Below are 70,574 nucleotides of genomic sequence, written 5' to 3' on the forward strand. Positions count from 1 at the left end.
AGGGGACCATATGGGATGCTGGGAATCGAACCCAGGTCGGCCACATGCAAGGCAAAAATGCCCTACCCACTGTGCTATCGCTCCAGCCCGATATTCTTGAAATATCTTTGAGAGTTTGTGAGCCCAGCGGGGTCAGTCGGGCAGTTGGGGGAAGAAGGGGTCAGGGAGGGGCTCCCCTGTTTTTACACGCCCATGAGGTGGCTGTGGGGCTGATGCCGAAGGCTCTGCTAGCCAGACTTCTCTGCAAAACTGAGGATCATTTCATTCATTCCTTTGTTCATTCAGAAGTTTTCACTCCGAGGGATGGAAAGCAGAGAAAGAGGGATTTACCTCTGACTTTAAATTTGTCTGAAGTTGGTGACAGTTTTAGCCATCAGTAACTAGCTAGTTTGAGACAAGCATTAGGAATCGGGAATATTATCTTGAGTGTCTCTTAAATCATCTCGAATCAAATGTCCCCAAAAATATCCCAAATGTTTGAGCAGCTATAGACTTACTAAGAAAAATTTGACTTATTTTGATTGATGAAGGTGGATTTTAATTGACCAGGCTTATTTTCAGTGCCTTGGTTTCATGTCTGAATTTCTTCTTTTCAAATTTGGAATAAAGGCTTAGAAGCCTCCTGATGTTTGAAGGCCTTCTGAGGCGGCTTTGAGAAACAGCGATTCAATCTGCCTACCCATTTCCTGAACTGACTCTCGAGGAAGGGGCAGGTGACAGGCACGAAGGGCCTCCCGTGTGGCTGGGACGCACCAGCAGGAGTGGGGACCCTTGAAGGGACCCCTGCTTCTTCCCACCCTTCAGTTTATGGGAGTTCTTACCTCTGCCTGCGCACAGCTAGAAACACCATCTCTCTCTCTCTCTCTCTCTCTCTCTCTCTCTCTCTCTCTCTCTCTTTCTTTTTTTGCTTTTTTTGGGTCACACCCAGCGATGCTCAGGGGTTATTCCTGGCTCTGCACTCAGGAATTACTCCTGGAGGTGCTTGAAGGACCATATGGTATGCCAGGGATCGAACCCAGGTCGGCTGCGTGCAAGGCAAACGCCCTACCCGCCGTGCTATCGCTCCAGCCCACACCGTCTCTCTGCATCTCCTCTATATTCATCCCTTTTTGCAAAATCTTTTGTTAAATGATATTGTCTTAGCAGTTTCTTGTACTTGAAATTCAATTCAATTCACAGAGGAAGCGCTGGTCCAGAGAGACTTTCTCTCCTGACTGCATCGTGATACCATCTTAAACAAGCATTTCCTATGTTCCCAATCCTCTGTGGCTTTCGTGCCTCTTAAATATGTGTGTGATGGGGAGGGCTCTCAGACATTGGGTCTGGGGTCCGGGGGGCATTGCCAGTATTCCCAGGTCTTGTGGTTTGATGCCAGGGCTCAGTAGTGCAGGGGGCAGGGGTCTGCCACCCCTCCAGGGCCATAGCCAGCAGGATGGAACCGGGGTCCTGTGGACGCCATGCACATGTCCCTGACCAACCCCTCTGGCATATAAGCCCCCAGCCTTGCCCACGCTGTGTCCAAAGCACTAGATATATCCGGATATACCTCCCCACTCTCCTGACTGTCCGGGACAGTGCCTGAAGGCCATGAGGGGAGACACTGGATCTCTGCTCCAGTCGGGCACCCACCCCTGGGCCCCGAGGCAGCCCTGGGTGGTCCTCCCATTGCTCTGTGCTCTGAGGCCTCCTGGGGGCAAGGAGCTGGACAAGAGGACCTGGGCGTCTCTCAGGAGCCGCGGGCACATCACGGCTGACAGCTGAAGCTCAGGAGGGTGGGAGCGAGCGACAGTGGGCCACTCCTTGGCCCTGACCCGGCGACAGTGCTCTCCCGGGCTCAGTCACCTCGGGCTGGGCTGGCTGTGGAGGTGTGGCACGAGGAACGGGGTCGCATATGACCTAATGGTCAGAGCAAAAACAAAACCTGGGGGTCGGAGAGGCAGATGAGGGTAAAGGCCCCTCTTGTGGAGCCCCTGAGCACTGTGGGCACCATGTTGGCACCTAACCACCCCCAATAACTCCCACCGAGAGAAACCTGGATAACAAAGTAAAGGTGCTCTCCATCGGGGCTTGCTAACCTTGACTGCTCTCTCCTGAGTCCGGCTGCTCGAGCTTGACGTGTAAATCAGTTCCAGGGAACTAGCTGTGCTTGACAGGCAAGCCCCGTTAGCAGGACAACGGCAGGCACTGCGGCACAGAACCAGTTACCTATTAGACCCACCCAGAGCGAGGGAACTTCAGACACACTCCAGTGGCCGGGGCGGGGCGGCAGTGGTGGTCCCGGAGGTGGGGGCTGGAGACCCATCTGCCTGTTTTCTTTGCACAGAGGACGGCTGACCCGTGTCCGGGGCTCTGAACTCTCCCTGCAGATGTGGAGGAAGAGTGACAAGCCGGCTGGAGGTCTGCAAGGCCGGTGGGAGGGCGCTGCCACTCGCAGGCTGAGATGAGCCTCTTTTAGCCAAAAGGGGGGGAGGGGACTGATCGGGACAGAAGGAAGCAGGGACAGGGGCCACAGGCCGGCAGAACAAGCCCAGTGAGATTCCTTTTGTCTTAAATTCTATTGGAATGTGCCTGGTGGAGGAGAACAGAGAAAGAGGAAGGAGACAGTCACCCGTGTCCCACTGCCTGTCACCTCCCCCCCAACCCCCCCACAGCCAGCCTCAAGCAGCTCAGCATTAAACGTCAGATGCCTCTTTCGAGTTCCCCAGCTCTCTCCCTAGACAGGGTATAGAAGAGGATGAAGTTATTATTAATTGATTGTTTTTTTTTGGTTTTTTTTTTTTTGTTTTGAGGGCCATACCAGGTGATGCTCAGGGCTTACTCCTGACTCTGCCCAGAATTTATTCCTGGCAGCACCCAGGGGACCCTACAGGGATGTCAGGGGTTGAACCTGGGTGGGCTGCACCCTCCTCGCTGTCCTATATCTCTCTGGCCCCTGGATTAAGTTATTTATTTAAATTGGAACGATGGTTTGTGTAGTCTTTTAGGAACAGAACATCAACCAATACACGTATTTTTAAAATCCTACCTGGTGTTCAATATCCCTCCCTGAACTGACCTGGTGAATTGAGTGTTTGTGGCAGATTCTCCATGGTCAAAGGGTACTTGGGAGTGTGAAAAGATCGTGTTGAGGTGATGGATAGGTGTGGAGTTGCTGGGTTTGGAAGTGCGGCACCCTGGGCCCCCCCCACCCTGGTGCACATAGCACTGTTTTGTCAACCTCTCCTCATTCTGCAGTTTCTCAGCCCACGTTGGGGACCAGGGTCGCGTGTGGGGACTGCCGGGAGGGAGGCTGCATCCACCCAGCTCCTCTCACCTCACACAGACGGCCACAGGCTTGAAGGGGCCCTCAGCTGCGTCTCAACCCCAGTGACCGCTGGGTGTTGGTAAGAGGAGACATCAATAACTGTGTGGTGAGTGAAGTGTTCATCTATCAAGAATTGATTTCCTGTTGGCGGCCCATTACGGAGAAAAAAGTACCAGGAAGAAATAAAATGATGAAAGTTATGGCTGGCCGCTGGGGAAGAATCACTTCCCATGGCCGTAAGGACGGCAGCTGGATGGCGCGGCCGGCCCAGTCAGGGTGATTGTGTTGGTGGTTTCTTACTCTGTCTTGGTTGGGGCTCACCTGGCAGGCTCAGGGGCGACTCCTGCCCAGGTGTGGCCAGACTTGAACTTGGGTTGACCACATGTAAGGCAAGGGCCTCCCCCTGGGCCAATTCTCTGACCCCCGCCAAGGGTTTCTGTTTTGATTTTGCCATACTCCTGATGCTGCTGGCCAAGGCTTTAGGGTGGCATTTAACTGGAGTTTACCCGAAAAGCACCCTGAGTGCCCAGAGAGCACAGCAGCCAGTCAAAAAAGCAAGTATTTTTTTTTTTTTTTTTAAAAACCCATTTTCAGATCATCCGAGGCTGTTTTGTATGCCGGGCTGCAGACCAGCACACACGGGGATCTGTTATTACACGACACGTTTTATGATTTGGGCTAAGAAAAGAGCCACAAAGGTTTCAGGTTTAACAAACTCGCCGTTCTAAGAGGACAGATGCACAAAGGCTGCAGGCTGGGCCGTTGCACAAAGACTCAGACCTGCGTTCCCCAGGGCCCCGCGTTGCAAAAGTTGCTGTAGGGCGTCTCCCCGCTGCCTGGCCGGGGCTCCGGGCCTTTCTTCCTAACGGACAGAAAAGCATCCGTGAGGCTTTGGGGAATGAATGCCTGGCCCCCTGCATCTGCACTTCAGGCCTGGGCTCCTGGTGGGGTGAAGGCACCCGATGGTGAGTTCTGGCGGGTAGGAGGCCCCCTCCCTGGGCAGACAACTGTCTACACACACACACACACACACACACACACACACACACACACATACACACACAGGTCCTGGCCTAGGACACAGGGAGCGAGACCCAGGGGCCGGGCGGTCTCTGGCTGAGATCTTTCCGGCACACGGATCCCCGAGGCTTAGACTATGTGATCAGCCTGAATCTCTTGTTTCTATTCCTTATAGCCAGATTTCCCAGTGGTGCCACCTCGGCCCCCTCAGACGACAGCCTCCGACCCCCACTAAGTCGGGAAGTGAGCTGTGCCCGGGCCATGGGAACAGCAGCTCTGGAGGTGGCTGGGGGCCAGGCGGTGCCCTGGCCTGCTAGAGGGTTGGACCCCACACAGGCTGACCCTCCCCCCTTCACTGTCCACTCCTTCCCGACGGCCCTCAGCACAGCCACCCACACTCCATCCATTGTCCCTAAGGCACCCTCCTCTTTCCAACTGGCAGAGCAGTGTAAGGAGAGCGCATCTTCTCTGGCTGGCCACCAGTGGGTGTGTATTTGGGGCACCGTATGCCAGGACTGTTAGGAGGCACTGCTTTGGGTCCTGTAGTGATTATACCAATTTTGCAATCTGACAGAGAATGTATAGAAAGTGTCATATTTGAAATAACCTCTTCACAAGTAATGGCATCCTACTTTTTATGCCTATGTAGTTTCCATCATCCTTTTGTTTATGTGCTGGGTACAGGGCCACACACAGCTGTGCTCAAAGCTTCCTCCTGGCTCTTTGCAAGGCAACGCACTCTGCCCACTGTACTATCTCTCCAGTCAAGTTTCCCTCTTTTCGATTTTTCCCCTTAATACTTTTAGGGGCTGGTCCCGTAATGAGATTTAAAGACGACCGCTGGACTAGAGCTGTTACCGACTGGATTCCACGGGATGTCAAAAGACCGCGTGGCCGCCCACCTTCCAGATGGTCAGACTTCTTCGTCAAGATCATGAACGATCGGTTTGAGGCCCTTCATGTTCCCGGAGCGAACAGATGCCATTGGGCTACACTAGCACGCGACAGGGACAAATGGAGACGTTACTGGCGCCCGCTCGAGCAAATCGCCGACTAACGGGAACTTAAGTGATTAAGTGATTAAGTGATACTTTTATCATAAGTTATCCTCATACTGTAATAGTTATGGCAAATTAGGGATGTCTGATTTATTTTATTGTTTCTTTCCTACTTGCCTTTCCATTCTACATCTAGCGTTTGGTGTCCGATTATGAGATTGAGCTGCAATATTTTGATTCTCATTCCATACGTGAGGGTCTGTATACGCCTCAGATAAATACTCGGTTGTTGGGTCATTCCGTATCTTTGAAATACCACAGAGTGTTTCCAAATCTTCCTATTTTTTGTATCACCAAGAAAGGAAGAAGGAAGGAAGGAGAGGGAAGGAGAGAGGGAAGGAAGCAGGAAAGGAGGAAAGGGAGACAGTAAGAATGGGAAAGAGGAAGGAGGGAGGCAAGGAAGGAAAACAGGAAGAGAGGAAGGAGGGGCGGAAGGAAGGGAGGACGGGAGGAAGGGAAGGAGAAGGGAAGGAAAGAATGGGAAGAAATGAAGAAGGAAAGGAACAAAGGAGGAGGGAATAAAGGAAAGAGAGAGGGAAGGAAGAAGGAAAGAAAGGAGGAAAGGGGGAAGGAAGGAGAAAGGGAATGAAGGAGTGAGAGAGAAGGGAGGGCAGGGAGGGAGGGCAGGAGGGGAGGGAGACAAACAGGAAGGAAGAAAAGAGGAAAGAAAGAAAGGAAGGACTCCCCTACAGTGCTCAGGATCCCAAGGCTGTAACTCAGGAGTTCCAGGCCCGCTGTCGGGCCGATGGGCAGGACACCGGGCAGGCGCTGATGGTCAGGTGCCCAGCTGGCCACTGAGGTGCTGCTTGGCCTCTGGTACTGGGGGCCACCAATCACACCCAGCAGTGCTCTCGGCCCGCAGGTCACATCCAGCAGTGCTCTCGAGTTCTAGGTCACTCCCAGCAGTGCTCTCAGGCCCTGGGTCACTCCCAGCAGTGCTCTCGGACACTGGGTAACTCCCAGCAGTGCTCTTAGCCCCCGGGTCACTCCCAGCAGTGCTCTCGGGGCCCAAGACCTTCTGCACCGGCTGAGGGGCAGCACTGGACTTGGCCGCTTCCCTGGACAAGCGGGGGCAGGAGCCGGCCGGGAGGGACTCAGGAAGGATCTGCTGTGGGAAGAAGGTACTGCCGCACTGCCTTTCTCTAGGGATGGTTCTAGAAAAGTCCCACATCCAGAGCTGAGTGGGAGCTCCAGCTGGCCAGGGAGGGACGTCACATGGTTTTCCGAATTCCCTCCCCTCCCAGTGCTGTCGCTGTGTGTGTGTGTGGGGGGGGGGGGGGGTCGGTGCGAGGAGGACAGGGAGCCGCTATTTTCTGTGGCGAGTGCAGTGAGGAAAGCAGAGGCCAGAACTGCCCCAGAGAAACGACAGAGGAAGATAATGCACAGGAAAAGCTGAGGGAGTGAGCGAGGAGGGCAGGGCGCGGTAATAACTGACAATTATTGATCCCTTAGCCATCCAGGAAATGGCCTCCGTGTTCACCAACTTCTGTGTTTGCACTTCACAGCAACCTCCTGAGGTAATTCTGCCCACAGAGCTCAGGGGACTGTAGGGCTCCTTCTGGAGAAATTCAGCCCTCCGGGCCGGCGGTTCAGGGCAGGAGCCCGGGGACACGGCGCTTCTCGGGCCTGTGGAGCTGGGGACCCCCGGGGTCACGCATGGAGGTGCTCAGGCCTGCAGATTGTGCCCAGGGGTGTTGAGGGTTGGACCCCAGACCCTGTCCTGTTTCCCCAGCCTAATGAGCACCACTCGGAGAGCACCACTGTGCTGGGCGGCCGCATCCTCCGGGCGGCTGGGGCCTCTGCAGTGCGGCCTCTCAGGCCCAGCCTTGGCATCTCGCTAGGATGGACTTTCCTCAGGGTGCTGCGCTCATGGGCCCAGCCATGTGGGAAAGGCCTGGACCTCCGGGCTCCGCAGGACAACCGGGACAGTGGGTCTAGCTACTTTCTACACTGGGGGCAGGGAGGAGTTGGAGGCTTGGACGAGTGTCTGTCTCACGGCGGGTGACGGGATCTCTGGTCGCCTGACTCCAGTGTTCAACCCGGGGCTGTGTAAAGACAAGAATTTGTGGAAGCGTTGTAGGAAAGCAAGGAAGGATGAGGCAGCCGCACGCTTGTGGGTGAGTGCGCTTGTGGGAGGGGTGGGTGCCAGGCCTCCGTGAGCAGTCCTTGGGGCTTCCTCCTGGCTCTGTGCTCCGGGAGCACTTCTGTGTGGCTCAGGGGACACAAGGACCTGTCTTGGCACCAAAGGCTTTTTTTTTTTTTTTTTTTGGATCACACCTGGCGATGCTCAGAGGTTCCTCCTAGCTCATGCACTCAGGAATTACTCCTGGCGGTGCTCGGGGGACCCTATGGGATGCTGGGAATCAAACCTGGGTCAGCCGTGTACAAGGCAAATGCCCTCCCCACTGTGCTATGGTTCCAGCCCCTCAAAGGCGTCTTTGACATGGGGAATAACTAGACACAGAGCCAAATCCAGCGGCTGTGGGGCTGTGGTCCCTTGGGGACCCCTGCTGCTGTGAGAGGCGGCAGCAACTCAGTTATTCCAGCCGGAGGCTGACTCTAGTCAGGAATGCCCCTAGCCCACGGGCCCCTCCAAGGATGCTGTGGTGTTTCGGATGTCGTTATGTACAAGGTCTGGTTCATCCTCAGCATCTGTGGCTTCCTCCTGAAGATGGCTCTTTAGAGGAAAAGCAGCAAAATATGAAGCTCAAGGATCTTTTTAAAATATTGTTTATATTAAAATCTGCATCCAGAGGAATGTCATGTGCCACCCGTCAGAGGCAGGAACCCGTCCGCCCTCCCCTCGTCGGTGCTTGCTGTCCTGCACGTGGTGGGTTACTGGGGGGTCCCGGCAGCCCACGGTTGCCCCTCCACGCCACGCACAACTCCTGATCTCGGCAGCAGGAAACCAACACAGCAGCTTGCACGCGCCAAATCTGGGCACTTGCTCACCAGCAGCGGCTTCCAATCAAGAAAGAAGATTCAAGTCTTGCAGCTAAGAGCAAGGGACTTTTACACACGGAGCTGTGAGTTAATGACAATGTGAAGAACGTCTAACTTTCACGGGATTTGGGTGATCTGTGTCAGAGACCTTTATGATATAGGGTAAGTGTTATTATACGCAATATCTATCATTATGTATAGCAATTTCTATTATTACATTATAAGCATAATGCTATATAATTTCTATGCCACTTTACAGGAAATTATTATTTTAGGGAAAATGATACTGTTTCATTAAAACTTAGTCTGTACTTGTGAGATGGAGCAAGACTGTGCCGTGAGGGGCTGGGGGGGTGGAGTGGCCCTTCTGGAGGGGAGAGATGTCTCGACCGTGTGGAAGGGGCCGGGAGAGCTCACCCCACCCCACCCCTGCTGTTCCCCACTCTGGACACACCCTCCTCCTCCTCCCTCCCCCCACCCTGCACCTCAAGGCAGTCTGGTCCCTTCACCAACCTCAAGGAATGATCAGTTGCTCAAACAGAACAGACAAATCGTCTCAACTTTCCATTCTCCTGTAGGTCGCCCCTCCCACTGTTCTTCCTTCCCTTCCCTTCCCAGGTGTGTGACACCTTTGCTGTCTCTGTCACCTCCCATCACCCTCAGGCTCACAGGAACTGGAAAATGTCCCATGGACGTGCTCAGGCTGAAGGCCTGGACAAGGGCTTGTCACTCACTCGCGCATGTGTGTGTGTGTGTGTGTGTGTATGTGTTTGGTGTGTGGTGTGTGTGGTGTGTATGTGTGTGTAGTCTGTGTCTGTGTGGTGTGTGTGGTGTGCGTGTGTGTGGTGTGTATGTGTGTGGTGTATGTGTGTGGTGTATATGTGTGTGATGTGTGTGTGGTGTGTATGTGTATGGTGTGTGTGGTGTATGTGTATGGTGTGTGTGGTGTGTGTGGTGTGTGTGGTGTGTGTGGTGTGTGTGGTGTGTGTGGTGTGTGTGTGGTATGTGTGTGTGGTGTGTGTGGTGTCCGTGTGTGGTGTGTGTGTGGTGTGTGTGTGTGTGATGTGTGTGGTGTGTGTGGTGTGTGTGTGGTGTGTGTGTGGTGTGTGTGGTGTGTGTGTGGTATGTGTGTGTGGTGTGTGTGGTGTGTGTCTGGTGTGTGTGTGGTGTGTGTGTGTCCATGTGTGGTGTGTGTGTGTCCGTGTGTGGTGTGTGTGTGTGGTGTGTGTGTGGTGTGTGTGTGTGGTGTGTGTGGTGTGTGTGTGGTGTGTGTGGTGTGTGTGGTGTGTGTCTGGTGTGTGTGTGGTGTGTGTGTGGTGTGTGTGTGTCCGTGTGTGGTGTGTGTGTGTGGTGTGTGTGGTGTGTGTGTGTGGTGTGTGTGGTGTGTGTGGTGTGTGTGGTGTGTGTGGTGTGTGTCTGGTGTGTGTGTGGTGTGTGTCTGGTGTGTGTGTGGTGTGTGTGTGGTGTGTGTGTGTCCGTGTGTGGTGTGTGTGTTGTGTGTGTGGTGTGTGTGTGTGGTGTGTGTGGTGTGTGTGTGGTGTGTGTGGTGTGTGTGGTGTGTGTGTGGTGTGTGTGTGGTGTGTGTGTGGTGTGTGTGTGGTGTGTGTGTCCGTGTGTGGTGTGTGTGTGTGGTGTGTGTGTGTGAGTGTGTTTCTCGTGCATGCTCTATGTGTGGAGCTGTAGCCCAGTGTGGTCGGGCGGCCAGCAGGGTCGTTCCCGTGGGGCTGGGAGGAGGTTTGTATGGTCGCAGGCCCAGAGCCAAGAGGAGGTGTTGGGACTCTGGAGAGGTTTGGGGTTGCTTGAGTGACCCCACGAGACCTGCAGCGTTAGGCGGAAGCGAACAAAGGAAGGAAGCGCAGTCGGAGAACACACTTGGGACGGCCGCGCTGTTTCCTTCGGCAAGTCCTTCCTTCCCTTTCCCGGCTCCGAGCTCCCCTGCTGCGCGTCGCTGGGCTTAGTCACGCAGGTCTGAGGAGCAGGCCCCCTCAGAGGCTTCTGAGGCGTGTCCTGAGGCGGCGGCTTCCACGGGCTCTCTCCACCTCAGATGGGCTCCTGTCACGGTGGAGGCCAGCCGGGGGTCATGTTGTGAGGACACGTCAGCGGCCCCATGACAGGCCGTGTGCCGAGGACCACCTGGACAGGAGGGACTGGCCAGTCAGCCGAGAGCCGCCTTGAAACCCCGGCTCCTCCTCAGCTCCCGGGGCGGGCCCCAGCCTGCCAGCCTTTCCTCAGAGGCTCCAGATAAGGGAGAAACAAACCATCTTCTTGTGGTGACCACGGAAACCCTGAACGAATGAATGATCTGCTGTTGGAGGCCCCTGCTTGAGGCAGTTTGTCACACAGAGGGTCCAAGTGGCAGGGGAAAAAAAATAAAATTTGATCATTTTAAATGAGAAAGGGACCGGGCTCTGTCCTCTTGCTCACTACTGGGGATATACCGTGACGTCCCTTTTCATGACACTCAAAAGAATCCAGCTGTACAGGAGACAAAAATAGGCACCGCGCTTAGAGCTTACCCCGTCTTTCCACCCGGTGACCTGTCGGCAGCCACAGAGTGATTCCAGCACCTCCACTCTTGCTCAGTTTTGACTTAAACGTTTATACAAATGGGATTATGCACTGTGTGTTACTGTGTTTGATTTCACCCACTCAGTGCACAGGGAGACTCGTTCACGTCATTGCGTATATCCATGGTTTATTCTCCACGTAAGCCCACCTGCTGACCATACCCAGGACCACTGGACCATCCTGCTCCCTGCGTTTCTCAGCAAATGAATGCGGCTATTCCTACTTCAGCATGCCCAGGGGTGATATCAAAATTACATGGATAAAATGAAGTACCAAATTATCCATGGAATGACTTGATATTGTAAATAACATCCAAGAGGTTGAGTGTATCAGGACAGGCTGAGAGTTACCCCTACAGATTGCCTAGGATGAGAAAGCTTTCGTCCCTCTTGACAACTCAGGGGACACAATTCATATGACATTCGAACACAAACCTCCATGTAGAAAGCATACATGGCCAATTATTTTGAGAAAGTTGAGCCCAGACACACTGAAGAAGTAAAGATAGAACAAACCCCATCGGGAGGACGGTTGGCCAGAGTGTTGGGTCCGTGTGCTGAGCACATGTGTCACACATGGGGGCCCAAGCTTGAGCCCCGCCATGCATGGTCCCCTGATCACTGCCAGGACCAATCTCCAAGCACAGAGACAAGAGGAGACCCTGGACACTGCCCCGTATGGCCCAAAAAAACAAAACAATAAGAAAATAAAATAAAATAAGAGCAGTATATGTCATTTGTTGAACGAGCGTCCACAAACACTCCATTTAGTGATCCAAAACATCCATTTATGTCCAGTGGCCGTGACCTGGAGGTCAACAGTGTGGCGTATCATGGACATATTCTCACTTGTCCCCTGAGAGACCCAGGTGTTTCTTTAAATCAAACCTAATTGATCATTAAAGTCACATTATAGAAACTTGATTAGACTTTGGAATGGTAATCATTTTTTCTTAGAAATATATTTTTTACTGTTCTTGGTGTAGCTGTGACGATGGATTCTGAAATGCTGGTGTGGGGATTGTTTATCGATGGAGTTGCTAATCACTGTATCACTGTCATACCGTTATTCATCGATTTGCTCAAGCAGGCACCAGTAACATCTCCATTTATCCCTGCTGTGTGCTAGTGTAGCCCGATGGCATATTGGGGGCTCTTCTGGGGTCAGGGGAATGAGGACCATCATTGTTACTGTTTTGGGCATATTGAGTACGCCACGGGGAGCTTACCAGGCTCTGCCATGCAGGCGGGATATTCTCGGTAGCTTGCCAGGCTCTCTGAGAGGAGTTGCTAATAACAGTTTTTAATGCCACTTGTTATAGAGTTCATCATTTTCCCAGTTCTGAACTTTGGAGGTATACATAATTTAAAGGGGCTGGATCGATAGCACAGTGGTAGGGCATTTGCCTTGCACACGGCCAACATGACCAACCCAAGTTCGATTCCTCCGCTCCTCTCGGAGGGCCTGGCAAGTTACCGAGAGTATTTCGCCCGCACAGCAAAGCCTGGCAAGCTCCCCGTGGCATATTCGAGATGCCAAACACAGTAACAAGAAGTCTCACAATGGACGTTACTGGGTCTGCTCGAGCAAATCGATGAACGATGGGAGGACAGTGCTACAGTGCTACGTAATTTAAAATAATGTTGAATCTGAAATCCAGCAAAGAGATACGAAACTTAAATGTTCTGTTTTCCCCAGAGGATCAAAATAATTTTAAATATATATTAATGCCTCTTCTGAAATTTCTCATTCGAGTTGTGCGAGCCACTGTAGCATATGTAAAAACACAGAAACTCTCCCCAGCAATGGAAATATTTGAAGAGCTTCTCACTAAAGCTATGAAAGAGACACTGTAATTTATGGATCCGGAAAACATCCAGTTTGTTTCTGTTAAACTCCATGACAGGGTGGAAATGGTGCCTTTTCAGTGGGAAGAACATATTGATCAAGGAAGAACTTTCCTTGCGTCATTACCCACCCTCCATGCCATCTGACTCCTCATCATTCTCTGTCACTAACCTGGAGGCAGTTTTTCAACTCTTTCTACTTCCTCAAGCAAAGTAAAAGTGCTACCCTCCCCACCACTCTGGTCACCCCCTAAGAGCGGTGCCAAACACCAGATGCCCTCGGAGACAGAAGCACCTTTGAGCAGATGGAAGTTCTTGGTCCAACTCCTTTTTCCTTTTTTTGGCTGAAAGCTGAAAATTGAAGTCAGCAACTGTGATGAGACTTTTAGTTGCAATTTATCTGGGTTGTTGTCCACTGTTCCTGGCTTCATTGGTACCTTGTCTCAGCTAGGCAATTAAATGTGAGCCTTTGTTATAAGACTTCAGATAACCAATCACCAGTGTCTTTCAGTTGTGAGCAATATTAGATTGGAAGCTTAGAAGCCAAACTTACTGGTCTATTCTCTTTTATTTAATTAACATCTAATTCCGGGGTTTGAGGAAAAGGCTGGATCTGTTTTATTCCTAGCTAAATGTCAGCCCATCCATGCGGTGGGCAGGGAGAACGTGAATCTTATTATAGAAATAATGTTCTCCATCAACATTTGCACTTATTAGAGTGGTGGATCAAGGCAATTTTTATTAAGCACACAAAGAGTCTTAGGTTCAAGGCTAGAATTCTGCGATAGACAAAATAGAACTCACTGTCATTAACTTGTGTAAAAGCAAGTCATTTCAATAGTCCAGACTATTTCTATGTCCTGGTTCGATGGGAAGTAACAAGCAAATGGACAATTCAGAGCATCTGCTCACCTCTGGGTACCCCTAATCTCATCCCCTATCCCCTGGCCCCAACTTCTAACCTTCTGGGTACCCTTGGTTCACCCCAACTAGGTGAGTGGTTGCATAAGCCACTTGCTTCATAATTCTGACACCCACGTTTTATCTTTGAAAGTAGAAACTTTATTTGATCTTTGGTACCACATGGTTCCTTGAGTACAGAATGTGGCCCCCAAGCACTGCCAGGTGTGGCTCCTGACACCACTCCCCACCCCCCAAAAAAGCACTGTAGCACTGTCCTCCCATTGTTCATGGATTTGCTCAAGTGGGCCCAGTAACGTCTCCATTGTGAGACTTCTTGCTACTGTGTTTGGCATATTGAATATATCACGAAGAGCTTGCCAGGTGCGGGTGAGATACTCTTGGTGGCTTGCCGGGCTCTCCAAGAGAGGGACAGGGGAATCGAACCCGGCTTGGCCGGGCAGGCCACGCGCAAGGCAAATGCCCTACTGCTATGCTATTGCTCCAATCCCCCCCCCCCCCAAAAAAAAGAGTAGAAACTAATTCTAAGGTTTTAATAAAGAGCATGAGAAGTGTGTAAGGTACTGGCACTGGGCTGTGGCCAGCAGATGCTGAGTAGCTGGTAGCTTGTGACCTGGCCCCGCTGACCCCATGCTCCCGCCCAGTGGCCGCTGCGTGGCTGTCAGAGAGAGCTGGGCTGGAGGGTGGGGGAGGAAGATGCAGGAGGCCTGGGTTTGAGCCCCAGCACCACCAGGAGCGGGCCTGAGAGGCCAGAGCAGAGGGACCTGGGCTCGTGACCTCACCATTCATCCATATTCGGGGGACAGGAGTAGCGCTCTGTTTTCCTTTGCGGGGCCCAGTGAGGCTGTGTCCAGAGAGTGTGGGCAGAGAAACAGCCTCACAGCGTTCCCGGGAGGCCTCGGTGGTGACCCCCAGGCTGCGGCCGCTGTCCTGGGAGGCCACTGCCTCTCGTGGGTTGCCGGCTGGGCCCTGAAGCTGCGGTTTTTATTCTATTCTGCTATGTCTGGGGCCACACCCGGGAGGGGGGATGCTCAGGACTTTCTCCTGGCTCTCTTTCACTATGGGGTCACTCCCGGCAAGGCTGGGAGACCATGTGTCGCCAAGGAGCGATGCTGGGCCAGCGGCCCACCCACTGTGCTATCCCACTGTCCTGACTGCCGCTTTGATTTATTTTTATTTAAATTAAAAAAAAAGTGTTTGGGATTGATGCTCCCGTGATTCACAATACTGATATTGGTGGTTTCTGCGGGCATGGCTCTCACAGCACACCCCTCCTCCAAGGACCCCTGCCCTCCCCCACGGCGCAGTTGGTGATTCGTTCGTTCTTCCGGGATCCGGTTTCTTTTTGCCCTTGGCTGCTCCCTTGCCATGTCTCTCTGAGTCCCCCCTACAAGATGGCTCTAGATTTGCCGTTTCCCTTCCGCCGTCACTCGGCGTGATGCCCTCGAGTTCCATGCGCGCCGCTGCCAACGCCTACTACATCTCTCAAATGTGAACTAAGCAAGTCAGCTTGTCTCGTCTAAGGGAAGCAATGACCCTACTGGGCATCACTGTCAAGATCAGTGAAAGCCCTGGTACCCCCATAGGAACCACCAAAGGAGCGTCTGTGTTTGTGTGTCCTGTAGTTCAGGTAACATGATTGCAACAGTGTTGCCTTTCAAGGTATTTAATAGTTTCAGCATTATGATTGCAACAGTGTTACCTTTCAAGGCATTTACTAACAAAGTTACTGCACGGGAGACCCTCACTAAATGCCTCAGGCCCTCTGCCTCTGTCCCTATCCACCTCTTCCTCTCCTCCTTCATCCCCTCACTACCTGTAACTCTCCAACTGTGGAACTAAAGATCAGGCATTTGTTTTCAGTAGATCATGTCCATTTGTTTCCTGTCTTAATATACTATAGATGAATGAGATTATTGGCATTTGTCCTCCCTCTGCGTGGTATTTCTCTTACCACGTTGTCTTCCAGTCCCCATCCAAGTTGCAGCAAAATGCAAGATTTCATCTTTTCTTAGAGCCACCTAGTATTCCGTTTGGCGACTATGCCACGACTTCTTTATCCAGTCACAGTAGTTGGGCATTTGGGTTGTTTCCATATTCTGGCCCTTGAACTAAGCACAGCAATGAATATTGATGTGGGCACATCACTTTGAATTACTGTTTTTGTCTTCTTTGTATAGAAGCCAAGAAATGGGATAGCTGGGTCATATAGAAGCACTATTTTTAATTTTTAAAGAGCATTGTTTTTTACAGCGGCTGAGCTAGATGATATTCCCATCAATAGTGAAAGAGGGTTCCTTTTCAGAACATTTCTGCCAGCGTCTGTGATTTCCAGTCTTTTTGATACGTGCCATTCTCACTGACATAAGATTATCCATTTTGATTCACATAAATAAATATCTGTGTGTATGAATGCATAGAAATGTATATGTACATATATATACATATAAGAAGAAAAAAGCTCAAATAAATAACCAACCTCACAACTTGAGAAACTAAAAACAAAACAAAACCAAAAGACAAAAAAGAAAAAAATCTGAGTCTCAAAGCAGAGGGAAGGAAGGAAATAGTGGCTCCAAGGTCCATGAAATCAGGAGCTGCTTTCTTAAAACAATTTATAAGTTTGGCAAACCTTTAGCTAGACTCAAGAGGGAAAAAGAGAAATACCCCAAAGTAAATGGGAGCAGAAATGAAAGGGGAGAAGTTATAGCTGATACCTCACAAATACAGAAGAGTGTAATCTTTTTGTATTTTGTATTTCGAAAGGAGTCACTGTGACTAACTCCCTACCACTAAGCTGGAGAACCTACAAGAAATGAATTCAGGGTTGGAATCCTGCAACTTCCCAAGACTGCGAGTCTGAAGAGACCAATCAGGGGCCAGGAAATTGAAAGAGTGACTGGAAAGCTTCCTAAGAACAAAGCCCAGGTCCAGAGCCCTTGGCCAGTGGTTTCTACCACACCTTAAAGAAAACTTGGAAAGAGCTTTCAGTAACAGAGGCAAGGGTAGGAATTCCCAGAGCTCAAGGCAAGCCCTGCAGCTCTAGGTGATTTCAAATGCAAATGCCTGTGTGGGGGCGACTCGGCAGAATTCAGAGCGAGAAGGGCCCAAGCCTTTGTTGGGAAATACAACAATTTAACTTCTGGAAACAAGCTCACAGCTTGGAACCCAGCGTGCCTATTTTGGATTAAATTGTCTATTAATTAAACTCAAATGATTTAAACATTCATCACACCTCCCAGAAAACAAAAACAAAACCCCCAAAATATCCCCGGGGTTTGTGAGAGAGAGAGAGAGAGAGAGAGAGAGAGACAGTACACAGGATCCTCTCACATACTATTCAGCATGTGGACACACAGGACTCACACACTCTTACACACACATGCACCAGGTGCAGAGACCAGGGTGATCTCATATGCACATTCTCTGTCTCACATGCTCATGCATGCACACACATACCCTGCAGAGGATTCACACACACACACACACACACACACACACACACACACACACACACACACACTCCAGTGTGTAAAAACCAGAGGATTCCCCCCTCTTTCTCTCTGTCACACACACACATGCACACACACACATATACACACCCTACAGAGTGCGGAGACCAGAGCAGTTCTTGCCCATACATGAACACACACACACACACACACACACACTCCAGTGTGTAAAAACCAGAGGATTCCCCCCTCTTTCTCTCTGTCACACACACACACGCACACACACACACACATATACACACCCTACAGAGTGCGGAGACCAGAGCAGTTCTTGCCCATACATGAACACACACACACACACACACACACACACACACACATACATTCCAGTGTGCAGACCAGGGCAGCCTTTGTCTCTGTCTCGGTCATACACACGCACACGCACACACACTCCAGTGTGTAAAAACCAGAGGATTCCCCCCTCTTTCTCTCTGTCTCACACACACACACACACACACACACACACACACACACACACCCTACAGAGTGCGGAGACCAGAGCAGTTCTTGCCCATACATGAACACACACACACAAACACACGCATACACAGGCACACACAGACATATACAAACACACAGTGGCTCACGCACAGAGGCTCACACACACAGGCACACACCGGCGCACACAACAGGCAGGCACACACACATGCACATGCACAAGCACACTCATGCTCACGTGCACGCACGCATGCACACACAACACACATGTACATGTACACACGCAACACGCACGCACGCACGCAGACGTACGCACACAAACACACACAGGCTCACACACGCACACAGGCGCGAGGCGCCTCCCGGGCCGCCCCGCCCGCCGGGCCGGCCGGCCGGCGGCGCTGCGCGGCGCGTTGGCAGTTGGCGAGCCCCCTGCGTCCCCCCGCGCTGCGCTCCTGCCCTTATTTGTTCAGTCGGCAACCCCGGCGCCCGGCCGCGCCCGCCCGCCCGTCCACCGCCCGTCCACCGCCCGCCTGCCCGCCCGGGACGCCGGAGCCGCGGAGCCGCCGCCGCCGACATGGGGCCGAAGAAGGGCCGCGGGGCGCCGGGCGCGAGCGCCGAGCCGGCCCCGACGTGCTGCGGCTGCCGCTTCCCGCTGCTGCCCGCGCTGCTGCAGCTGGCCCTGGGCCTGGGCGTCGCCGTGCTGGGCTTCCTCATGGCCAGCGTCAGCCCCTCCCTGCTGCTCAGGGACACCCCGCACTGGGCTGGGATCATCGTAAGCATCGGGGCGGCCAGTGGACACTAACCCGGGCTTGCATGCGCCCCCTCCCCAGCCTAACCGCCCTGCGCGCGCGCCCAGCCGAGCCCAGCCTGCCCGGGGCCTGGCCGCTGCTGTCCCCGCCTGGGCCTCTCCCGAAACCAGCCGCCTCGAGCAGGCAGGCGGGAGCGGCCGGTGCGGGGCCTCCGCGCGCCTGGGAAAGTCTTGGTCACTGTTACTGCTCAGTCCAAGGTTTCAGCAGTCCACGGGGCACAATCCCCCGCGAGGAGCACAGCCGGGATCCGGGGAGTCTAAAGTGGGACAGGGAGTGGTCAGGCCCGGGCTATTTGGGGCCCAGGGCTGTGCCTTCCGGGCCACAACTCAGCTGTCCTGGGGACAGCAGCCCATCAGGCCCTGCCTGCCCACGGGCGCCAGCTGTATGGGCCTGCCCCAAGGCCTCCCCTGTGCTGCTTCTGCCAGGCCTGCCCCTTCAAGCTCCATTTATGGAGCACCTGCTGTGTACCCCCCCATGGCCAGGCCTCCCCTGCGGTTCCTGCAGTGCCTGCCCCTCCTGTGTGCGGTTCTTTTAGTCCTGTTTCTCACACAGGAGTGGACAGGTCAGGCCTTGCAGGGGCTGTGAGCTGACCAGGGGTGCGGAGAGCCAAGCTGGCTAATTCCCCGGAGCCTCAGGCCATCCCCTCAGAGACGCTCCACCACCAGCCACCACCAGCTCTGTTTGGTCGTGGGTTTGAGTTTTTGCTTTGGGGTCCACACCCTGCGGTGCTCGGGGCTCGCTCCCAGCAGGGCTCCGGGACCCCATGGGCTGCAGGAGGATCGAGCCTGGGTTGGCCGTGTGCAAGCAAGCTTTGTGCCCACAGTACTGCCTCCCTGCCCGCAGGTCACATTATGGTCATGTGGCTTCTAACTGGTCTCCAGTGGTGATTGGCCGTGACTTGGCCCTTGCAGGTGGGCCTGGTCACTCCTCTTGGGGTGAGAAGCCGCAGACTCTGGGAGGTCCAAGGCCCTCTCAGGGCAGGGGGGACAGACGCCAGGTGGCCTGGTGCATCTCACTGCTGTCGCGGTCACAGATCACAGGCATGTCACAGGTGTGTCACAGGCGTGTCACAGGCGTGTGGTTGGTCACAGGTGTCAGAACACAGGGTGCATCCAGGAGCCCCGGTGCCCCCAGGATCTGCTCATGCCGGGGACAGACGTGGAGAGCTTTGCGGCAGGCCTCGGAGCCGCCACCTCCTGATTAAGGTTGTTGACACGCGCAAACTCCTGCCGAATAATTGGAAACTTTTAATTTGTGTACTAAGAATTCCCAGGAAATTACCATGATTGGAGTTTTCTAAATCAAGTGATTTTAAAAATAGCTTGTCAGGGAGATATGCTGAGTCTTTCCGTTATCTCTCGGGTCTCAGAGCTGGGTGGGCGGGCAGGCGGGGACGGGGGTGGGGGTGGGGGTGGGTGGGGGTGGGTCGGTGTTGCCTTTCAGGTTGCAGCTGGAGGGCAACCAGGACAGACAGACAGACGGGCAGATGGGCTTCCACTGGGGGTTGGGACCGGCTCTGGCTCTGTCCCTGCCTCATTTCAGCTCTGAAGCACAGAAAAGCCACCCTCCCCGCCCCCGTAAACAAAAAACAAGTGCGGGGGGCGGGGGGAGGGTATCTAGAAAGGTCTTGGGGCTGGAGCAGTACACAGCTGGTGGGGCGTTTGCCTTGCACGCGGCCAACCCGGGTTCGATTCCCAGCATCCCATAGGGTCCCCTGAGCACTGCCAGGAGTCATTCCTGAGTGCAGAGCCAGGATGAACCCCTGTGCATCGCCAGATGTGACCCCAAAAGCCAATATATATACATATATATATTACATATGTTATGTCACTGTCACTGTCCTCCCGTTGTTCATCGATTTGCTCGAGTGGGTTCAGTAACATCTCCATTGTGAGACTTGTTGTTACTGTGTTTGGCGTATCGAATACGTCATGGGGAGCTTGCCAGGCTTTGCCGTGTGGGCAAAAGCTTGCCAGGCTCTCTGAAAGGGGTGGAGGAATTGAACCTGGTTGGGTGGGCTGGCTGTGTGCAAGGCAAATGCCCTACCGCTGTACTGTCGCTCCAGCCCATATATATATTTATGGTCTTAATGCCGTGGGCACAGGCCTTGGGGCTCTGTGGGGCAGCTTTGCCCTGACTGCACTTACGAAGCACCAGGATCCCCCCAGCGGGCAGTGGCCTGTCCCCTTAGCGCCACTCCACCTGGACTGCTTATAGCTGTCCCACATCCTCTAGGTGCAGAGGTTTCTGCCTGCCTTCCTGTTTTCCAGACAAGCAGGGGTTGTCACCTGCAGGCGAGGGTGGTCCTGCCCCCCCAGCCCCTCCTGTGCCCTGCTGCACACCTGGTGGCCAGGTCCCCAGTTCCAAGCCTCCAGGGCAGGGGACACCTGGTGGGGAGGCAGAGAAGGCAGACCCGGTCTGAGGGGGTACCCCAGGCGTCCAGGTCTGAAGACCCCAGTGGGGCTGCTTGCACGGTTCCTCTGCTTTCTTCCTGACAGAACCAGGAGGAACCTGCGAATTCCTGCCTCGGGGATCTGTCCTGCTGAGAAAGTAAAGGGGCCTTTTCTGTCTTGGAGATCGGCAGCAGCTGTTGGCAAGCCAGATGCCCAAGGTCTTTTGAGCTGGTTCTAGTTGCTTTGGCTTTGTTTGGGGCCAACCCAGCTGTGCTCAGGGAGCACTCCTGGGAGGCTCGGGGAACATACATGGTGCTGGGGATGGAGGGTGTGTCGGCCACGTGCCGGGCCAGTGCCCTCTCTGCTGGGCCACCTCTCTGGCCAGCCCCTGGTCGCTGATTTTCAGGGGGGCGCCCCTCAGTGGTGCTGGGCTGCAGAGACCACTCCCCACTCTTCTCAGGGCGAGGGGCAGGGAGCCCCATGTTCAGGCTGCTGGTGCCTCGGGGACCCCCGGGGGCCTGTCTGGCAGGTCCATCCCCCCTCTGCCGTCTCTCCCTGACTGGAAGGAGCTTTTCTGTGGTGACTTGTGAAGTGCATGCAGCAGAGGCACAGCTGACAACACGCCCGTGTCCCTGTGTCCCCGAAGGGCAGGAGGCATCCAGGGGGCTTCGTCCTCAGGTGAATGTAATGAAGTGTGTGCGCCCGAACCTGGGTGGTCTGGGGGCTGTTTCGGGACGGATGGGTACTTTGGCTGCTCTCACGGGTCCCTGGGACCCCCCAGAGCTGTGGATTATCAGGCTGCTGCTTCCTGACGCTCTGGAGGTTGGTGAAAGCCAGGTTGGAGGGCAGGAAGCTCTGGAGGGCAGAGACAGGCCTGCCTAGTGGGTCCCACTGTGGAAAGGTTCCGGGCCAGTTCTGGGGGTCGTCTGCCCCTGGGCACCTCTTGGCGTATCTCACAGGTGGGCCACTGCCCTCCTGGGCTTCCAGGTTTCTCCTGTACAGAAGTTCAGCAGGGGGATTTCTGTTGGCCTACATCTGGGTGACCTGTTGACCGTCCAGGGGCTTCTGGCCTTCGACTGGAAAGGTGATGTGTGATAGGACACACCCACTTGGGGCTGGAGCGATAGCACAGCATGGAGGGCATTTGCCTTGCACGCGATTGACCCGGGTTCGATTCCCAGCATCCCATAGGGTCCCCTGAGCACAGCCAGGAGTGATTCCTGAGTGCAGAGCCAGGAGTGACAGGTGTGACCCAAAAAGCAAAAACAAACAAACAAAAGAGACACCCACCCTGTGGAAGTGCAGGAGAGCACAGTGGACTGTGTCCTTGTCTGTGTGCCCCAGAGAGGGGCCTCGGTTGGTTAAGCTCCCTGTGGGGAAGGGGTGAGGCCATGGGGGTGACGGTCGGGGGAGGATTCACATGTGAGGCATCAGGGCAGCGCATCCACAAGGGCCAGGAGACTCCACTGAGGTTTGTTCGCACCACGACTCAGGTCTGAACGGATGTTCGCTTGTCATTCTCTGTGATGGGAGCAGGGCAGGGACTGAAGCAGTCGTGATGGCGGGACTCTGCATCTTACTTGGATGAGCAGAACTTGGGCATAGCCGACGCCTCCCAGGCTGGAACTTTGACTCACTTCTCTCCATCCAGAAAAGTCTGCGTGGCTGTTCACCACCACGCAGAGCATCAGTCTGAAAATAATGAACCTCAGGAGACTTCCCGGCAGCTGACAGGCACATACCCTTATCGTATCTGATGGTAATGAATACTTCTGATTGAAAAATGCAACTTGCACATAGATTTTTAAATCCATTTACCTTTCAAGGCATTTCTCTGACAGGGATTCATTTCCTCTGTCATCTGGACTCTGAAGTCAATGTAAGAGCGGACTCCGGCCTCTCGTGTCCCGTGTGGGGGTCAGCGGGGGTCAGTCTCTCGGGCCTTGGTAGAGAAAGGAAAGAATTCCTCCAAGGAAAGTGGGGAGTCTCTTGCCCCCTACAGATGTTTAGCTGTTCCCACTCTCTCCCTTGCTTCCCTAGCCTGCGCAGCTGAAATAAAAACCTACGGGAAGTATCACATTAATCACAGCAGAAAAGTGCTTGGAAGGAAAGGAGGAACATTTCTTTTCTTTAATGCCATCTCAGGAATGGCTGCGAGACCTGTCAAGAATTTCAGTAACAATTTTCATAGGTTAGCCTAATGTATAGAATGGATTAAAAATAAAGGTGACTCAGATTTTTAAAATTTATTTCAATTTTTGTCTTAATGATAGGAGAGATTGGTTCTTTATTGATTTCAAAACAAAATATACCCCCAAAGTTCACCAGTAAATCTATGACATATAACAAGGAAAGATGCTGAATTAGCCTAATTTATATGTGCAGAAACAAGGGCCTGACTCGAACGAGTGGACCGTGGCTATAAAGAGAAGCTGGAAGAGATAAAGATTTGGAATTTGAGTTGAGTTTTATGGATAAATCCTAAAACAAGCCAGGAAGTTAAAAGCATGTCATTTGCAAGATAGGTATATGGCAGTTGAGATATTTAATCTGGAGTTATGTGTTAGGATTATGTTATTAGTAATATATTATTTTCATCTGAGACATGAATCAGCTTCCAAAAATCTAATGTTGCACCTCTGGTACTCCTGGGAAATAAGTTTTATTACAGCAACTGTCATAGGATTGTTGGGAATTGACAAGTGATAATTATATGGCCTACCTTAATCTCCACTGAGTATGTATAATAAATAATGGCTGAGAAATCATCTTAACACATAACTCCAGATTAAATATTTCAACTGCCATATACCTATCTTGAGGCTCCCAAAGAGAGTATTAAAATGGACTGTAATTGAATTACATTGTAAAAAGTTGATTCAATAGCACAGTGGGTAGTGCGTTTGCCTTGCACGCTGCTGACCTGGGTTCGATTCCTCTGTCCCTCTCAGAGAACCCGGCAGGTTATCGAGAGTATCCCGCCCGCACGGCAGAGCCTGGCAAGCTCTCTGTGATATATTCAATATGACAAAAACAGTAACAACAAGTCTCACAATGGAGACTTTACTGGTGCCCGCTCAAGCAAATTGCTGAACAACGGGACGACAGTACTACAGTGCTACCTGTGAACCTAAAAAGGAATGTTCTAGAATTCCATAACAATTTTAGGAATAAAGACTATTCCCTGAAAGAATTTTAGAAATGAGAAAAAAGGGAGGTTAAGAGTGAACAAGGGGGCTGGAGCGATAGCACGGCAGGTAGGGTGTTTGCCTTGCATGCAGCTGGCCCGGGTTCGATTCCCAGCATCCCATATGGTCCCCTGAGCACCACCAGGAGTAATTCCTGAGTGCATGAGCCAGGAATAACCCCTGTGCATCGCCGGGTGTGACCCAAAAAACAAAAAGCAAAAAAAAAAAAAAAGAGTGAACAAGTCATTAGACACTCAGGATCATTAGGGGAATGTTCCAGAACCTGATAACAGAATTTTAGGAATAAAAAATATCTCCTGAGAGAATTTTAGGAATAAAGAATCAGGGAGGTTAAGAGTGAACAAGTCATTAGACGCTCAGGATCATTAGGGGAATGAATTCCGCCCCCACTTCTGGCTCCTCCTAACCCAGTCTTGGAGACAACAGTGTTTATATTATAAGGAATGCGCCCGAGTCCTCTTCCTTCTCTTCCGTCAGGAGGAGGAGGGCCAGAGTGTGATGTGTGTCAACCTGGTCCTACAAACATACTCAACTCTGAAACTTTGGAGATGTCGGTGGTTATCTTGGATTTATTGTATTTATCTCGGGGGTGGGCTGGAGCTATTGCACAGCAGTAAGGCGTTTGCCTTGCACGCAGCCAGCCCGGCCGAGCTGGGTTCGATTCCTCCGCCCCTCTCGGAGAGCCCGGCAAGCTACCGAGAGTATCTTGCCCGTACGGCAAAGCCTGGCAAGCTCCCTGTGACATATTCGATATGCCAAACACAGTAACAACAAAGTCTCACGATGGAGACGTTACTAGGCCCACTCAAGCAAATCTATGAACAACGGGAGAAGAGTGACAGTGACAGTGATCTTGGGGGTTGCTCTGGGAGATACTCGGGGGAAGCATAGGGCGTTGGGGACAGCACCCCAGCTCCTCATGGTGGTCAGTATAAGCTCCTTCAGAAGCAACCTCTCTGGCTCTTGGCTCTATGGTTTTATGATAGAAATGGTCCACAGGGTAAGAGCGTCACCAAATAAGAAAAGCAAAACCGTGGCTTCCCTGTAAGTGCCTTCCATGTTCCCTGGGCCACACCGTGTCTGCGATACACAGTGGGTGGCAGGAAATGCCACGTGGAATTGATTTACCACGTGCTATGTTCAGAGCTTCCCTCCCAAGGTGGCGCGTGTGTTTTAACGTGACGGGTTGGGGAAGAGAGGAGCCCAGGTGTCACGCTGGAAAGCCGTGGGCTTTACCGCAGAGGCACTTCCCTGCCCCCGTTGAAGTTTATCAATAACGTTTTGGACAACTGTGAGGGGGAGTTATTGTTCCGTTGTGGGCATCTGGGTTGCGGAAATATTCAGAAGGCATTACCTGAGAGGTTCCTTTCATGTTGCAACATGATTTAGAAGGAACGAGAGGAGATCGTTTGGACTTCTTTGCAGTGTCCCAATTAGAACAGATCTGGCTGGCAGGTCAGGGGTCCAGGGACCCCCAATGAGGGAGTGATACTGGGCCACAAAAAGCCTCCCCCCAACCCCCAGCTCCCACAAGCTGTGGGCAAGTCTGGCTTGAAAAGGTGAGCGCTTGGGGCTGGAGCGATAGCACCGGGGGGAGGGCGTTTGCCTTGCATGCAGCCGACCTGGGTTCGATTCCCAGCATCCCATAGGGTCGCCCAAGCACTGCCAGGAGTAATTCCTGAGTGCAGAGCCAGGAGGAACCCCTGTGCATCGCCAGGCATGACCCAAAGAGCAAAAAAAAAAAAAGGAAAGGAAAGGGGGGCACTTCACCTCTGACATTTCGGCTAAGGATCTTCCCAAGTTCACCCCACTTGTCCAGGCTGAACTCAGAAGGGTTGGCATCAGCGTGAATGCTTGTCCACAGGGATGCAGGAGGAATTCAGTTGCCTGTCACTATCTCACTGAGGGAACCCAGTCGCTGGACCCTAATCCACCCTCACTTCCCAGCAAAACAGACGCAACTCTGGGGGCCCCCATGCCGGCCAGCCAGAGAAACACAGTTCCCCAGAGCCCGCCCAAACGCAGGCCCAAGGAAGAACCTCCTCGAGGCTCCGTGGGGATGCTGCCACTCCCCAGTGCCTGCTGGGCCAACACCCAAGTCCAGGGTGACGGCGCCAAGTTCATTGGCTGAAGGTGAACTCCAGAGACAAAGCGGGTGCCGAGAGCGATATTTATAGCACGAACATCGGCACGAAAGCCGCGTTCCGAGGCTTGTCCTGCGTTCTGCAGGCTCAAGGGCTGCTCAGTGTGTGAAACGGCGGAGGTCGGCAGGCAGTGCCCAGAGAGAGGTTGCCCTGGCCCCGCCAGGCGCCCACCCACACGGCAGAGCTGAGCTTCCACCTTGGAGCACACAGGGAGGCTCCTCTCCTCCCCTCCCTCCCTCCCTCCCTCCCTCCCTCCCCTCCTACCTCCCATCCCCAGCCACACTGCGCTCAGGCCTGAACATCAGAACAGAGGCGTGGGGGGGGGGGGTGCCAGAGCCCACAATGGCCCCCATCCTGCAGGGAGCAGCTCGGAGTCGGGGATGCAGCCAAGGGGGTCTCCACCATGCTCCCAGTGTTTGTGAGGAGGGGGCATCACGGAGGAGCCCGCCAGAGTGGAGTTGAGGGCGGGCGGCAAAGTTGTTCCTGTAAAAGTGCTCTCCGTGGCTCAGTGGGATGAGGCGTACATCTGCAGGTGCTGAGCTGTGGGCCTGGGGGAGCACAGAGGGGCTGGGAGAAGGGGGGGCTGTGTCCACGCCCCCAGCTGTGCCTTCTTGAGGACGGGTTCCATGATGAGTTAGAGCATCGGCCCTGTGGAGTGGCCTGGCCTTCTCCCGTGTGTGTCGATGACAGCTATGACGGGAGGCACCCGGCCGGTGGGGCAGACCCTGGGCTGGGGGCCGTCAGCTGGGTTTCGGCAGGTGCCAGCCCCTCACGATTCCTTCCCGTCATAGGTGTGACCACATGCTCTGTGACCCCCGGAGCTGCGCCAGGAAAATGTGGGGAGGCGGGAGGCCTCGCCCGGTTTTGAGATAGCCCCGTGCCCCCCTCAGCCTGGGTCCCAGAAGCGAGGGGGCGCACCTCAAGGCAGTGAGGGGTGGGCAGGACATGAAGGAGCCCTAAATGAGGGAGGAAACACTGTCACTCCAAGGTACCCAGGAAAGAGAGAAGGAGAGCGAGGGGTTAGGGACAGGGAGAGAGAGGAGAGAGGGAGAGGGAGAGAGAGGGGGGAGGATTGGAGAGTGGAGAGCAAGGGAGAGAGAGAAAGAGGGGGGGAGAGAGGGAAAGAGGAAGAGGGAGAGAGAGGGAGAGAGAGAAGAATGGATGGGGACAGGGAGGGGGGGGGAAGGAGGGAGGGACGGGCACAGGCCTGAGAGCCCCTCGGCTGCTGGAAGGTCCCAGCTAGGACAAACCCAGCATCTTGGCCAGGGCCAACGGCTCTTTACAAACAAGCAGTTGGGGTAGCCGGTTCAGGTTCTCACCCCGGTGGAACGGAACCACTGTGGCTTTGGTCAGTTGTGGCCACTCAGGGCCTGCGTCACCCTGAATCTTTCCACCTTGGACCTCCCTGAAGCCTCGCTCCCAGTTGGCCCTTCTCACACGCACGCACAAAACCTTCAGTGTCTGCCACGCCGTGTGGCCACAGGGGAAGAGCAGAAGGCCGGGGGCTGTCTGGGGACACTGACCTCGGGAGGACAGACACTCCTCAGAGAAGGGGACAGTGCTACCTGTCCTCAGGGCTTCCAGGAGCCCCTGCTCCCTCCCTCCCTTCCTCCCTCCCTCCCTCCCTCCCTCCCTCCCTCCCTTCCTTCCTTCCTTCCTTCCTTCCTTCCTTCCTTCCTTCCTTCCTTCCTTTCTTCCTCCCTTCCCTCCCTCCCCCCTCTTTCTTTCTTTCTTTCTTTCTTTCTTTCTTTCTTTCTTTCTTTCTCTGTTTCCCTTCTCTTCTTTCTTGTTGTTAAAGTGCTTTCAATTGAAAAAGAAAAGAGGAAAAAAAAAGAAAAAAAAACAAAAAAAGTGCTTTCAATTGAGAAAAACCTCTTGATAAAAATAATTTTTCTAAAGTTGAATAGAATTGTCCTCCTGTTTTGCTACTGCCATAATTGAATTGGTATTGATTGATGGTGTCCTTTCTTTAATGGTGCAATTTCATGAGTCTTTATTTGTTGTACCGGTTTGGTGAGCAGAACCCACTGGTATCCCTGAGGACTGTGACCCTAAGCGGAGACGCTGCTTATTTCTGCCTGAGTCCCTCAGTCCTTGACAGATTCCCATGGCGTCGGCTAAGGCCTCTGGTGCCAGGGCCCTTCCTGCAGGTGGGGCATCGATCACTGAGCGCAGGCCATTGGCCTTCCCCACCGTGTCATAATTCCAGCCCACCTGCTGATTCCTGAGAAATCAAAAACATCAGCCTTGTTTCTCTTTTGGACTCTGGACCAAAAAAAAAATGTCGGTATTTCTCAAACTCCTTGGTGATTCGGCTTCTTACAATTCACCCCAAGGTTGGGTCATTGATAAGCCTCAGAACTGAAGCCTGTAAGACAGAGAGGATGGCTGACTAGCAGACGTACTGCCCACAGGGCGGTTCCGGGAACTTCTCTTCTCTGAGCCTCCTGAGCTTCCCTGGAGCCAGGAAACCCTTGGGTACTTGCAGGCAAGGAGGGGTCAGACCCGGTTCAGACAGCCGGGAGACATCTGAGGAGCCCCAGGGCAGGAGGGAGCAGCCTCAAACGTGGCCACCAGTTTGTGGTATGTTCAAGCATCTTTGGTTCTGATTTTGATTTTCCTCTTTTTGGATGAGTTTGAATTGGCATTTTGGGTAGATTTGAATATGCTCAAGCATATTTAAACCATGGATCATTTTAAACCATGAAAAGCCACCAGATTTGTTCACTGTTCATCTCTGTCGCCAAATCGTTTTTGATTTTCAAAAGAAAAGGCGTGGCTTCATGAATTGAAACTTGTTTCCTTTCGAGCTCCCAGCCCATTTCCCCAGAAGTATCTGCCATCCCAACCCCAGCGTCTGCCCGCTTAGACTTCTCCACGCTCATATCAATAACCAGTAACTACTAGGATGTTCCAAATATTCTATAAATGGCAGCATGCTATCATTTTTTCCCTCAACATTATTTTTGAGATGTACTAAAATATATTCAATATGCCAAACACAGTAACAACAAGTCTCACGATGGAGACGTTACTGGACCCGCTCAAGCAAATCGATGAACAACGGGAGGACCATGACCGTGACTGTGACTAAAATATAGATACTATTCATTATTTTTGCACAGTACTCTAGGAATGTATCAAAACTGATTCATTCTGTTGATGAAAACTTAGGTCCTTTCAAAATTATCGCGTCTTTTTTTTTTCAATGAGTTTAGTTTTGCAATGATTATTCTGCTTTTGTGTCCCATCTGATACTGCTCGGAGTCACTCACAGTGGCACTCAGGGTACCCAGAGGCTGGGGATTGAACCTCGGGGCTCCCACATGCTGAGCCTCTGCTGCAGACCTCTGGACCCTCTCCCTGGCAAGGAAGGGACGGACGTTCCTCCCGTACTTCCGGGTGCCTGGATTTCAGAGCTTCCAGGAATGTCCTCAGGAGCTATGGCTGTTAATTAACTGAGTGATTGCATTGTTGGTGATTAAATTAGAGTGATTATTTCCGAAATATTACGTGTTGCCTATTTAATTCCGCAAATCCGAAGTGGCACCCGATTTTGTTCTCATGCCAGTAAATCAGAGTTCCCGCGGATCGCCACCCATGCCAGTGTTTGTCACCACTTTAATTTTTGTCTATCTTATTCATTGTGCCCTGATGCTGAGTTCCAATTATGCTTCTCTAGTGACTACTGGAGTCGAACTAAATTTCGTTGTTTATTGGCCATTTTATTTTGTTGTCTGTCGTTGACTCAATATGTTTCCTGGGGGGGCGGTTTGCTTTTTACTGTTGATTTTTAGCATTTGTGGGTCACTGGTGATGTCTTCTGTTAGCTGGTACTATGTTTTGTTTTTTTGTTTTTTTTTCATTTGCACACAGTGTTTTTGTTTCTTAATTTTTAAAAACAATTTATTTATTTAATTTTTAAGATATTATTTTAAATGTATTTTAATAAGTTCTTTTTTGGTATTATTCTTTGATATAGTTTAAATTATGGCAGAGCCTGGCAAGCTACCTGTGGTGTATTCAGTATGCCAAAAACAGTAATAATAATGGGTCTCATTCCCTTGATCCTGAAAGAGCCTCCAATATGGCAGCATTGGGAAAGACGAGTAAGGAGAGGCTGCTAAAATCTCAGGGCTGGGACGAACGGAAACCTTACTGTGCCCTCTTGAGCAAATCAATGAACAACGGGACAACAGTGATACCGTGATAGTTTAAATAGTGTCTTCCTACTCCAAGATCATAAAACTATTTTCTATATTTTTCTATATCATATTCAAACTTTCGCATTTCTCTCTGTAAGTAAGCTAACTTTTCACATAGGTGTGAGGTATTCTCACATATTTATTATTTATATGAGTTTACATGTGTTGCCCAACTTCCACTTATTAAATCATTATTTCTTTTTGTACTTATCTGCTGGAGCGATAGTACAGCGGGTAGGGCGTTTTCCTTGCACACAGCCAACATAGCCGACCCGAGTTCGATTCCTCTGCCCCTCTCGGAGAGCCTGGCAAGCTACCGAGAGTATCTCGCCCGCACAGCAAAGCCTGGCAAGCTCCCCGTGACGTACTCGATATGCCAAACACAGTAACATCAAGTCTCACGATGGAGACGTTACTGGGCCCGCTCGAGCAAATCGATGAACAATGGGAGGACCGTGACCGTGACTTATCTGCTATGCTCCATTAATATCTTGCAAGTGTCCATATTAGGGTTGAGGGTCGTGTTCCCGACTCTCTTCAATTCTGATGTTGCTTCATTAGCCCATCACTGTGCTAGTCTCACAGTGTCTAAATTAAAACGCCTCTTAGTGCATCTCATCTCAAAGACGACCGAGGCTCGTCAGCTGCTTCCACCGTAAAATTGTCTTGACAATTTTGACAAGTCATATGCTTTCTACTGTACTCTTTAGAATCGGCTTTGGAAGTTTCAAGTAAAGTTCTCTTGATATTGTTACTCAGTTTGGACTTCTATGCCTCATTTCTATAATCTCTCTTTTTTTTCGGTGTGCCATATTTCAAGATGTTTCTTCAGCTCTAGGGTATATTTTATGGTTCCCCCTTGGGGGGAATGGGTGTTGGGGATACACCCAGCTGTGTTCATGGCTTACTGCCGGCTTTGTGCTCAGGAGTCCCTTCGGGTAGTGCTGGGGGACCTTATCAATGCCTGGAGTTGAGCCAGGGTCGACCACGTGCAAGGCAAGTGCCTTCACCCCTGTATTATCTCTCCGGCCCAATGATGTTTAATCAGCCTCCTATTTGCCTATTGGGTTTTTAATTGCAAGGATGTCATTTTTCATTTCTAGAGCTTTGATTTTATTGTTACTGATTTTAAAAAAATGTATCCCTGATTTTTATGTGCCCTGTTATTTATTTATACTTTTAATCCCTTTGTCGTGTATTTAAAGATTTCAAATGTACATTTTTAAGTGTCTAGTTGTTTAGTTGTATTATTTTAAATCAGCACGGCTTAATTCATGGAGAAGGAGAAAAAGAGCAAGTAAGCCCTGTGTGCCCATCACAAATCACAAATCACAAATCATCCTGTTATTCGTCGATTGCCTCGAGCAGGCCCCAGTAACGTCTCCTTCATCCTAGCCCTGAGATTATATTCAAGGCTCTTTAGGAGAATGAGACCCATCATTGTTACTGGTATTTGGCATATTTGGTACGCCACGGGGAGTTTGCCAGACTCTGCCCTGTGGGCAGGCTACATTCGGTAGCCTGCCAGTTTGTCCAAAGTAGGAATGAGATAATGTGTGTGCCCATGGCTCTTTGGAATGTGAATGCAGCGACCCTTTGTGTGTTTGCTATGGTCTTTGTGAATTCCTTTTCCAAGAGGCTTTCTATGTGATAATTTGGCGTGGCCTTTTTTGTGGGGGGAGGGGAAGCGGTGTCACCGTTCCAGTTGGTTTGTCTGGCCAAGTGTCTTCCTGGTACCATGAGCCAGGAGCCAACCCCCACCTCCCCTCAAGTCTGTTTGCCAAAGGAAATTTCGAGCTCACGCACAAGTAGATAAAATGGAACCACAAACTCTTACGTTCCCGTCACTCAGCCTCAGTAATTACTCGTGATCAGTCCTGTCTCGTTTGTCTTCCCTATATCCCGCACCCACATATCATACACAGGATTATTCATCCATAAATACTGTACTGGGTAAGTCAAAAGAGGAAAATAAAAAATAATCAAAATACCAATCAAACCTAACAAGTTAAGTTTCTTAATGGGAGCAAATCAGTGTTCAGATATCCGTGATTAACTCATGAATATTTCCGCAGAGCTTGTCAAAATCAGCGTCCCAATAAGACCCGCATACGACGGTTGGTTTACTTACTTCTAATGTCTCCTTTCCTCAGGGAGTCACCCCCTCTCCTCGCCTTTCTGTTCTCTCTCCATCTCTCTTTTTCCCTCTTAGGACTTGTCTGTTTGTAAAAGAAAAGTCCAGTTTCTTCTTCCCCTATGATGGCATTACAGCCTGGGCCACGCAGGGAACGGAAGCTGCTACCCGTCTGGCAACTGCCGGGTGGGAGCAGCCTTCTGGTGTGAGAGGGCCCATCCGTTCCTTTTTTTTTTTCTTTTGCTTTTTGGGTCATACCCAGCCTTGCAAAAGGGTTACTCCTGGTTCTGCACTCAGTAATTACTCCTGGAAGTGCTCAGGAGACCCTATGGGATGCTGGGAATCGAACCCGGGTCGGCTGCATGCAAGGCAAACACCCTACCCGCTGTGCTACCACTCTAGTCCCTCCTCCGTTCCTTTTCATGGAAGGATGTTGGTACATCCTTGTACCAAGGGGAAGGGCTGACCTTTACGTGGAAGGGGCTGACCTTCGTGCTGTGGTCTTGCTCCATCTCTTGTCCTGTGGGTGCACAGAGCACCTTAACGTGCCTTATAGGAAAACAGTTTCCTGCTGTTAGTCCTATTCGACCTCTTCAGTTCACATTTTCTACAGATCAGGGTCATCTTTGTTTCTCCCCATTTTACTGCGGTTCAGTGATTGACGATCCTGTGAATGATAGTTTCTTGCATGCATTATCCCAGCACTACACCAGAGTGTCCACTTCCGTCCCACCAGTGTCCCATGGACACACACACACACACACACACACACACACACACACACCTGTCCCAGAATGGAGTAATCTTTTCATGCACTGCATGATTGGATGACAGTATTTTTGTTGTTTGTTTGTTTATTTGTTTGCTTGTTTGGTTTGGGGCCACACCTGGCCACGCTCAGGAGTTACTCCTGGCTCTACGCATAGGGATCACTCCTGGCAGGGTTCGGGAAGCCATACGGATGCTGGGGAGTGAAGCTGGGTGGGTCACGTGCAAGGTGTTCTCTCTGGCTCCTTGTTATTCCACCATTTGGGGGGAATCAAAGACCTGCTGTAGGCGTGCACAGTGGGGAGAGTATGGAGACAATCTCTGGGGAGAGATCCTTGAGTGGTGCTTGATGACTGAATGTTGGAACCACCGTGGTCAAAATGGTTGAAGGCGGAGCATCCTACGGAACCGATTCAAAAAAGCAAATGATGCCAATGGGGAACCTGAGTCAGCTCCCACTTTGTCTGCAAACAGCTTCCCTGCTTTACGTTTTGTGCCTCTGTGCTTTGTGCTCTGAAGTTCTGTGGCTCCAGACTTTACACGCTCCTGGCAGTTCCTGTAACGTCTGAGCCTTGGCCGAGATACCGAAATCTGTTGTGCTGTTTAGAGAGCCCCACGGCACAGGAGGCTTCTTGCCTGGCGCTAGGTAATTTGTCTGTTTACCAGGAGAAGGGCTGGAGCGACAGCAGGTAGGGCGCTTGCCTTGCACGCGGCCGACCCGCGTTCGACTCCTCCATCCCTCTCGGAGAGCCTGGCAAACTACCGAGAGTATCCCGCCTGCATGGCAGAGCCTGGCAGGGTCCACGTGGCGTATTCGGTATGCCAAAATCAGTAACAACAAGTCTCACAATGGAGACGTTACTGGTGCCCGCTCGAGCAAGTCGATGAACAGCGGGAGGACAGTGCTACAGAGCTACCAGGAGAAACGGGGAGGGTTTTTCTGCTCTGTGTGTGTGTGTGTGTGTGTGTGTGTGTGTGTGTGTGTGTGTGTGTGTGGAAACACAGAGATGTGAGGTTCGTGGGTTTTACAATGATGAGCTGTTCGTCATTGGCAGGCAAGGTTTCTGGAACGTGTGACTCGTAGCAACTGATCTCTCGAGCGGCCCGGCTCCCCGCCTTCCTTTGGCAGGAACGGCAAGGGCCGGATGCTAGATTCATAGGATTCGAGGGACCCCGGCTCTCTTCATCCAGCCGCCGGTCACAAGGTCCCCTCTTCCATCAGCTCCATCCAGAGAGTCTCCTCAGAGCCAGGAGAGCACCAGCTGAGTGCACGCACCTCTGCTCAGCCCACAGTGCTCAGACGGCGGGTAACTCTGGGCCCACTTTCCTTCCTTCCGTCCTGGGCAGCACAGCAGCTGCATTTGACGGCACAGCCGTGCCAACGCCCACGCTGTGTGCTCTGAAGCCTTTCTGTCAGCCTGCCTCTACCGTGTACGTGACACAGAAACTATTGGCGATGCTTCTCCTCCCACTCTCAGAAGCCTCACACATCATTTGAGTGGAAAAGAACCTCGCTCACACGCACGGGACTGATGTGGACCTGCTAGTGCTCCTGGCTATCCCACGCTCCTTCCGGCCAGACTTAACATTTTTTGTGCTTTTTTTTAGGGGGGGCATGGGGGAATGTAAGGGGTCACACACAGCTGTGCTCAGAAGCTACTGCCTGCTGAGTGCTTGGGGGACCAGGTGGTCCTGGAGACCCACACAGGCCTCTGGTATGCAGAGTGTGAGGCCCTTGGAACCCTCTCCCCAAGCCAACCACAGTCTGCCTGCCTGCCTGCCTCCCTCCCTCCCTCCCTCCTTCCTTCCTTCCTTCCTTCCTTCTTCCTTCCTCCCTCCCACCCTCCCTCCCTCCCTCCTTCCTCCTTCCTTTCTTCTTTCCTCCTTCCCTCCCTCCCTTTTCCTCCCTCCCTCTCTTCTTCCTTCTTCCCTCTCTTCCTCTCTCCTTCATTACTCCTTCCTTCCTCCCTCCCTCCCTTCTTCCCTTCCTTCCTTCCTTCCTTCCTTCCTCCCTTCCTTCCTTCCTCTCTTCTTCCTTCTTCCCTCTCTTCCTCTTTCCTTCCTTCTTTCCTTTCTTCCTTCATCCCTCCCTTCTTTCTTCCTCCTTCCTTCTTACCTTCCTTCCTCCCTCCCTCCCTCCCTCCCTCCTTCCTTCCTTCCTCCCTCCCTCCCTTCTTTATTCCTCTTTCCTTCTTACTTTCCTTCCTTTCTTCCTCCCTCCCTTCTTTGTTCCTCCTTCCTACCTTCCTTCCTTCCTTCCTTCCTTCCTTCCTTCTTCCCTTCCTCCTTCCTTCCTTCCTTCCTCCCTTCCTCCTTCCTTCCTTCCTCCTTCCTTCCTTCCTTCCTTCCTTCCTTCCTCCCTCCCTCCCTCCCTCCCTCCTTCCCTCCCTCCCTTCTCTCTCTATATCTCTCTCTCTTTCTTTCTTTCTTTCTTTCTTTCTTTCTTTCTTTCTTCCCTTTGTTTTGTGCCAGGCCTGGCTCTACTCAGGACTTGCTCCTGGCTCTGCACTCAGAGACCACTCCTGGCAGGCCTTAGGGGATCCCCTGTGGTGCCGGGTTGAACCTGGGTTGGCCACGTGCAAGGCAAGTGCCCCGCCCACTGTACTATCGCTTCGGCCCTGCCAACCAGAAAAGAGCAAGGTAATTCGGGAGGGCAAAGAGGTCATACAGGAGTATAACCTGTATGACCCAAAAGAGCAAGCCAGTCGGATCCACTCTCATGGCAATGAGCAGGGCTGGCTTTGAGAATTTGCTGCCTGAATTCTTTGAAATGGAACGTTTACAATTTATTTCCCCTAAGAGCCTAGATCTACTAACATTCTTAGCCATGACAGTCCTGTTTTGATTTTTCTCTTTAATTAGCACATAAATGATTAATTTGGGTTCGGTGCGCTGCTGCGGGTTTACTTTGCTTCAGTTTGACCATCGTAGCGTGCCCATGTGTAAGACGCCTGTCCCTTGAGAGGGCCAGACTGGTCTGTCCAGGCTCAGCAACTCGGATGAGAGGACAAGACCGAGTGGCTGTCACCAGGAGCTACCGAGTGGGGCTAAGCAAGTTTGACTACAAACCACTTTATCTGTGGTTAAAGGTTTTTTACCCTTTGTCTGTGAACCTGGAAAAGAAAGAAACTTTCTGTGCTAGAGCTGTCGTCTGGAATCACCTCTCTTGGGGAGTAAGCAGGAACGGTTTGGGGGGTACACCTGGCGGTGCTCAGGGCTTACTCTCGGCTCTGTGCTCAGGAGTCACTCCTGGAAGTGTTCTGGGGACCCTGTATAGTGCTGGGGATCGAACCCTGGGTCTGCCTCAAACAAGAAAAGTGCCTTAACTCCTGTATGACCTCTTTGCCCTCCCGAATTACCTTTTTATTTTTTTTAATGAGAAATGTTGACTCAGATCTCTACCAACATCTTTTCAAAACTATTCTCTTAGGTCATCTTTGTGAAGTAAATATCAGCGGTTCCTACCAGCTGCATATTCCCATTTCCAGACGTGGAAACATGAGGATGGATGTTGGAACCCGAGTCCACCCTGACGCAGGGAGCTGGGTCTTGGACCAAGAGTGGGTGTTGTGCCAGGTCTCTCCATGGGCTCCATTTTCTCTGATGGAAAAATAAAAAGAGGAAAGCAGTGGCGCTTTCCTGAACTGGTAGATCCCTAAGGCAAGCAGGGTTTGACTTTCCGCCTGGGGAACAAGGGGCCGAATCGAGCACTCCAGAGCCAAGCTCGCTCACTAGCAAAACTGGTAGTGAGTTTTGACTTTTGCTCCAAGTTCAACATTTGTTTGTTATGGCAAAGAAGCCACAACTTTGAACTTGGTGGAATTTATTTTTTAAAAGATGTTGGGCATTATAATTTTGCGTTCTGGGATTTAATCCTAAAACAAGAATGCTCCCGATGGCCAGAGATAGGGAGAGATGCGTTTCTCATCTTCTCATTTTTTTCAAACCCTGTCATAAACTCCTTGGCCAATGTTGGATCTTTAGGGATTTCACTGTTGGAATTTCACTTTAATATCAGTGCACAAAGTTTGGCAGAGACCATCTGACTTTTTTATTTATTTTTTAGTTCTATTCGTTTTGGATCTGTTAGGGCTGGAAAATATTTGTCGCTGACTAGCATTCTGTTTCCCCAGAAATAAAAAGTCTCGGTAAAAGCCTTCCAGTGTAACCCGAGAAACAGAAGCCCTCTGCGTGGCTCCCAGGCGTGGCCTTTGCAGGGCGGTGGGGGAGAAAGTGGTTTGTCCCAAAAGGCAAAGGCCCCAGAAAGAAGTTTTGGAACGCTGGTGTTTGCACACTCTCTCTGTCAGCAGGCGTGGAAGGAGGTCTGGAAAGGAGGCCCTTGTTGTGAGAGTGGAAGGGGCCTTGGCCCAAGTCCGGGTCGTGGATGCCGACGGGCCGGAGTGCGGGAAGCAGACGGGACTCTCCCAGGGATGATACCCGCGGCCTCCAGCCTCCAAGCAGTAGGGGTGGGTTTCCAAACTGAGGGGTCCAAGGCCCACAGCACAGCTGCGCTCCCTGGACCTCTGTCCACCAGCCTTTCCAGAGTCTCTGTTGCTTCTTCTCTGGGGGCGTGGCACCTGGCATGACTCCTGGTGTGGCACCTGATTTTGTGGCACTTGGAGGGAGGCTGTGCAGGGCCTAGAGTGTGTCTGGCTATTGGCACCCAGGGAAGGCCTTGGGAAAAGTCAGGTGGGTTGTTTTTCTGAAGGGGTCACTGGGCACCCCGGTTCCTTCGTTTAGGGAGGACCCTGTTGCTTTGCAGATTCATTTCTGTGTCTTTTCTGGGCCCAGTTCCGCCATGGGCAGGCCCGAGGTGCACTCTCTCTCTCTCTCTCTCTCTCTCTCTCTCTCTCGACTCTTTGGGTCACACCCAGCGATGCTCAGGGGTTACTCCTGGCTCTGCACTCAGGAATTACCCGTGGTGGTGCTCGGGGGACCATACGGGATGCTTGGAATTGAATCCGGGTGAGCTGCATGCAAGGCAAATGCCCTACTTGCTATGCTATTGCTCCAGCCCCATGAAGTGCTCTCTCCTCCTGTGCGTACGTCTGGGCTCTGCTGGAAGCCCGGGCTGGCCAGGTGGTGACTCCTGTCTCCTCCCCCCATAGTACCCCAGGGTCCCCAGAATGCTCAGGGCCTGCCGTACCTCAGCAGGCAGTGAGGGGAGGGCCTCACCGCTCTGCTCACGTCATCCCTGCCTGCTCCGGGGACTGCGGGGCCACTTCTAGGGACAGAACAGTGGGACCCGCCATGCCCTGGGCTCACCTCCCACAATCCTTGGAACAAGCCTTTCCCATTTTCACTGAGCACCCACTGTGGCTGGTCTCTAAAATGTTCTCCTCACTGTGTCCGTCGGTCCCTGAGAGGAGCAGCCCATGAAGCAGTCTCCCAGTGCTTCTCTGGTGGTGTCAGATGGCTTCCTCCAGACAGGCAGCCAGGCCAGGGTATGGTTGGGAGCTGGGATCTGAGCAGTATCAGGAAGAGTCGACAGCCTTGTCTGTGCCAGGGTGACCGGAGCATCAACCTTCCTTCACCCATAAAATGGGGCCCCAGAGGGCAGCTGCCCCAGAGAGGCTTGTAGTGGCCGAACGGGATCACCTGGCAGGTCAGCCTGCGTGGTGTCAGCACAAAGTCCCCGAATCACCAGGGGCTCGAATGGTCTCACTTGTATCACTAGCGATCCTGCCCAGCCTCCATGGATGCCAAGTCAAAGTCCGGCTAGATTTGCCACCCAGACAATTCCACGTGTACCAGCCACGGGCACAGTCGCTCTGCAAAGCCTTTTCAGCCCTTACGTGTGCCCCAGAGCTGTCTACTTTAATAACCCCGGAAATGCCAGCAGTCGGGTCCCGATGGCCATAGCATTCCCAGTGATTCTCCAGATATTTGTTTGGAATTGTTCCAGTCTCTTTATTTATATTGTCATTAATCCGTGGATTAATCATCAAAAGAAGGAATTTACACATCAGGAATGGAATCGTAGATCAGTTAATAGTGAAGGAAGAATCAAAAGCCAAGTGTTGAGTTCCCCCATCTATGCAACATTGCTTCCTTCATGGTGGGTCATACTGGATTTTCTGTTTGATTTTATTTTGGGGGCCACACCTAGCAGTGTTCGGGGGTTACTTCTGACTCTGCACCAAAGAATTACTTCTAGCAGTTCTCAGGGTCCGTAGGGGATACCAGGGATGGAACCCGGGTTGGCCACGTGCAAGGCAAATGTCCTACCAGCTTTACTTTGGCTCCTGTGCTTCATACTGGAATTTAACACAGTTAAAAAAAAAAGATTCTCATTTGTTGACTGAACCATTACTTCAAGTGGTATGCTTTTGAGAGTTGTGTTGGCCCTTCTAACTTCCTCTGAGGAGAAGAAAGACTATTTCTGAGAGCTCTTATCTTTCTTTTAATCTAAAAACATAATGAAAAGGAGTAATAAAAATATATGTGGAGAGATGACTGCATTTCGGCCACATCTGCATCCTCTTTGTTTAATACCAAAATCTCCATCCATTCTCCTTTGAAAAATGAATCCATGGGGAGGAAGAATCAACAGTTGATGGGATGTTTGGCTGCGTGATCAGATGAGTGATGGGTCGTGCGGTTGGGGGTCCATGGGGGTTGTTCATTTTCAGGCCCAGTTGCCTTGCCCACGGACTGCATTTTCTTGGGAATCGGCTCCTCTGCAGAGTGGCCGTTCAAGCGGAGACTTGCCAAGGGCCGAGACCCGCTGCAGCTCTTTCTCACGCAGCAGTGACGAGTGGGCTACAGCAGGGGTGGAGGCGGAGTGGCCCCTGGGAGGAGGGTGGCGTCCCCTCCATCGGGTGCGGGACCTCTGGTGCCATCCGACTTCACCCCCACAGGCCAGGCGCTGGGCCCAGTATTTCTCCTCGCTGCCCCCGATTCTGTGGGTGGGTCGCAGGGATTCTAAACAACGCAGCCAAGAGAAGACAGACGCCTTCCCGATAGGCAGAAATGAGCATGACGCGGTCACCCAGTCCCGGGAGAGGAGGAGGGTCTCAGAGAGAGGGCAGCCGGGTGGAAGAGAGACGGGGTGGGGTGGGGGGGGGGGTGAGGCACCTCTCGCGGGTATGGAGGGCTGCCTGAACTTTCCCCTCAGCCGGGAAATCCCGGCTTCCCTCCACTGTGGGGGAGTGTTCTCCCCAGGGGGAGGGCAGGCGCCCCCTCCCATGGGAAAGCATTAACCTGCAGCCCTAGGAGAAGTGGGTGGAGTGGGGCGCCCTGACAGAGAGCCACGTACACTGCAGAGCTGCCGCTCACATACGGACCAGACCCACAGAGGCCGCGGCCTGGGCAAGGCCGTGATTCAGCAGCAGGAAGCCCAGGACTCCCTCTGAGAGCAGAGGAGCACTGTAGCACTGTCCTCCTGCTGTTCATCGGTTTGCTCGAGCGGGCACCAGTAGCGTCTCCATTGTGAGACTTGTTATTACTGTTTTTGGTATATCGGATACGACACTGGGAGCTTGCCAGGATCTGCCGTGCAGGTAGGATACTCTTGGCAGCTCGCCGGGCTCTCCAAGAGGGATGGAGGAATTGAACCCGGGTCAGCCGCATGCAAGGCAAACACCCTACCCACTGTGCTCTCGCTCCAGCCCAGCTGAGTAAGATTTATTATTTATTTATTATTTTTGCTTTTTTGGGTCACACCTGGCGATGCTCAGGAGTTACTCCTGGTGGTGCTCAGGGGACCATATGGGATGCTGGGAATCGAACCCGGGTTGGCCGCGTGCAAAGCAAATGCTCTACCCGCTGTGCTATCGCTCCAGCCCCCAGAGTAACATTTATTTAGGGGCAAACATACATTTATTACACAGTGGAACTAACGAAATTTCAGGTGCAATGAATGAATCTTTATATTTAACAAATATGCCTTTTATATATTTATCAAATGATTTATATATTTAAATTTATATTTATCAAGTGATTTATATATTTAAATTTTTAAAAAATATTTTTAATCGAATTACAATGACATACACAGTTACAAAGTTGTCCATGATTGGGTTCCAGTCATACAACGTTCCAACACCCGTCCCTTCATAGGGTGCATTCCCCACCACCAATGGTGCCGGTTACCCTCTCCTACCCGACCTCTTCACCTCTTGCCTCTATGGCAGCCACTTCCCCCCACCCCCTCTCTCTGTCCTTTTGGGTCTTATGATTTGCAGGACAGATAATGAAAGGTTATCAGGTATATTCCTTTACCTACTTTCAATACTCGGTTTCTATCCAAAACGATAATTTCCAAATATTATCATCATTTTGGTCCCTTCTTTATCCTAACTACCCTTTGTCACACACACACACACACACACATACACACACACACACACTTTTGTGGCAAGCTTCCATTCATTGACAAGTCCCCCTGGCTCTTTTTACCCTGGCCTTGGATCTGGAAACTGTCCTCCCGTTGTTCATCAATTTGCTCGAGTGGGCCCAGTAACGTTTCCATCGTGAGACTTAGTTGTCACTGTGTTTGGCATATCGAATACGTCACGGGGAGCTTGCCAAGCTTTGCCATGTGGGCAAGATACTCTCAGTAGCTTGCCGAGCTCTCCGAGAGGGGCGGAGGAATCAAACTCAGGTCGGCCATGTTGGCTGCGTGCAAGGCACACGCCCTACCCGCTGTGCTATCGCTCCAGCCCTGGCCTTGGATATTAGTCTCATATATATATGAGAATGCAGTCATTCTGTCTGTCCTTCTCCTTATGACTCCTTTCACCCAGCATGGTACTCTCCATGTTCATCCATTTAAAAACAAATTTCGTGGCTGCATAGTATTCCCTTGCATAGATGTACCATAGTTTCTTTATCCAGTCGTCTATTCTGGGGCACCCAGGTTGTTTCCAGATTCTGGCTATTGTGAACAGTGCTGCAGTGAACATACAGGTGCCGATGGCGTTTCTGCTGTGTGTTTTTGGTCCCCTGGGGTACATTCCTGGGTTGTATGGAAGCTCAATATCTAGCTTTTTTTGAGGAATGTCCATATTGTTTTCCAAGCCTTTTATATTTTTTGAAGCCTCAGTATTCTCTCAAGTGCTGATGTGTACATGCATTATGCACCGAGGGCCTTCGCACCTTGTGAGAGCCTGAGTGTGGTGGCGATGGCTATTATTGCCACTGATCGAATCCTGTGGCGTTTTACTTCACACAATCACAAGGCACTCTTGCTTATAATGACGCTTCTGTGGAAACTCCACACGCTGTCACACCACTCTGGGCTTCTAATTCCTGTAAACCTGCCCCAGGCATGAGTGTCAGGAAGATGGAAGTTCTGGGCTTGGAGCGGGTGGTTCTCCATGGCCTCGGGCCAGCAGCGTTGGCATCCATTCCCCTTTCTTGGGAACGCAGTTCGGCAGTCCCTGGCAGGCCTGTTGACCTGGGATTCTGGGCATGGGGCCCTGTCTAACCCTCAGATCTGATTCTCTCCCACTGACTTACACTTAGCCTGAGTGAGAATTCAGTGAACACGCTTACGTTATGCTAAAGTATTCTCCTCTGCCCTTTCAACTCCAAGAAACAGCCTTTAATAGATGCTCATGAAATGTTTGCGTCTACATTGTCGAGGTTGTTGGTTGGCCAGCAGTTCTCCTTCCAGAGATGCATCCTCAGATCACAATATATTTATTAAGTGTGGGCTGGAGCGATAGCACAGTGGTAGGGCGTTTGCCTTGCACGCCACCGGCTCGGCAGAGCTGGGTTCGATTCCTCCGCCCCTCTCGGAGAGCCCGGCAAGCTACCGAGAGTATCTTGCCCGCACGGCAAAGCCTGGCAAGCTCCCCGTGACGTATTTGATACGCCAAACACAGTAACAACAAGGCTCACAATGGAGATGTTACTGGGCCCGCTCGAGCAAATCAATGAACAACGGGAGGACAGGGCTACAGTGCAGTGCTTCCCGATATTCTACCGGCATCCCAGTAAACAGATGACATCTGTCCAGATTCTCCTCAGAACTACCCAGAGTTATGTGCCTGCCTCTGCTCGCTGCCTCTTGTTTTGTTGGCCTTCTGGTTGACTTTGGTTTGGGGAGGTTTGAGTCTTGGAGCCACTGCTGGAAGTCCCTGGGGGTTTTGAGCCCGGGGTTCCAGGACTCCGAGCTGTCTCTCCAGGCCCGGAAGAGAGGGTCTCACAGAGAAGTGGGTTGTGCAATCCCAAGAAGCGTTTCTGTGGCCGCTGGATGGACCCGCCGATAGCTCTTCAGATACAGAGGTGCCCGCGGGTGACCTGCCAGTGCGTGGACACTCACATTTCAGGCTCAGGATTGAAAGCGGGAGGCGGGGAAGCATGCAAAGTTGGAAAAAGCCTTGGAAGGCGTTTGGCAGGGCAGGGGCCTCCCCGCTCCACCCCACGGAGCCCTGTCGGAAAGCTTTCACAATCACGATCATCCTGTTGTTCGTCGATTGCCTCGAGCAGGCCCCAGTAACGTCTCCTTCATCCCAGCCCTGGTGTTACTCCTGGCTCTTCACTCAGGAATTACTCCTGGCGGTGCTCAGGGGACCATATGGGATGCTGGGAATCGAACCCGGGTCGGCCGCATGCAAGGCAAACGCACTCCCCGCTGTGCTATCACTCCAGCCCCAGCCTTGAGATTTTAAAAAGTGCCATACTCAAGGCTCTTTCAGGGTTAGGAGAATGAGACCCATCATTGATACTGGTATTTGGCATATTGGGTATACCACGGGGAGTTTGCCAGACTCTGCCTTGTGGGCAGGCTACATTCGGTAGCCTGCCAGGTTGTCCAAAGTAAGAATGAGATAGTAAGATGCTGGGTTTTATAGTCTCTGGGTCTTGGCCGCTGATGGGATTACACGGCACCAGGGGGCCAGTTGGTGGGTGTGACCCCTGCCTACTGGAATTCGGAGATCTGGGTGGAGGATGCTCAGCCCCGATCCGAGCAGGCTTGGAGATCTCAGCCCCGGGACCCGCATGCCTTTATTCCTCTGCCGGTACCTTCATGTCAACAGCCAAATGTGAAGGAAACAAACAATTCACGTGGTGTGAATGCCGCAAACCAGAATGTCAACGTGAACGGCCCAGGGAGAAGTAAGGCCCAAGAAGGCTCATTCTCACGGAGTTTAAGGGGCAGTGTCTAGCCGGGCCCAGGGGAAGCGGAAAGCACCACAGACGGCCCTCGATGTCGTCCCTCGGACCCTGCCTCTGACTGGTGACAGGCCTGTGAGACGCAGGTGTCAGAGCAGCGCCCAGGAGGGAGTGTGGCCTGGGCCCCTCAGTCAGGGATGCACCCCACGCGCAGAGTCCCACCTCTGTCCACGGCCAGAGAGAGAATGTGTCCCCTCTGCAGGCAGAAGGGCTTCAGGCAGCACGTGGACTTTCCTCTCCTTTTCTTATCTCTTTGTTTTATTTTCTTGATTTTTTTTATTGATGGAGGTTGCATGATTTATAGTATGATGGTCTCACTAATTCCAACGCCACACCCCCTCCCCAAGGGCCCAGGCCCTCGCTTCCAATTCACCCCACCCCGCACCTCCAACCCTCCCCTATTCTCTCTCTCTCTCTCTCTCTCTCTCTCTCTCTCTCTCTCTCTCTGTTGATCAGTTGTGTGAATCAGTTTTTCCCATTTGCTGCCTTTGGCCCTCTGTGATTCCAGATGTGTAGCCAGTTAACTTCCTTTTCTCTTTCTTTCTTTCTTTCTTTCTTTCTTTCTTTCTTTCTTTCTTTCTCTCTCTCTCTCTCTTTCTTTCTCTCTCTCTCTTTCTTTCTTTCTTTCTTTCTTTCTTTCTTTCTTTCTTTCTTCCTTTCTTTTTCTTCACTGTGATTATAAAGCTGTTCAGAATACAGTTGTTTCAGACATCCCATGTTCCAGCATCAACCCCTTCAGTGTGACCTTCCCTCCACCCACATCCCTGACTTCTCTCTGACCCCTCCAACCCCCACCCCCTCGCCTGCCCCCCAGGCAGGTGCAAAGTAATTGCTTCTTACAACACAGACCTCACAGTGCTGTTACTAACGTCCTTGTCTGAGGTTTACTGAGCCATTTGGTGCTAGCTGAGCCTTCTGTGTTGGTTTCTGCTCCTGAGCTCAGCGGGTTTCCACGCAACGTCCCCATCTAACTGGCTGTGCTCCTACTGGGCTGTCGGTACTGGGAAATTTGGAGCATCCAGGAGCTGTGAACTGGGAGGACTCAGCAGCCTGGTGTCCCGCCAGGCCTTCATATGCCAGTGGGAGTGGGTGTGGACAAGGGGCACTGGGCGTCCCCCAGGGCGGGGACTAAGCCTACCCATCCCAAGATGGCTCTAGAGATGCGGGCCTGGAGCTTGGGCCCGCCTGAGCCCGCTCCTGCTGTGTAGCTCTGAGTCCCACGTCTAAGAAAGGTCATTCTGTCATGAGTCTTCTCCTGAGGCCGAAGCCCAGAAACACGCCCGGATGCTGGTGGGGAACCAGGGCAGCCTCCTTCCCTCTAGGACCCAGCGTGACTCTCACTCGCACCTCTGCCTCCTGGGCCTGTGTTGAAGGGTCACGTGTTCCCGGAGGCTCCCACCCCATGCCCCCTGCTCCGGCCTTTGTGCGGTGACCCTGACTGTCCCCCAGGCCAGCCCTTGGAGCTCCTGGACAGGGCACCCACAGCCCTTCCCCCCTCCCCGGACCCCCTTGCTATGCTCTGCAAGGTCTGGTGGGCTTGCTGCTTCTCTTGGCTGGGCAGCTGGAACGCCCCAGACCCTTTTCCTACCGACCCAGGAGCCCTCAGTTGGGGTGGGAAGCTTGCCCTCCCGCGCATGGCACACGGCATGGGGGGCCCAGGGCCCCATCCCAGCAACCCTCCCAGGCCCCAGTGGGTGCAGCCCTGGAGCCTGGGAGATGGGCGTGTGTCTGGGGTTCCCCCGTCCCCAGACGGATGTGGGAAAGCCTGGGAATGAGAGCCGAGATTCTTAAATTTTTTTCTCCCCCTGGGTCAGCTCTCTCAGACTGGGCAGGAGGGAACGCTTGAGTTTCCGCAGAGAGTGTCTTCCCCACCCGGACTGGGAAACCTCAGTGTAGGGTCCGTTCCCCACCGCCCAGGGCTCCTGGCCACCTCCTGGCCACCTCCTGGCCACACCCTCCCCGCCCCATTTCTCCCCAGATCTTTCCAGTCTGAGCTGAGCTTGCAGATTTGGCGCCAAAACACGCCACTCACTGCTCTGGGGTCACGCAGTCCTCCCTGGCGGAGGGAACGCCCAGAGACGGTCTGTTCTGGAGGCAGGCGGCCCCTCCTGTGGCTGTGCTTTGGGTGGACCTGCGTGTGGCTGGCTGGGAGGTGGGGTGAGAGAGCTGCTGGTGGGGTGACCTGCTCCATCCCGCCCTGAGTCTGTCTCTCGGGGAAACTGTGCTTGCCAGGATCGATGCGGTGCATTTTCCATCCCGCGGGAGGACTCGGCGATGCGTTCGGGTTTCCAAGAGGCAGCGCGAATGAGAAACTCCCAGTCACAGTTGGAAAACTTGCAGTGCATGGGAAAAATGATTAATTAAAAAAAAAATCTTCCAGGGGGCTGAAACGATAGCACAGAGAGTAGGGCATTTGCCTGGCACACAGCAAACCCGGGTTCGATTCCCAGCACCCCATAGGGTCCCCCGAGCACTGCCAGGAGGGATTCCTGAGTGCAGAGTCAGGAGGAACCCCTGAGCATCGCCGGGTGTGACCCCAAAAGCCAAAAAAAGTCTTCCAGTGCTTACAAAGGAGAATCCAGCTGGACCGAGGGACTAGGGTGGTGTTTTTCCTGTCCGAGGGGCCTCCCCACTGCCTGCCCGCTTCCCACCACATCTTTCTCTTCCCAGGGCTGACCCCTGGCTCCCGAATCAGAGCTCACTCCGTTTCTCCCTTCCAGGGGCCTGTCCAGTCACCCAACACTCAGGGGGACTGAACCTGCTTCTTCTGGAACTTGTCTTTCTGCCTGTGCTTGGGACTTGGCCTGCCTCAGTCTGAGGCCCCCCTTGACACCCCCAGTCTTGTTGAGATCAGGGAGAGCACACGCTGAGTCCCTCCTGCATCCACCCAGCACCGCTCATCTTCCTGAAATGAGCCTCCCACAATCCACACCCAGCCCCGTTTCCAGATCGGCTCTTTGCCTCTTCTTCGTGCTCGGTTGTTCCAAGGTGGGGCGCAGAGATGCGGTTCTGGTTGCACTCTGGGTGCGGCCTTCTTGGACAGCTTCACCCGGGTCCCCAGGTGCGTGACTGCTCCACGATCAGCTCGGTGCTGTGTCCTCGTTGATGACAGCCCCTGCCCTGTGAGAGCTCTGTGGTGGTTGGGAGCAGGTGCTGAGGAGTGACCACGGCAGGAATGAGTATCCCCGGGTGGGGGGGGTGGTGTCTCCCGTTCCCAACTCCCTCTCCATCTGTAGCAAAGTCTTTGTTTTGGTTTTAGTTTGGGGGCCACACCTGGTGATGCTCAGGGGTTACTCTGCGCAGTGCTCAGGAATCACTCCTGGTGGTGCTCAGAGGACCCGATGGGGATGCCAGGGACCAAAAACGGGTCCGTCGTGTGCAAGGCCAGCTCCCTACCTGCTGGACTATCCCTCCTGTTTACAGAAAAGTCTTTTTGAGTTGCCCAGTTCAGCGCTGTTTCTTCCTCTCTCTGTGCTTCTGAGTCCCAGGTGACATATCACGCGGGGTCTTAGTTGGGCCCTGCTCATCTTAGTCCAGACTGGCTGGGCACCTACTGAAATTAGGGGCATTTCATTGGCCACCTATGCCCTGAAGACCTCGGGAAGTGTCGGGTGCATGTAAAGGACTTAATGGAAATCGATGGTCACAGGGAAACCAATGATTTTTAAAGCTCTGTTCCCTAAGCTGAGAGCAGGCGGTGAGGAAGACTCAGAGCAACGCTGTCCCTGAGCAGGGGCTGCTGCTGGTGCCGGGTGGGCCCTTGGTGTCGCCTGAGTGTGCCCCAGCCCGGTGACCTCCGTGTGCTCTCCTGCAGGTGTGCCTGGTCGCCTACCTCGGCCTGTTTATGCTCTGCGTCTCCTACCAAGTGGACGAGCGGACATGTCTCCAGTTTACTATGAAAGTAAGTCGTCCTTTCCCTGCCTCTTTCTCTCGCCACACGGAATGGAACACGAGGACAGAATGAGGGCGTGCCTCTCGCAGGAGCCGCATCTCTCATTGGCCTAGAAAGTGCATTTTTAGACCACCCCCCAAAAAAAAAATTAATAATTGCTCCCGGAGGACAGGCATTCGTCCAGACCCCCGAGGCGGCGCTGAGCTGCTCCTCGGTGCTCGGTTCTATGAACAGGGTTGGCACGGGGCCAACGGGGCATACGGAGTCGTCTTCATTGTCCTTAAAAGGAATATGGAGAAGTCACCAGCACCACGAAAGACTTGGCCAGAGAAAAGGTGTCTGTGTTGGCGCCCACGTCCGTATCTTGGGAGTGATTTGGAATATTTGAGCAATGAAGCGGTCTGCCTCTTCCCTCCCGTAGGTGGGAATCAGTGACACAGAAAGAGTACACTGGGTGGATCCAGATGGCCCGTGCCAGCGTCCAGGGCGGGGGTGGGCCGGGCCGGGCCTGGCTGCGCCCATGTGTGTCTGACATATGTGCGTTTCTGGTCTGGTGGAAACAATGTCTTCGGTTGGGCCAACTCGAGTCAACAGTGGTTTCCCTGCGTGGTTGAATCGACTCCAACGGGAAACAGGGCCCACCCTCTCAGCGTTTCGGGAGATAAACACCCCGACTTGGCAATCAGAGCTGGGAGAAATCAGATTCCTACTTTTTCCTTCAGCTACTGTAACAGAGAACTGAAAATTTGGTCCTTTTCTTTTCTTTTTTTTTTTCTTTTTGAGAGGTGAGAGGTGGGGGTTCACCCAGACCGTTCACTGCTCTTTAATAACTGATAACTACAAACCGATACTGCTTTATCACTAAGCAGGAAAGCATAAGGCACAGGAGAGTAACTCTATTATTCGAACGTAGGAAGATGCAGAAAGTCAGACAAGCCGAATCCACTACAAATAGAGCTCATGGCCGAAGAAAGCATTGCGCTCATGTGGGTATTCACGTATGTCTAGATGATGTGAAAGAAATTGAAGGGGAGAAAAATGTTCACATTATCTCAACTAGCCAAAAACAAAAAAAGCAACAACCACCTGGTCATATACAAAACAGACAGTGTGTACCTAAAGCAGGAAAAAAAATTATTCTTATGTCTGTAGACAAGGTTTGTTATCTGGGAGTGAGTGGCCTTTGTCTGCATTATCTGGTGTTTTCCTGCAGTGCTGCAAACTTCTCTGATAGTTAGGCATGGCTTTTCTGATGGGAAAAGTTGCCGGGGCTAGCTGTCCACACCGAGGTTCTCCCTGGGGTATACACTTCTCCTCTTTCTTAAGCAAGTCTCATTAATAAACACTACCTTGCTTCACACACACACACACACACACACACACACACACACACACACACACACACCAAGTTCTTGGTTGGTATTTTTTAAATTGATACAGGTAGAATTTTTGACAGCTCAGCCTACGTTTGGGAAATTTGATTTCGCTCCCTGCAAACTCCCTAAGCAGAGGCCAGAGGGCCCGCGCCATAGAGGTCAGCGAGCCAGCTACACGGTAGCGAGTCCAGTAGCCCGTAAGGTGCTTACCATGCACGCTCTCCATCCGAGTTCAATTCTGGACATCCCAGATGGTCCCCCAAGCCCACCAGGAGTGATCCCTGAGCACAGAGCCAGGAATAAGCCCTGAGCAATGCCGGGTGTGGCACAAAAAATAATAGAAGGCCAGAGAGCTCAGGCATTGGGCACATTTAGTTCCTTTGGTAGAGGCCTGGTGAAAAAGCCAGGCTTGGGGATGAGTCACTTGGAAATCCAGGTCTCCGGTAAGTGGCCTGTGACGTTACAGACACTTTACTCACCAGGTGAAGCTGCCTAGATGCGGGTGTGGGTGGCCGTGATTCCCCAGAGGATCCCAGAAACAGTGAAACGAGAAGGATCGCCTTCCCCAAGACGCGCCCAGACATCTCAGCATAAGAAGCCAGGGCAAGACCCACCCCCAGCCCACCCGTCTGAGGCCCCGAGGCCCCAGCAGCCCCCGTCCCTCCCTGGTGCAGTGCAGCCCAGGGCGTCTGCCATGAGCCCCGCAGAGCAGCTGGCAGGAAGGACCAGGAGTCATGGGGGCCAGGGCAGGTGATGGCGGCTCCATCTGCCTCTCCCCAGTGTAGGGGTGGAGAAGCCCCGTGGCAGGCTCAGTCCCGCGTGGCTTCACGGCTGAGTCCCTGCACTGACACACCACACCGTGTGGCTCTGAAAATTCATTTCCTTCCGTTCAACTCCTGAGCACAGGGCAGGCAGCAGGAGGTGACGGTAACACACACACACACGTATGCACAGAGCACAGCAAGCAACATGCAACACACACGCGCACACAACACCTACACAACTGTGAAATGTAGCACACATGCTCACACAGTGCACTCACGCCACCTACACATCTACAATATAGCACACATGCGTACACAGTACACTCACACCACCTGCACACGTGTGCAGGTGAGCACTCATGAAACACGCGCACACACCACCTACACATGCATGCAACACAACACACACACCACCTACACATGTATGCAACACAGCACACACCACCAGTGCACGTGTGAAGCAAGGACACATGACACGTGTGCAAAAGCACACGCGTCACCCATACATGCAATTCAGTGCCCATGCCACCAACACATGCAGCACAGCTCACACATGACACATGTATGCGTGCACAGTGCACTCACCACCTACACATGCGTGTAGCAAGCACCCTCCATACATGTTTATCACAGCACTCATGCATGGCACATATGTGCATCACCACCTACACATGATACATGAATGGACACACCACCTACATGTGTATGCAGCACAGAAATACATGACATATGCACGCACACAGACCTATAATACAGTGGCACACGCATGTGCAATACCGTGCACACACTACACATGTGCATGTGTGTGGGCACCTCCCACATGGGCACTCACACGATACATGTGACTCATGTGTGCACATGATACCTACACATAATGCACTGTGCATTTACACATGTGTACACACCTGTTCATGCGTGCTGGCACGCCTCACACATGCATGTTTACATATACGTGTACATCAACCCCCTCGCCCCCAGGGACAAGAGCCACACTGGCAGCACCTTTGTCTCAGGGCAGACCAATCTTCTGTCCCTGCCCCTGGCCTCGGCCCTGGTTCGTGGGCGCGTGGATGGGGGTGGGTGGGTTGCTCCCCGCAGCCTGGCTCTGGGACAGGCCTGTTGGGTGTGGCGGGTGTGTGCGGGCACATTCCCGGGTGCCTCCTCCCGCACACACGCAGCCCGGCCGCGGCAGGCCTTGGGGCTCGGGAAGGTAATTACCTCGCAGCCAACCGCCCTCCTGCCGGTGTCGGCGCGTGGGGGCGGCAGCCCGGCACCAATTAGAGGCAGGCGGACGCTTACATAACAGGCTGCCAGCCGGGCCTCTCCAGGCCTCCCCAGGTCACCGGAACACCGCCATTCACCGTCACTCTGCCCTGCTGCCCAGCAGGCCGCTTGACGAGAAACGACAGATTCTAACCCAGAAGTTTGCTGCCGGGAGTATCACAGCCCTGCAAGAAGGTGCAGCCCTGGCTAGGCTCACAGCTGTCCCTGACGTAGGGTGCTGAGAGCAGACCTTGCAGGGCCAGAGAGCCAGTCCAGTCTGTGAGAAGCAGGAGAAAAACAGTGGCATTTTCTTTCTTCTTATTTTTTTTGCTTTTTGGGTCACACCCGGTGATGCACAGGGGTTCCTCCTGGCTCTGCACTCAGGAATTACTCCTGGCGGTGCTCGGGGAACCCTGTGGAATGTTGGGAATCGAACCCAGGTTGGCTGCGTGCAAGGCAAACACCCTCCCCACTGTGCTATTGCTCCAACCCCAACAGTTGCATTTTCAAAGCAGCTCAGAGCCTGCTCACTGGCTTCTGGCGTATTTAAGATGCTCAATTAAAATTGAGCAATCAGCGTTCCTGTAAATGTTTACATGCTTTCTACAAGCCAAGCCAGCATTCTACTCCCACATGTCTGTGGAGAAGACAAAGCCACTAGGAGCTGATCTCGGGGCCTGGGGAGCAGGCAGGTCCTTCCAGCTCTGAGAAGTCGGTATTTCACAAATCCTTCTCTGGGGCCACTAGACACCGAGCCTGCCCTGTGCCCGACAGACTCCAGCTCTTCTCTCCCTACAGTGAGTCTGCGGAACAGACATTCCTGGTGGCCGCTCAGGGCTGGCCACTGTCCCCAGGTGCAGGTTTGATCCGGCAGCCTCACACTCCGACCTTAACCCAACGATATAGCCCCGCACGTCTTCCATGGCCAGGACTGAACCTTTTGATTTGGGGGCTGAACTATCTTCTTCCATTTTAATTTGGTTTTAGGGCAGACCCTGACCTTGACTTCCTTTGTACTGAAAGAGAAGCTGGAGTTCCGTGGACTTTCAAAAACATTTTAATTGTATCAGGGGGGCTGGAGAGGCCAGACAGAGGCTGCTGTAACTGCCTTGCATGCAGCCGACCCCGGTTTAATTCCCATGGGGTTCCATGTGGTCACTAACCAGTGACCAATACTGACCAGTGCACCCTAAAGGTGTCAGGGTGACCCAGAAAACTGGGGTAGTGTTGGGCCCAAGCAGTCCTTCATCCGTAGAACCTCAGGCCTGGCTGGGCAAAAAAATTGCTGAGCAGGGACCCCTGAGTGAGGGGCTCTGGGTCCCTGGGGCACTCACCGAGAGGGCCCTTGATCCTCGAAGACACAGAAAGTCATTGACTTCCCACCGGCCTAAGCTTCAGATGACCAGCTATTATCTCAGTGGCCACGTTCACCACCCAATGCCCAAGTATGGCCCATCAGCACCCAGGGAGCCCCTGAAGTGGAGCAAAAGCAAAAACTCCGACTGGGTCCTTCCCACCCGCCCCACCTGCCCCACCCTCCTGGTCACCGCCATTCTCTCATCAGAACCTTCCCTTGCTCTGCTTTAGTCTGCGGTCCTGCTGGGATGGCTCACGAGGCAGTGCTCAGGGTCCGGGGCCGTTCCTGGCAGTGCTTGGGGGCCACACAGCACCCAGGGCACCTCTGGGCATGTGCTCTGCCACTTGGGCCACCTTTCAGCCCTTGCTCGGCCGCTTGACCTTCTGTGTGAGTGAAATGGTCCAACGCTCGCCTTCTTGAGACAGAAGTCTCGTTCCCACTGATGGGTTTTGTGGGTGACTGTGAGCGAATCAGCTCCTAGACTCACTCACAGGTCGGGAATGAGGACTCACTTTCACCGTGCCGCTGGCGTTGCCACAACCCACCCTGCGTGCGCGTGTGTTGGATGTAGGGTTCCTGGAGACCCTCCTCAGTTCCAGCCACTGATGCTGAGGAAAAGCGAAGACTCCAACTGGGTCTGTTGCACCGAGCGGCTGGTCCCCCTGGGACCCCATCACCTTCAGTGGTGCTTTCACTGCTGGTAAAGTCATTGACGTATCCGAGTTCGTAGGGCAAAGAACATCAACTCTACTCTGGGAGCACCGCCAACACAGCCCCCACACACCAGGATGAGCACCATTTCACTCAGCGGCAAGAGGCCAAGTCAGGTGTCCGACTGGGGCACTTCACAGCAACCCAGAATATCTGGAATATTCTTCCCCAGCAGCCCCTACAAAATAAACGCATTCTTTTTTTTCCTTTTGCTTTTTTGGGTCACATTTGTCCATGCACAGGGGTTCCTCCTGGCTCTGCACTCAGGAGTCACTCCTGGTGGTGCTCAGGGGACCCTTTGGGATGCTGGGACTCAAACCCGATTCGCCCGGGTGCAAGGCAAACACCCTCCCCACTGTGTTATCGCTCCAGCCCCAAACCCATATTTTTATAGTCCCAACACTCCATTTTTTCTCTTTTTTGGGGGTCACACCGGCGATGCTCAGGGGTTACTCCTGGCTTTGCACTCAGGAATTACTCCTGGCGGTGCTTGGGGGACCATATGGGATGCCAGGAATCGAACCTGGGTCGGCCGTGTGCAAGGCAAACGCCCTACCCGCTGTACTATCGCTCCAACCCCAAACCCATCTTTTTGTAGCCCCAACACTCCAATTTTTGAAGAGAAGATGACCACTGAAAATATTAAGCATAGGGCTAAGTGACGGATCCAGCAACACACATTTAATATTCCCATCTTAAATTTTTATAATGTAAGGTAAGGTAAAGGCCCTCCCGTTGATCGTCGATTTGCTCGAGCGGGCCCAGTAACGTCTCCATTGGAGACTTTGTTGTTACTGTGTCTGGCATATCGAATACTCTCGGTAGCTTGCCGGGCTCTCCGAGAGGGGCGGAGGAATCGAACTCGGGTCGGCCATGTTGGCCGCTTGTAAGGCGAACGCCCTACCCGCTGTGCTATCGCTCCAGCTGTGCCACTTTGTATTTATCTGGTTCCCTTCCTCCAGGGAGATTAAACATGTTAAGTATAACATGTTTGTCCTCATTAGGTTCTTGAGATATCTCCTCGGGTGGTGAAAAAACAAATTATCCTGATAATCCTTCCAAAGATTCTAATATTTTAAAAATCATATATATGGTCAGAGAGACAGTACAGGAGTTAGAGCACTTGCCGTGAGCACTGCCGACTTGGGTTCGATCCCCAGCATCCCATATGGTCCTCTGAGCACTGCCAAGAGTGATCCTTGAGCACAGAGCTAGGAGTCAGCACTGAGCACAGCTGTGTATAGCTTCTCCCTCCCCTCCCCATAAATAATTCATGTATATGTTGAAGCGTCTTTGATGAGAAGATTCTACAGGTATAAGCATTGTGTGGTTTTGTATTAAGGCAAATGACTGTAACCAGGACCACTCACTTCCTGTGACCTCAAACCTATCATCAAACCAGACATCAGCTTGGGGACCCACTATCATGTGTGTGTGAAAAAAAATAGTATGTGAGTAGGAGTGTTTGAGTACGTATGGGTGTGAATGTCTGTGTGTATATATGAAAAAGTGCGTATGAGTATGTATGAGTGCGAACGTATGTGATTCTGTGGATGTGTCTAAGAGCGTGTGTGCATGTGTGTGAGTGTGATTGTGTGTATATGTGGGAAAGTGTTTATGAGTGTGTGAACATGAGAGTGTGTGAGTACGTGAATGAGAATGTGCATGAGTACATATGTGTGTGAGAGTATGTGAATACGTGAACATGTATGAGTGTGTGTGTGTGTGTGTACACTCACTTACACCACTCAAATACTTAATCACTTAATCACTTAACTTCCCGTTTGTCGTCGATTTGCTCGAGCAGGCGCCAATAACGTCTCCATTTGTCCCTGTCGCGTGCTAGTGTAGCCCAATGGCATCTGTTCGCTCCGGGAACATGAAGGGCCTCAAACCGACCGTTCATGATCTTCAGGAAGAAGTCTGACCATCTGGTAGGTGGGCGGCCACGCGGTCTCTTGACATCCCGTGGAATCCAGTCGGTAACAGCTCTAGTCCAGCGGTCGTCTTTAAATCTCATTACGTGACCAGCCCATCTGATTTTCGACACCTTAGAAGAGCCTGGCAAGCTATCCGCTGTGTATTCGATATGCCAAAACCAGTAACTACAACTGGTCTCCACTCAAATACAGAACCTAAAATTTCAAGAATTCTTTTAGTTAGGACTTAAAAGTGCCAGACATTATGGCTATGGCAAATGATTCATTTGGGCATGTCCGTCGTCTACACATTCATCGAGACACATGTTCTATTTCAGACTGCATGTGACTGGAGGTGGCGGGGCATGATCTATTCAGATTCTCTTTGCGCTGAACCTGGAACTGACTCTCCTTTGTGGGTGCCGCTTTCACCAATCCGCTCCTTGGCGTGGGGGCTGTGGCACTTGAGTGGGTCCTTGCTGTGGGCTTACAGGGTCGAGAGCTCGGGTGCGGCGGGCCCCTGGGAGCCGACTCCTCCGTGGAGGGTCTGCCTGCAGTTGAAGTTGGGCCTCAGAGGGGGCTGACGCCAGGTCACGCCCTTCTGGAGCCACGGTTGTGTCTTTGTCCAGCCCCCACTGATCGGGGAGGGAGGCTTCCCTGGGCCAGCCGGCCGCTGAACTGAAGCCGTCTTGCCATTTTCCCCACCCTGGCCTGTATGGCTAATACCAAACGCAGAAACTGTTCTTTACTTCTTATTCTTTTTTTATTTTTTGAATGTTGGGCCACACCCAGCGATGCTCAGGGGTAACTCCCCTGCACTCGGGAATTACTCCTGGCAGTGCTTGGGGGACCATAGGGGACGCTGGGGACCGAACACGGGTTGGGTGCGTGTGAGGCAGACGCCCTCCCCACCATATTATGGCTCCAGCCCCCGTTTCCTACCGGCTTTTCTTGAGTCCCAACAAGTAGAGCGAGTTTCCCCGGAATGGTTCTCATGTTGGGGTCCATCTAAGCCACTTGCTTTGTCCTTTTTTTAAAATAATGTAGGAGTACCGCTATTTGTTCAGCCATTGATTAAACGGATTGAATTGACCATGAACTCCACATTACTTTTTTATTTTATTGTATCACCGTGAGATAGAGTTATAAAGCTTTCATGTTTGAGATTCAGCCATACAATGATGGAACACCCCTCCCTCCACCAGCACACATTTTGATCACCCACATCCCAGTCCTCACCCTGCCTCTGTGGCAGACAATTTCCCCAATACTCTCTCTCTCTAATTTGGGGCATTATGTTTTGCTCGGGCTGGAGCGATAGCACAGCAGTAGGGCGTTTGCCTTGCACGCAGCCAACATGGCCTTGGGCCCGAGTTCGATTCCTCTGCCCCTCTCGGAGAGCCCGGCAAGCTGCCGAGAGTATCTCGCCCGCACAGCAGAGCCTGTCAAGCTCCCCGTGACGTATTCGATATGCCAAACACAGTAACAACAAGTCTCACGATAGAGACGTTACTGGGCCCACTCGAGCAAATCGATGAACAACGGGAGGACCGTGACCGTGATGTTTTGCTCAAATTTTCCCACCACTATTCAAGCCTACCTGCCAGGGTGAGACACTAGATAATTTATTTTCCATAGCCCATTTTGAATATCATAAGAGCTCGTACAGCCGCAATTATAAATATGAATTTCTAGATTGTAAATAGCTGGGTTCCAGAGACATCTCTGTGTGGCACTAATCCATTTTGGGATTCAATTGGGCGTTGCTTGGCCTGGGTTGTTGGTGCGCTAAGATGGATTCTGGAGGCAAATTGTGGGTGTGACAGCCAGTCTGCTGGGCAGGCGGGGACCAGGGGAGGGACAGCCCAGGTCCTCTGCTGCCATGAGGCCTGAAGATTTTGTCCTGAACTTGCATACCTGGCCCTTGCTTGTGGAAGATCTTGGTCCCCAGAATTCCATTTGGAGTAGGCGGGGAGACTGCACCTACTCCATCTGGGGTGCCCTGGTGATATTCAGTATGGGGCATCTCTTTTTTTCTTTTTTTGGTCACACCCGGCGATGCACAGAGGTTACTCCTGGCTCTGCACTCAGGAATTACTCTTACTTCTGGTGGTGCTCGGGGGACCATATGGGATGTTGGGAATCGAACCTGGGTCAGCCACGTGCAAGGCAGATGCCCTCCCCGTTGTGCTATAGATCTGGCCCCACCCACTTTATCCTTACATGATCATCCCACAGTGCAACAACTGTGGCCGGCTCTGCCCTCGGGAAGCAGCCAACATCTGTACATCAACTGAACCCCGGGGAAAGGGGAAAGGAAGGCTGTCGCACTGCCTGTCTCCGGTGCCCCAAGCACAGTCTCCTGAGAGAGAGAGAGGACCAACAACGGTCTCCCTCTCGGGCCTGGCCCGCAGGCCTGCCACGTTCTTCATGTAGCACTGTCCTCCCGTTGTTCATCGATTTTCTTGAGCGGGCACCAGTAACGTCTCACAACAAATTGTGAGACTTGTTGTCACTGTTTTTGGCATATCGTATACGTCACGGGGAGCCTGTCAGGCTTTGCCGTGTGGGCGAGATACTCTCAGTAGCTTGCCGGGCACTTGGAGAGGGGTGGAGGAATCGAACCTGGGTTGGCCACGTGCAAGGCAAACGCCCTACCCACCGTGCCATCGCTCCAGCCCAAACTAGAACCTCCAAACAAGCCCTCAAGGTCCACGTTCTTCATAACCGGCGAGTTTCCCTGTGCTTCCTTTCAGCTGCTGTACTTCCTGCTGAGCGCGCTGGGCCTGGTGGTGTGCGTGGTGGCGGCCGCCTTCGCTGCCCACCGCTCGGTGCAGCTCATGCAGCTGTCCTGCGAAGCCCTGCCCGGCGCCTGCCGCTGCACGCTGCCCTCGGCCGAGCGCCTCAGCCGGGCCTTCGTCTACCGCGACGTGAGCGACTGCAGCAGCATCACGGACACGCTCAAGCTCTTCTTCCTGGCCCAGGTGGTGCTGAACTCGCTGGGCGGCCTGGTGTGCCTGCTGGCCTGCTTTGTGATGTGGAAACACCGCTACCAGGTCTTCTACGTGGGCGTCGGCACGCAGCCCGGAGCCGCCTCTGGGAGCCGGCAGCAGAAAGTGTGATGGGTTCTGCTCGGGGTGGGAGAGCGGAGAGCCTGGGTTAAAGAGGAAGGAGGGAGGGCGGGATGAGGGAGGGAAGGTGGGAGGCAGGGAGGGGGGAGGGAAGGAAGGAAGGAAGGAAGGAAGGAAGGAAGGAAGGAAGGAAGGAAGGAAGCTAGCTAGCAAGCAAGGAGCCTTTTTGACAAGAACAAATCTTCACTGTTTTTGATGAATATTTTTATATTTCATAGGACATGTAAAAGCATTTTTTCCCCAGGTTTCCATAGTAATTCAAATAAAAAAAATTTGTGGCCCAAATAAGATCCAAGTCGACAGGAATATTCAAAGCGCAGTGAGCAGGGGAGAAGTGCAGATCTCATCTGAGTCCGGCCCCAGCCCTTGGCCCACAGGGTCCAGGCGAGGCGATGCATCTTTCCTGGGGGGGGGGGTCACCCTCCCACTGTGCTCTGGGGGCGTGCAGAGGAGGGCAGAGTGCCCTGCCAGAAGTCCAAACAGATCGACTCTTTGTTTTCCTTTGTGGAGATTGTCTCCAGGCACGAGACCGCAGAGCACAGCAGCGTGGCCAAGGAGAGTCTTTGCAAGAGACTCAGTAAGGGGAAACCCCGAAGGGGGCAGCCCCGGGGGTCCCTGACCTGGCTCTGTAGGTAGATCCTTAAACTAAGTGCTGGGGAAGGTGAGGAGCTTCCCGGGAATTGCAAGTTAGTGGTAACTGTGTCCTTAACGATGTAAAAGGTTTAAAAATAATTGCATTATGCATCTCTTCTCCCATATAAAACAAACCATTAAAACTAATTTCTAGCTAATTGTGAATAATAATTCTTCTCAGAAGTCTACTTAATGAGCCCTGGTTGTGCTCACACAGCACGGTCGGCCGGTGTGAGGCGAAGTTATTCTGACAAGAGGAGAAACTCAAAGACTTCTTTCTTCTGGAGGCCAAGTTTTACAAGGAAGAAAAAAATGTTTTATTAATAGCTCAGGTTAAAAATACCCATTTAAACAAAAACAAGAGCATTTGTAATGGGGACTGTTTATGCAAATAGCACATTGGTGATCTGTTGTAAAGTCTCTTGGCAGCGAAGCCCTCTGGAGAAAGAGTGGGGAAGGCCCGGGGGTTCCATTCAGCAAACTGGGCGTGAGAAGGAATTCTCTTGGGGCTTCGCACGCAGCCTGTTTGGGCGCTTGGCTCACGTTTGAGGGTCTTGAGTTTCCCACTGAACGGGAGGGCTGCATTTCTTGCTGCATTTTTGGGTAACTGGGACTTTAATAATAATAATAATAATAATAATAAAAGCTCCAGTAGCTTCTGGAGAGAGGGGCTTCTTTTTGATGGAGCGTAATTATTAAATATGGGACAGTGATCAGTGCTTCCAAGAGCGCCCGCCAGATGCAAGCAGAGCTCACCGGGTAAAAGCCATCGGGGCGCGTGCTCAGTCACTGTGCTCTCCCGAGAGCTGCAATGCAAGATAATAACTGAGCTCGATTTGCTTATGGCTTACTGTACTAATCAGGAAATCCTACCCTCAAAGAAAAACATTTCTTTGTTGGCCTTCGAAGAGGGAAGAATAATTGCTTATGATTAACGTGTCCGTTTCAACACACTGTAAATGTCCAAATAAAAAGGAAAGTGATACGCGGTGAGTCGGGGAAGAGTGGGTGGCTCTTTTGCCCTCTGATGCTGCTGATGTGATGCTAAGCGCCTTGAGTATGTGGACTTGCTTGGAAAAAAAGAATGGCCTAGGCACATTCGCTCCAGTCCTGAGGGCCTGCGGGGGAGAGGGGGTGGTTCATGGAAGATTCATGCAGAGTGGAGTTGCAGTGAGGAAGGAGTTAAGGCTCACACGCAAATTACACCCACTTGCCCTGCAGAATCCTGAAGAACACCCTGCCCTGTCCAAAACCCCCGAACTGAGCCCTTTCTGTCAGTGCAGTTTCCTACACAGAGACAATGAGCAGACATCTGGGAAAGCATCAGTGAATTCTTTCAAGAGAGAAGCATGAGCTTCCTGCCCCCTCCCTGAGGGTCCAGCCCCGGTGGACACCCGCCCTGAGCAACTTTTTGCAGCAAAACTGCAGGTTTTCATCTTAGCAAATGAAATTCTGCACACGGCCAAGACTCTCTCTGCATGGCAAGTGGTTCACGGGTGATTTTGCAGGCCCAGGGCAGCCTGGTGCCCACACTTCCTTGCCGTCAACAAGGCGAGCCCACAGCCAGAGCCGGAGAAGCACCTGGCCTGAGGAGAATCAAGACGCACCCGTGAAGGACGGGGACTTGGCAGTGGTGTCACCGAATCACCCCAGGATCCACAAGGCAGGAGGAGAAAACCTTAAGGGCAAGAAAGAAGAAGGAGGCAGAGTCCTGCTCCAGGCTCTCTCCGACTATCGATCCACGGAAGAACCGCGTGGCAGGCAGAACGCACCGCCCTGGGCTGGAGTCGAAAGCATTTTGAGGTTGTGTTTTGCAAATATTGAAGCTACAATTACGGCAACAGAAAGGGAACAGCTTTGCACTTAGCAAAATGTTACATCGCAGAGTTGACAAGGAGCCAACACGGTGACGCTCTCCTTGAAACCATCCAACTGTAAGGTTCGCGCCATCCTCCCCCTCTCCTGCGGGAGAACTCGGTGAATCAAGGCTTCGGAAGGGGTGTGGGGGGGTGGGGGGACGCGGCCGGGACTTGGCAGGGCTTGAAGCAGGGGAAACTGCAGCCTGGACGTCCAGCCGTCGGAACCCCGGCCGCCAGCTGTGCTGTCTCGTGAGTCCCACCTGCTCCTCCTCTCCTTCCCGGTGTGTGTGGGCAGCGCCCTGGCACCCTGCCCAGTCTAGCTCTATGCCGGGCCCTGGGAACCGCCCCCACGGGGCAGGCCTTCCTGTCTTCTCTCTGCACCAGCCAGCAAAACCCTCCCCTGCATGGTTTCTCTCCGTGCCCAGGCCGGCAGCGTCCTCCCACAGGCAGACGCAGTCCTGCGTGCAGTATCCCTGTGATACGGCCACAGGGCAGGACAAGAGAGTCGGCAGCATGACGGTGGAGCACAGACATGAACCCCCGGGACGTCTCCTTAAGGCCCAGGGGTTCTTTATTACACAACTGCAAACGTGAGGCCGAGCTGGAGCACTGGCACTGAGGGCTTTGCCCGGTGGCCGTGAGCTGTGTGGGCCGACCCGGGCCAGCTCTGTAGTCCCCGGTCAAGCGTCGCCCGGAGCAGCCCCTCACAACAACGACAAACTCACCCTGAGACCCGGGCCAAGTGCCATCAGAAAGCGCCTCTCCCCGTGTCTTGCTCGTGGCCATCACAGTCCCTAGGGCCACTGGGGTCGCCTGGAGCACCTTCGTGCGTCGCAAATACAGCGCGGTCACACCAGTAGCACGTGAGGAGAGCCTGGTGAGGCCCTGGGCACGCTGCTCTGGACAGAGGCACCGTGGCGTGGCACGGTCTGTGAGATGAATGCCCGAGGTAGTTTGGGGCTTGCTCTTCCTTCACTGCCCACCCCCTCCCCGGGCCTCCCCTTTGCACTTGGTGCTGTGGCCTCCCCCTGGCCGACCTGAAAGGGTGGAGGAGTTAAGTGCTGCAAGGCGGCTGTTTCCCAGAAAGCCCATTTTTCTTTTTCATTTCTTTCTTTTCTTTTTTTTTTTGCTTTTTGGGTCACACCCAGCGATGCACAGGGGTTCCTCCTGGCTCTGCACTCAGGAATTACCCCCGGTGGTGCTCAGGGGACCATATGGGATGCTGGGAATCGAACCTGGGTCGACCACATGCAAGGCAAATACCCTACCCGCTGGACTATCACTGGTCTATCACTGGCCCACCCTGGTCCTCTTTTATGGTCCTACCTAGGCTGAGTCCCCTTCCTACCTAACTTCTGAACTCCCCCCCCACCACCAGTCTCTAGCCCCCAACGACTTCCTTTTCTTTCTTTTTTCTTTTTGGGTCACACACGGCGATGCACAGGGGTTCCTCCTGGCTCTGCACTCAGGAGTTACTCCTGGCAGTGCTAGGGGGACCCTATGGGATGCTGGGAATCGAACCCGGCTTGGCCGCGTGCAAGGGAAACGCCCTCCCCGCTGTGCTATCGCTCTGGCCCTGAGGCCCATTTTTCTTGGCGAATAAAACGCCCGTGGCCTCTGAGAGCTTGGTGTTGGGGCCCCTGTAAAGCGTGGGCTCTGTCGGTGAGTGTTCTCTCCAGAAACATGGTTTTGGGCATGGCCGGCGTGGGTCCTCAGGGCTGCTCTCTGTCTCTCTGTTCCGGGCACCGCCCCACCTTCGCCGAGCTGCACCTGGGGTGCAAATATGCCAATGAAGCAGCCGTGCTGGAAACTGCCTTGCAGAAGGAGCTGGGGACTCGGACCCAGGGCCTTGGCGGCCTCTCCAGGGCACGCAGGGCAGGGCGTGAAGAGCTTCATCCGGGAAAGCAGACAGGAACAGTTGCCGTCCGAGCCTGCTGATCCTCCCCATCCACCCAGGGGTGCGTGCAAAGGGGCGGCGGCACTCCGGGCTGAGGTTGGCAGCAAAACCTCGAGAATGCCACAACAACAATAACAAGGAGGTGAGACAGTCGTCCGGGGCTCACCTCGGAGCCAACTTCCGGCCCTGGGTGTGAGGGCGGAGGGCCCTCGGCCGGACCGTGGAACCTTGAGCTCGTCTCCTCGTTTGTAAAGGGGGAGCAGGGTGCCAGGGCCTCGGCGTCCTGGCAAATACCGTGGTGCGTGGTGGGCGCTTCACCAACACCAGGCTTGGGGGGAAACCCCCGTGGGGAGCCACACAGCACACTCCAGGGCCCTGCCCCAGCCCCTGACACTGAGCGTCACTGCCAACGTGGTGTGGGGGGCCCGACCAGTGGCGAAGCGTGTGGAAGTTCAGCTTTCAGGACCCTCCGACCCCAAGCTTGGGTACACGTCAGCCCTGGGTACGGCTGGGCTCTCCCAGGCTCCCACCCAATGATTTAAAACCCCGCCTGGCCCCCCTGGCTGTACGGAGGTGGGACGGGATTCTCTGTGGTGGGGTGTGAGGCCCTCATGCCAGTTGTGCCCTGTTTTTTTCTGGTCTCCATGGAAACTGCTGTGGGGTGGAGGTGCGGCAGGTCTCCGGAGGGTCCCAGCTCTGGCACTGCTGGGAATCAGAGGGGCTGAACAGACGTGGGCCCGGGGCCCCTGCAGGCTCTGGGCTGTGCCTCTGCTCTGCTCTCTGACACGCCCCTCGAGGGACCTCGGCCCCACCAGGTGTGGCTACAGTGAACAAGATGCCACCTCTCTGGGCCCAGGGGCAGGGGGATGGCGGGAGGCCCTGTCCCCACGTGCATGTATGTCCATCTGCCCTGCCATGGGGTGCCAGCAGGCTCACTCCTGGCGGGATCAGGGGGACCCTATGGGGTGCCGGGGCTCACACCCGGCCTGGCTGAGCACCCTGTCACTGTGCCATGGCTCCAACCCTTATTTTCAGCTTTAGTGGGACCGCTTGCTCGCCCGCAGAGACGCCGAGGTTCAGGGCCGGTGCTGGGCCAGGGACAGTTCAGCCATGGGGCCTGGAGCCGTGCCCAGTCTCGGGGAGTGGGCTTGCCACGGTGAAAGCCGCACCTGACTGAGCTGGGCTTACACTCAGGGTCCCCCCGCTGCTCTCCTAGCCCTGGGGCCCCCTCACGGCCACCCCCACCCTTATTCAAAAGTCACCGTGGGCAGCTCCAGGGGAGGTGACCAGGTGCCCGGAAAGGAGAGGCCGTCCTGCCCGCCTCAGCTGCCGGGTGAGAACCGACAAGGGAGTGTGACCCGAGTGCTCAGGGGTAGCCGAGCCCGACACCGTGTGAACATCACTCATTGCATCCGCCACCGAGGAACATTCACCTGGAGGTGGGGGCCCCCAGGTCCCCCGGCCAGCTCCCTCTGCCCTGCGGCGTGGGCCGTCCTCCCCCAACGCTGGCCCCGTCGGGAGGAGGCGCTGGCCGGGCTCTGGGCCACCTGCAGGATGTGGATGGACGGGAGGGCCTGGCTCCCACGGGGTCAGAGGGCACCCGCGCAGCCGGAAGGGGAAGCCAGACGCGGCCCCGTCGAGTCCGTGCCAGCTGCCCGACGCCCGCGGCCACTCCCGAGCTGGCCGTGCCCGGCCCCATGGCTGTCCCCCCCCTAGAACTGGCCTCACTCCAAGGCGCGAGTGGTCGGACCAGCCGCGGCCAGCGGCCCCCCTGCTCCTTGGCAAAGGCCGGAACTGTGACTTTGCAGGGTGGTTTCTGCTCCCCCCCCCCTCCCCTCCCCTCCCCTCCCTCTCTCCCTCTAATTTCCAAACTGCGTTTCTCCCCCTCCCCCGCCTCCGCCCCAGCCTGCGGTTTCCCTCTCCGGGTTTCACCGTCTCCTGCCTCCAGCCGAGAGACTTGGCGCGGCTCCTCCTGAGTCACGGTCTCGGCTGGTGGCTGAGCCCAGGAAGCGCCGGGCTCGCCCGGGAACGGCCGACCACACAGCCTCCCCGCAGCCTGGCGGGAGTCCGGCCCCTTTGTTTGGAAAGAGCCTTACGTAACCGCTGCCCTGAAGGCGCCTTTGTCTTCCAGAGGGAGGGGCGCGGCGTGGGGGCAGGGCGCAGACACCCACCGGGACGCTGAGGACCCACAGACCAGACGGACGGACGGACAGGCAGGCAGCGGGGTCTCCAGGGCGAGGTCCAGGCACCCTGCGGGAGAGCCCACCACCCCTCTCCCAGGATCAATACCCACCCGCTGTGACCTCACCCCGGGCTCCAGAGAACCCTCAACTCAGGGCACAGGAAACAAAACACCAGGGGACTGGCCTGTGTGCCCCCCACCTGGAAACGTCCATACACAGGGTCCCCGGCAGGATCAACCCCTCCCCACCACTCTCTGATCTGACCCCTCTGTGATCACTCTCTCACCCGAGCCCGCCATCACTCTCTGACTTGAACCCCATCACCCTCTGACCCGAACCCCATCACTCTCTGACCTGACCCCCCATCACTCCCTGACCTGGTCCTGATATGCTGCAGCATTGGCAGCACGAGACGTCTGGGCACCAGGACGAGGGCTGTGCGGGAGGGCCCAGTTCCTCCAGCCCCGGGCTGTGGGGGGCCCGGTGCTCACATCCCCACCCCGGCAGCCAGCGTGTCCTGAGCCCCACGGGGTGCGTGTCACGGACGCCTCTCTGATGGGCCCTGCTGGGAATCCCGAGGGCTACTTCAGTGCTGCACCTCCAGAGGGAAGACGAGACCCTGGAGCGGACTCCGTAGCATTCAGTTAAGAATGAAGAGGCCGAGGCTGCCCAGGGGCTCCCAGGCCCTGTGTTCCAGACGTTTCCATCTGGTTCTGCGACGGAGCAGCCCTGGAGAGGGGGAGGGGTGACACCGCGGTCCTTCCCAGGCCCCCACCTGTCCTGGGGCGGGGGACCAGCCAGTCGATGATGACTGGCCCGTCCTGCCCTGGAGAGCAGCTGCACCTTCCCACTCAGCTGGGGCCTCCGCAGAGCGTCCCAGGGGCCCCTGGCAGCAGCCCCGCAGCACGGGAGGGGCGCACCCAGCTGCATCTCACCACGGGGTCTCCGCTCTTCAGCTGAGCCACGCACACCCATGCCAGATGCGGCTGTGAGGGTGCAGGGCTGTGTGTGGGTGCAGGACTGTGTGTGTGTGTGTGTGTGTGTGTGTGTGTGTGTGTGTGTGTGTGCAGGGCTGTGTGTGTGCAGGGGGCTGTGTGTGTGCGGGGCTGTGTGGGTACAAGGCTGTGTGTGGGTGCAGGGCTGTGTGGGTGAGGGGTTATGTGTGTTCAGGGCTGTGTGTGTGCAGGGCTGTGCATGGTTGTGAAGCTGTGTGAGGGTGCAGGGCTGTGTGTGTGGGACTGTGTGTGTGTGTGCAGGGCTGTGTGTGGTGCAGGGCTGTGTGGGTGCGGGGCTGTGCGTGGTTGTGAAGTTGTGTGAGGGTGCAGGGCTGAGTGTGTGCGGGGCTGTGGGGGGGCTGTGTGTGGGTACAGGGCTGTGTGTGGTGCAGGGCTGTGTGGGTGTGGGGCTGTGTGAGTTTAGGGCTGTGTGAGGGTGCAGGGCTGTGTGGGTACAAGGTTATGTGTGTGTGCAGGGCTGTGTGTAGGTACAGGGCTGTGTGGGTGTGAGGCTGTGCGTGGTTGTGAAGCTGTGTGAGGGTGCAGGGCTGTGTGTGTGTGTGCGTGTGTGTGTGTGTGTGTGCAGGGCTCTGTGTGTGGGTGTGGGACTCTGCGTGGGTTTAGGGCTGTGTGTGGGGGGCTGTGTGGGTACGGTGCTGTGTGTGTGTGTGTGTGCAGGGCCATGCGTGGTTGTGAAGCTCTGTGTTGGCCTGCGTGTGGTCACTGCACTCCGTGGAAGGAGTCCTAAGTGGCTGGTGGCCCCGGGTCTCGTCCCCTGAGCTGAGCGGGAGCCCTGCCCACACACTGGGGCGTCTTCCCAGGTCCCTCCATCCTGCCACCTCCCCTGGGGCCTTCACACCCAGGTGGCCTGGGGCCAGTGGCCTCCTCAGGGCTATGATGACAGGATCTTCCACCTCCAGTGTTTAAATGGGGGAGGGGATGGATTGGGGGGAGAGCCTGCAGCAGGCCCCAGCTGGACCCGACACCCCGGCACCCCACAGGGACCCCAGCCCCACCCCGAGTGATCCCTGGGCATGGAGCCAGCTGTGGCCTGAGCACCGCTGGCTGGGGCCCAGGGCGAATGCCCGCATTGTTTGGGGTTCTTCCTTCCAGGGGACAAGGAGCACCCCAAAGCAGAGACGCCACGGCCTGGCCTGTCTCACCTGAAGGGGGAGGGGGCAGAAACTCAGGCCGAGTCCCATCCCCCCACGCCCAGAGTTCCAAGGCTTCTGTTTGGTCCCTCGAGTTTCCTTTGGACTTGAATGTGCCAATTCTTCCTTACAAGGTCATGGTGGGGCTGGAGCCATAGCACAGTGGGTAGGGCGCTTGCCTTGCACTCGGCCGACCTGGTCGACCTGAGTTCGATTCCTCCGCCCCTCTTGGAGAGCCCGGCAAGCTACCGAGGGTATCCCGCCCACATGGCAGAGCCTGGCTAGCTCCCCGTGACGTATTTGATATGCCAAACACAGCAACAACAAAGTCTCACTATGGAGACGTTACTGGGCCCGCTCGAGCAAATCGATGAACAACGGGAGGACAGTGCAGGGCAAGGTCATGGTGACAGTAGCCCAGCTGGGGAAAGCGCCGTGGGGGCTGAGTGTGGGCCTTCGGGGCCAGCTCCCGGGCCCAGGGGCTGCGTTCTGCTTCCTTCCAGAGAGACGGTACAACCGGGAGGGCGCTTGTCTTGCACACGGCTGGTTCAATCCCTGGCACACACTCTGGATTCTCCCCAGGGTCCCCACCAGGAGCGATTCCTGAGCACAGAGCCAGAGCCAGGAGTGAGCCGAGCACCACCAGGTGTGGTGCAAAAATCAAACAAAACACAAAACAAAATAAAACAAAAGCCAGCAGCAGGCTGCCATGTCAGAAGCCGCAGAATGAATTTCAGGAAGGACGGCAGCCTTTGATGTGTGAGGAGTGGAGGCAGTTACCAAGGAAACCTGGAGTCCCCCCCCCCCCCCATCCTGCCAATAATCTCACCTGCAGGCTGTCACGGGACAGTGCACTGGGCCTTTGCTGGAATAGATTCAGAGAGAGACAGTACAGGAAATAAGGCCCTTATCTGCCTGAGTATGCCTGACCCTGTGTAGAGCTGGAGTGAGCACTGAGCCAGGAGTCAGCCCTGAGCACTGAGTCAGGAGTCAGCCCTGAGCCAGGAGTAAGCCTGGAGCCAGGAGTGAGCCCTGAGCCCTGAGCCAGGAGTGAGCCCTGAGCACTGAGCCAGGAATGAGCCCTGAGTACCATCGGGTGTGATCCCAAAACAAACACAAAAAACAAGTAACAGCATTTTCTTCCCACTGGGAGGCACGGAGAGACTGGAGACATATCACAGCCAGGGCCGGTGAGAGGCCTAGAGAAGGTGCCTCTGGAATGCCAGCCAGTACCTGGGTACCGAGAATAGGGAGAGGAGCGCTACCTGGCGAGAGAGTACGTGTCAAGTCATCTGCAATAAGCAAAACAGGGCCCCTTTAGTGAGACGTGGGGACCCCCAGGATGACATTAGGGGCCATCGGAACTCACGTTTCATGGCTGGCGAGAGCAGAGATGGGAACCAGACTTCCTGAATTCCAGTGTGTGGCCTTGGGCAAGCCACCGCGCCCAGTGTTCCCTGACTCAGTTTCCCCATGTGAGGAGCGTGGATGAACACACTCACTAAAGACTGTGTCACGGCTTGAGAATAGTGCATGTATTGGGGGGTGATTATAAGACTCAACAAACTCGAGTCAGAGTCTTGTCAGGAATTTCAGGCCAGCCCCTGAAATTTCTAGAGCAAAATTGGTACACAGATTTATAAATCTTTTTCCTTTCTCCAGAGTCTAAGAACAAGCCATCATATCTCTGCCCCTTGCAAATGTTGGAAGTTGCAACGCAGAGAATTTTTTCTTTGTGTTTTTTTTCTAAAAATATATCTGCCTTCCTGTCTGCTTTCCTTCCTTCCTTCACTCTCTCCTTCTACCTTCCTTCCTTCCTTCCTACTTTCCTTCCTTCCTTCACTCCTTCCCTCCTACCTTCCTTCCTTCTTTCACTCCTTCTTTCCTACCTTTCTTCCTTCCTTCACTCTTTCCTTCCTTCCTTCTTCCTTCCCACCTTCCATTCCTCCTTTCCCTCCCTACCTCTCTCCCTCTTCCTTCCTTCCTTCCTTCCTTTCTTTCTTTCTTTCTTTCTTTCTTTCTTTCTTTCTTTCTTCAAAGCAAAATTCAGTTGTGTATTTTAATGTCAGGCCTTAAGAGATGGAGAGCATGTTGGCAAAGCATCTTTATCTCGAAAGCGTGTGATATATTTTAAAGGGAGCATTTGGTACACACATGTATCTGTCGCACTCCTGCTGTTCATCGATTTGCTCGAGCGGGCACCAGTAATGTCTCCACTGTGAGGCTTGATGTTACTGTTTTTGGCATATTGAATACCACACGGGGAGCTTGCCAGGCTCTGCCGTGTGGGCAGGATAGTCTCGGTAGCTTGTCAGGCAATCTGAGAGGGTCGGAGGAATCGAACCCAGGTTGGCCGCTTGCAAGGCAAACGCCCTACCCGCTGTGCTATCGCTCCAGCCCGCTATGCATTGTAAATGCCATAAGGAAAATGGGAGGGAATTGGGATTTGTTTTCCATTATTGCAAATATGTCACTCATGTCCTTAAGAGTAAGAGAAATCCCGGTTGCTTTACCATCCAGTTTATTAAAGGACAAGAGCCAAAGTTCATCTCAAACAGAGTCCCTCTCTAGTCTCCTGCATGACCTGTGTTGGGGAGTGGGGGCGGGGGAGGGTGGTCAGAGCTTTAGAGGCTGACCTGGAGCCCTGGGCGCTCTCTGTGGCCAGTGGGTGGTGGACAGGCCCTGAGTCATGCCCTGGTCACTCTTTCTCCCACACACACAGATGACTTCAGGTTACAATAATGACCCTTTTTTGGGGTTTGTTTGTTTGTTTGGTTTTGCTTTTTGGGTCACACCTGGCGATGCACAGGGGTTCCTCCTGGCTCTGCACTCAGGAATTCCTCCTGGCAGTGCTTGGGGGACCATGAGGGATGCTGGGAATTGAACCCGGGTTAGCCGCATGCAAGGCAAATGCCCTACCCGCTGTGCTATTGCTCCAGCCCCACGACCCTTTTAAATACCACATGAAACACAGCCTTTGCGGCCCGGGGGTTCGGGAGCGGGCCGGGCTTGTCGCCCCTGTGTGTCCCTGAACAGCGTTTGC

General features: G+C 53.6%; 1 protein-coding gene across 1 annotated transcript; it reads left to right on the plus strand.

The window, feature by feature from the left end:
* The first annotated feature begins 18,179 nt into the window (after nucleotides 1-18,179).
* Nucleotides 18,180-58,834, plus strand: SSPN (sarcospan). The gene is made up of 3 exons (XM_056134631.1): nucleotides 18,180-18,386; nucleotides 48,215-48,301; nucleotides 58,439-58,834. The coding sequence occupies exons 1-3, from the start codon at nucleotides 18,189-18,191 to the stop codon at nucleotides 58,802-58,804; spliced, it is 651 nt and encodes a 216-aa protein (XP_055990606.1). The 5' UTR covers nucleotides 18,180-18,188; the 3' UTR covers nucleotides 58,805-58,834.
* The last annotated feature ends 11,740 nt before the right edge of the window (nucleotides 58,835-70,574 follow it).

The sequence above is a fragment of the Sorex fumeus genome, unplaced genomic scaffold (genome assembly GCF_029834395.1).
Source record: "Sorex fumeus unplaced genomic scaffold, SorFum_2.1 ptg000100l, whole genome shotgun sequence".
Taxonomy (NCBI): domain Eukaryota; kingdom Metazoa; phylum Chordata; class Mammalia; order Eulipotyphla; family Soricidae; genus Sorex; species Sorex fumeus.

What these genes read in the sequence shown, in the direction of transcription:
- SSPN (XM_056134631.1), top strand. Translation starts at nt 18,189, where the DNA reads ATGGGGCCGAAGAAGGGCCGCGGGGCGCCGGGCGCGAGCGCCGAGCCG. An exon ending in CGCACTGGGCTGGGATCATC is followed by an intron (nt 18,387 to 48,214) that starts GTAAGCATCGGG and finishes GCTCTCCTGCAG; the next exon opens with GTGTGCCTGGTCGCCTACCT. An exon ending in GTCTCCAGTTTACTATGAAA is followed by an intron (nt 48,302 to 58,438) that starts GTAAGTCGTCCT and finishes GCTTCCTTTCAG; the next exon opens with CTGCTGTACTTCCTGCTGAG.